This window comes from Triticum dicoccoides, chromosome 3B, assembly GCF_002162155.2.
Source record: "Triticum dicoccoides isolate Atlit2015 ecotype Zavitan chromosome 3B, WEW_v2.0, whole genome shotgun sequence".
Lineage (NCBI taxonomy): Eukaryota > Viridiplantae > Streptophyta > Magnoliopsida > Poales > Poaceae > Triticum > Triticum dicoccoides.
Window position 1 is genome coordinate 771,461,924 of NC_041385.1, and position 67,723 is coordinate 771,529,646.

Genomic DNA, 67,723 nt, shown 5'->3' on the forward strand with positions numbered 1-67,723 from the left:
GTTCAATATAGGACGCTACTGCTATAACTAGCTGGATGGCGAGGTCATGGCAATTAGAGCAGTAGCGCGATTTGGTGCGCACGCGCTACTCCTATTTTCCTTTAGCAGCGTGTTTTGCCTTCACGCGCTACTGCTAGATAGCAGTAGCGTCGTATTTTGAGGAGCGATGCTGGTAAGATTCTGTGTATAGGCTTTTCCCTTGTAGTGCATGTTGTTTTTGATGATTGCAAAGTGCCTACTTGCTATTTTGGGCAGATTGTTGTTATATCTTGTTTGGAGTGTATGTGTTGCACCGTTGCTCCGTTTTGAGCATGCTTTATATGAAGATTGCTTAGAGTTGCATGTAGTTTCATATTATCTTGTTGCATCCATGTTTGGAGTGTGTTTGCTTGATTTTTGAATGCATTTTGCATCAATGACATGCTTAACTTGTTTTGGCTCAATCTTCTAGGCCGTAGCTCCAAATTAAATGAACTTTATATGTAACTTGACTAGAAAATCGTGTAGATCATATTGGTGCACTTTAACTTGTTGTTTAACAACTTAAACTTAATGTTTTATTCAGTTTTGGACCAATTTCTAAATTTGCATATGAGGACTTACCGAAATTGTCATATGTTGTTTCCGGCCTCATTTGAACTTGTTTGCATGTGATGTTCTTGTATGCATCATATCTTGCCATGAGTAGCATCATATAGCCTTGCCATGCATCATCCTTGGTTGAGCATCATGCCATGTTTATGTGTTGTGCGTTTACCATGTTGTTTGCTTCTTTTTGGTTGTGCTTCTTCTCGATAGTTCCTGTTTCGTTGCGATCATGAGGATTCATTCAACTATGCTTGGTTCGTCTAGCCCATTCGTCTTCTTCATGGACTCGTTCTTCTTCCTAGCGGGATTTCAAGCAAGATGACCGTTACCCTGGATCTCACCACTATCATTGCTCTGCTAGTTGTCTCGATGCAATCGCTATGTCGCGCTTCCTACCACTTGTTTATCGAGCCTCCCAAATTGCCATGAAACAGCTTCTAACCTTTTCCACCATCCTAGATAACCGTTCTGTGGCTATGTCGTGCATCAATGATATCCACCTTGCAAAACGTCTTCAATATGTGCTTCTATCCTTGGTGGGACCTTCAAGTCCCTCTCGGATAGGGTCGCATATTGGGCGTGACATGGTAGTACCGCACGTAACGGATCTTTGCAAGAACAGATCTAGGAACATCCGCAAAAATAGATTAGTACTATCGTTGATCAAAACTACATTTTTGCACCATACCAAATGGCATATCTACTACACTAGCACTCTCCTATAGTCTCCTCTTGCAAATATTTAGCCAAAAATCACAAGAACTACACATGCATCTCCCAAAACCTAGAAGCACAACAACGGGGCAAAGAGAGAGGGACTAAGGGTGATACTGGGTTCATGGCAAGAGGGCGAGGTGGGGATCGATCCCACCGGTTGGAATGCGAGGAGAGTGGATGGATATGGAGATCCAGCGAGGTCCTCCGGCGCCGTTCTTGGACAGGGAGAGAGAGACGCTGTGAGGGGAAGAGATGAATGGGTATGGGGGAGTTGGAACTCCCTCTGCCCGCTGTCAGTGTCAAAACCGGCGGATCTCGGGTAGGGGGTCCCGAACTATGCGTCTAAGGCTAATGGTAATAGGAGGCTGGGGACACAATGTTTACCCAGGCTCGGGCCCTCTCAATGGAGGTAATACCCTACTTCCTGCTTGATTGATCTTGATGATATGAGTATTACAAGAGTTGATCTACAACGATATCGTAGAGGCTAAACCCTAGAAGCTAGCCTATGATTCTGATTGTTGTTGTCCTACGGACTAAACCCTCCGGTTTATATAGACACGGAGGGGGATAGGGTTACACTGAGTCGGTTATAGAGAAGGAGGTCTACATATCCGAATTGCCAAGCTTGCCTTCCACCCAAAGGAGAGTCCCATACGGACACGGGACGAAGTCTTCAATCTTGTATCTTCATAGTCCAATAGTCCGGCCAAAGTATATAGTCCAGCTGTCCGAGGACCCCCTAATCCAGGACTCCCTTAGTTGCCCCCGAACCAGGCTTCAATGACGATGAGTCCGACGCGTAAAAATTTGCTTCGGCATTGCAAGGCGGGTTCTTCTCCGAATCCAGAGTACCTGTTTTAGTGAGTAGTGTCCGGCTTCCCATTAAGGGATAATTGATTTTATGCCCCTAGTTGGGTCACACTCGGCAGGTTTACCCCTAGTTTCCAAAAACACTTGTTCCTGCCCAAACCACTTTGCTCCTCTTACGCTTTTGCCCTTTGACCGTTTGACCATCACTTTGAAAACTTCATAAAAAATTCATACTAACTTAGAAAAATTCAAATAAGATATCAAAATGTTCAGAAAAGCATCACCTACATGTGCATGTCATTTGCATTCATGAAAAAAGTGTTGACCAGCCCCCATCTTAGTTTTAGCTCATATGACCTTAGCATGAATAGTAAAATCTAAAAAAAATCTAAAAATTCTAAAAAAAATTGCTGGCAAGCTTTAACCAATGTTTTGAGTGCTTGCCAAGTTTCATAAGGAAATGACATTCATGGAAGTCGTGGCAAAAAAACAAAAATCAATGCTCCAAAATTTCATTTTTTTCCCATGACTTCCACGAATGTCATTCCCTTATGAAACTTGGCAAGCATTGAAAACATTGGTCAAAGTTTGCGACCAATTTTTTTAGAATTTTTAGATTTTTTTTAGAATTTACTATTCATGCTAAGGTCATATGAGCTAAAACTAACATGGGGACTGGCCAACACATTTTTCATGAATGCAAATGACATGCACATATAGGTGATGTTTTTCTAAACATTTTGATATCTTATTTGAATTTTTTTGAGTTAGTATGAAGTTTTTATGAAGTTTTCAAAGTGATGGTCAAACGGTCAAAGGGCAAAAGCATAAGAGGAGCAAAGTGGTTTGGGCAGGAACAAGTGTTTACGGAAACTAGGGGTAAACCTGCCGAGTGGGACACAACTAAGGGCACCAAATTAATTATCCCTCCCATTAATGTTGTACTCCTTAGCTTCTATGTTTCAATAATGGTTATCTCCATGTGTCGACTGAATACGAGAAGTCGGGGCATTTTTACATTTGCCACCCTGACCATGTAAGCAAACCGTCTATTTGAAGAGACAGGGATCCTCAGATCCAAATCACATCATCTTCCCCCCAGCAAGCATTCATCAGAGCGCGCCCAGAAGAAACCATACCATCATGGCCGGTCGTCGCAGCTCCTCCTCTCGCACCCTTAGCACTAAGCCACGCGATTGGGAAAAGTGTTCTATCCCCCATAGCCGCTTAGTAGAGTTGCAGACCCAGGGGTTTCTCCCGCCTGCATACATGGTCCCCGTCCGAGCCGGTCTAGCCACCTATAATTGCGGGGAGCAGGCAGAGAGCTTTCCCAACCTATCCAAGGGGGAGCGGGTATGCCTTGTCCCTTACTTGCTGAGGGGACTCAGGTTTGCAATCCACCCGTTCCTCCGTGGGCTCCTGGAGTTCTATGGCCTCTAGCTGCATAATTTCACCCCTGCCTCCATACTTCACATCGCTGGTTATGTTGCACTTTGCGAGCTATTTCTGGGATGCGAGGCTCATTTCGAGCTATGGAAGAGGCTATTCTGTCTTGTCCCCAGTAATCAGGAGGGATCAATATATCAAGTGGGCGGAGCCGAAATATGGCGCGTCGCCGAGACCGGATACTTGTCCGGCACTCCAAAGAAGGCATCCGAAGAATGGCCCTCGGAGTGGTTTTATGTAGAGGACGTTCCCTTTCCGGACCCAATTCGGATGGGCCTTCCTGAGTTCACTAATGCTCCGCTGAAGAAGTGCCAAAGTTGGCACCCCCAGAGCCCCCAGAAGGAAGATAACAGAGAGGTCCTTTACCTGATGGGCATGATAAAAACGTTGGCCAAATCAGGATTGACAATAATCGAAGTTATGTCAATATGCATAATGCGGGGGGTGCAGCCACTTCAATATCGGGGGAAACCCATGTGGCACTTCAATGGAGAAGACGATGCTACCCGCTGCGGTCATAAAGGTCCGGACTCCGCCACCGCTCTGGCAAGAATATTGTCGATTTGTACAAAGGAGAAGAAGAGGAGTTCCTCCGTATTGAGCCACGGGATGGATTTTCCATGTACAACCCCCCAAGCTGGGTAAGTTGTCATCCTTTACTCAAATCCATTCCTTAGTGCACCCCTTATCACAATTATTTACCTTGCTATTTCATAGCAGGAACTGAAAAAGGCCGTGAGAGAGGTCAACAACCCACCTCCACAGCCAGAGGACCCTAAACGAGCCCTCGACCCCGGACTTGAAGAAGATCCGGACATATCTGTGGAGCTTGTCTACGGGACATTTTACCAGGCAAGCCGTGACGGCACCTTGGTGGCCATGATCGCCGACTATCCTGGACTGCTCCCTGTGTCGAATATAAGTAAAACCGAAGTCCTAACTTCCGAGAAGGATTCCTGCTTTATGCCTTACCTTATGCACATATATTGTACTTTATAGAAACGGCTACTGGGACGTCGCGCTGAGCCCACGGAGGCTCATCAGCAAAGGGTGCCCAGGCCAAGCAGGCTTAAGAGGAAGGCGGTTAGGATTGAGACGCCGTCGCAGAGGTATAATTTAAAACTTGCTCCATGATTATCGTCTTTGAAATGTAATAGCGTCCATTGTGCCCTGGCAGAAAGATTAGTCACTGGACTATGTCCGGAGACCCTACCAACCACGCCTCCGCCAGCCGGATACCAGAACCGGCCTCAAGGGCGGAGGCTAACGTGGGGACAACACCGAATTATCCCCCTATAGGAGATGTGGATAGAATCTCTGCTACGAATTCCGAAGTGGAGAGCGCCATGAATCACCGGCGCCGACAGGCCGTACTCCGAGATGCTATTTTCTATGAAGAGGCGTTTAATGCCTTCAACTCAGGAGATGCATACATTCGAGCTGCTCAAGATGGACTCGCCAGAGCCAGGGACCAGTATGTAAAGGATATACGGGTAAGAAAATCTGATAAGTATGTATATCAGTAGCCCTTAAGACTTGAAACAGTTGGCACAACTGATTTAAGGACCATTGTATGCACAGGTTCTTGCAGAGAAGAATACCCATTTATCTCAAGAGCTAGAGGAATGCAAAGTCCAGCTAAGGGCCGCCGTTGCCAAAATAGAGAAATCCAAGAAGGCCTCATCTGATAATACTTGTCTTGTTCAAAGAGAATGTCAGTATGTACACCAGTTAATATTCAGCATGCTTTACAAATCTAATAATAGATTCTGCAAACAATCCCGGAGAGAATCCGGGGATCGTATAAGAGGATGAGCCGCAAGCTTAAAGACAGCTAAAGGCTGGCGAGCGAGTGCTTACACAGGTTAGGCGGGAGAAAAAAATCTCCAAGATGCCAATATCCGGCTGGGCGTCGAATTAGCAGATGTTCGGGCCCAGCTTGCTGACTCCGTGAAGGAGAATAGTGTTGGCGATGACCCTGACTGCCGCTAGTCGCCGAAGTACTGTCTCGACAACTTTACTGGCCGATGCTTTTGGCCACGGCAGTGTGCACCCATGAGTACACGAGGCAACGCACACACGTATTGGAACAAGCAGGCAAGCACCCAGCTGGATTGATTCTTGACGTGAAGCTAGCCTAGCTTGGTAGCTATACGCACGTATAGAAAACTCAACAGCCGCGGTCTTGATCGATCTACACAGCAACTCGCGAGACAATACGCCGCTTGATCGCCGCGGGAGCGTGTCGCTCCCGTCAATATTTTGTATTGATTTTTCTGGTTGTGTTTACAAGGGGCTACACAAACATATATATAGTAGCAAGGATTGGCTAGCTAACCTACTCGGTTACTACTCCTAATCCTACTAGGTGATGAATACGAAACCTACACGGACACACACACATGTTGTGTTTAGTTCCAACAATCACCCCCCTAAACACGACGTCGTTACGTTACAGCTCCGACGCCGATCCTTCTTGTCATCTCCAAGAACTTCTCTCGATCCAAAGTCTTGGTTAGGATGTCCACCATCTGATCGTCCGTGCAAACGTAGTTGACCTCCATCTTACCTTCTTCCACGCAGTCCTTTATGTAGTGGTACATCGTATCAATGTGCTTGCTCTTATCACGCCGCACTGGATCCTCATGTAGAAAAGTTGTAGACTCACTATCAACATTGAGCACCACTTGTTTCGGATCTCGATCCATGAGATCACCGTGTAGCCTCCTTAGCCACACACTTTGGCACACCGCAGTGATAGCTGCAATATACTCTATTGCATCAACTGCGGATACTTTGCTCTTCTTGCTCAGCTCAAGACGAGGTTCCATTGGAGCGTCAATTGGATTGCAATATTTCATGCCACGGCTTTCAAGTACCTTCCTTACGTATGCCTCCTGGCATAGTGTGACTCCCTCCGGTTTTTGATGTACCTCTATCCTGAGGTAGCAGCTCAAAAGACCGAGATCATCCATCTTGAAAAGCTCTTTCATCTGTAGCTTAAACTTTGCAATCACCTCTTCATCTGCTCCAGTAATTAACAGATCGTCGACGTAGATGCCAACTAGTAGACGATCCCTGACTTCACCTCTCTTGTACATTGGATGCTCTAGTGGGGCTTTCTCAAATCCAAGAGAAATCAAAGTTTGATCAAGTTTGATGCTCCATGCCCGAGAGCCTTGCCGTAGCCCGTACAATACTTTGTGTAGTTTCAGTACCTTGTGTTCCTCTCCCTCTTTGATGAATCCCGGTGGCTGATTCACATACACATCTCCTTCTAACTCCCCATTCAAAAACACAGGTTTTACATCCATGCGATGTGTCTTCCATGATTCCTTTACCGCGAGAGCGATGAGTAATTCCACCGATTTCATCTTTGCAACGGGAACGAACACTTCTTCGAAGTCCGGACCTTCCTCTTGCATGTACTCTTTGTCTACTAGCCTTGCTTTGTGGTTCACGGCCCCATCGGCATCTTTCTTGATCATAAATTCCCACTTGAGATCCATGACTTTTTCATTGTTGGGAAGATCCACAAGCACCCATGCATTATTGTCGTGGATCGACCTCAACTCTTCTTCCATAGCGTGACGCAAACACTTCTTCGTGTTCGCATCCTCAAAATCCGCCAGTTCCTTGGCGCTTAGACACCGTCGCCCACTCCTTTTCACCTTTTCCGGGTCAATCATCCGAAGAATTTTCTCCGGATACGGGTGCAACTCCGGTTGAAGCAATACAGGTGTAGGTGATGATGCCCTTCCCTCCTTCATGGACACCAGTGTTACCTTGTCGTTCCTGCCTCCCAGCGTTGCAGTGGCCAAGTTTTGCAAAACTGCACTTGATAAGACCTCTGGTCTCCCTGGTAAATCAGCAGCCTGACCTGGGCCACCAAAGCCGTCCTCAACTGCGCATGGACTTTCAGGTAGAATTGTTGGGTTGCCCCTCACTTTTAGCATGCTGGAAAGGTCCGTTGGATAGTTTCTTTGTGATAGGCCAAGCCCACCACGTTCACCTCCTAGCCCTCCTTCTCCTCCTGTTCTACGTGAGCTGCAACCTGCTTCTTTAGGTGCCGGTCCATGCCCTGCCACATCTCGTCGTGTTGGCTGACTACTTTGAAGGCTCCCAAGATCACCTCCCTGCTGTCCCAGCGTGTGGGCCTCACCAAGCCGTGGCTGGCTCTGGCACTCCTGGCCGACCACCACATCGCCTGGTCGAGTCCACGCAGCACTCATTTCACCAGAGTGAGCCGCCTCACCATCCAGCATGTCTGTTTTGGTTGGCGACACGTCACATGTACGCCTTGCTTCTTCGTGGACTTCCGACGCCACGTAAGTCTTCGATTTGTCTGAACGCATCGCTCGAAGACTACTTCTCCATGGCCGAGCATAGGCGGCAATTGCTGCATCCGCTCCAGCGAAGTTAGCACTTATACCCGTAACATCGACGTAAGCTTCGGAATCACCCCCATGTCCGTAGTGTCGACATGAATTTCCGAACCATGATCTTGACAGTGAACTTTTTCTTCACGGAGCACGACAATTTCTTTAGTCGACGCTTGAACTGGATCCACCTTGTCCACGAGTTCGCACATCAACATCATGTCACTGTCGTCACCTTGCTGGGCCATGAGCGCCTTCTGCTTCGGTGCTTCCTCACAGTTAGCCTTGAAGTGACCAAGGAGGCCACAGTTATAACACCTCACTTTTCTGATGTCAAACTTCCTCCTCGGTGGTGCAGGTGCAGCCTCATCATCTGAGTCGTCGTCCGAGTCGGCGAAGTTCTTTCTCGTCGAACGCTGCTTCCCCTTCTTCTTGCTACTGCTTATGGATCTGCCTCGCTTTTCCAGGGCGATCCACTGCGCCTTTGTGAGCATCACAAGCTCGTCGTTCTTCCCGTCCCCAAGACTGTACCGCATACGCTCATCGTGAGCCTTGTACCGTCTGACAAGATCGTCGATGGAGAGAGTCGCGAGATCGACGCACTGCTCGATCGCCGTGACAATTTGCAGGTACCGGGGAGGGGCCGCGCGCAAGAACCGCCGGACAACCTAGGCCTCCGTGAGGTTCTCTCCAAGCGCTCGAATCCGATTGACGAGAGTAGCCACCCGTGAAGCAAACACATCCACAGACTCATCATCGCCCATGACCAAAGTCGCGTAGTTCCTTAGGAGAGTTTGAAGATTGGCTTGCTTGACATGGGTGTGTCCCTCGAACATGAGCTTGAGCGTATCCCACACCTCCTTCGCCGTTGCTTTGGCGATTAGGTGCTGGAGGACATCCATCGGCATCACCGAGTAAATCGCTGACGCCGCCTGCCGATCCTTCCGGTGCTCGGTTCCCTCCTTCTTGAACGCGTCGCCTCCGGGATCCACCGCGTCCCATAGCTCGTTGGCGCGGAGACCACACTCCATGAGGGCCTTCCAGACCCCGAGGTTCTCGCGATCAAACCGTGGATACGACGAACTCGCCGGAGCAGCAATTACTTTAGCTGCACCGGAGTACTCCACCAGCTGCTTGGTCTTGTCCTTCTCGTCGTCCGACATGATCTCCCGTTACTAGAAGATCAACCTTGCTCTAGATACCAATTGTTGGCCCTGTCCCGATGTCGAGTACTTCCGGCAACAGCGATACGACCGACGACGAACGACGACGAAGCAATGCAAGCTAGCTTCGTCCGATCAATCCACCCAGCGCAATACAAAGCTAGCCTCCAACTAGCAAAGCAGGTGCGCCTGATTGATCTACCGCTGGCTGAAGCAAATTCCACACGCGCGTACAAAGCCTAATCTACTTGATCGATTCTGGCTGGACGTAATACACGCACGCACGCGAAACGCTGGGTTGCCAAAGGCTCGTATCGAGCCTTGAGTTTATTCCTTCAACTCACGGTATTGTTTCCAGGGGCTGGATACACGTATATATATTAGCTGCTAGCCTTCCTAGTACTAGTCCTACTAGGTATCTCTAATCCCTACACTAGTCGGAGACGTACACATACATGTATCCTTGACGCGGAATTTATGGTAAGTGCTTAAACGAACCGTTGGATAGTTTGGTGAAGAAACGAGTTAACAGAGTTATGTCTGTAAGTATGCTGACAGGCCGTCTTGAAGAGGAAATGCCCGGATCCGCAAGCGATCTTCTGCAAGAGCTTTCACAACTGCACAAACGAGTTCGGTAGGTGATGCAGGGTATTGCCCATGCCTTGTGGCCATCCGCTTCCCTGCCAGGAGGCATGGGGGAGCTTGTGGAGATGCTCAAGGGAGCACGGCGACGCTTCCGATTATGGAAGATATCGGCCTGCCGACAAGGTGCAAGGGAAGCCTGGGCCATGGTGAAGACGCGATACGCCAAGGCTAGCCTGAACCATATGGCCAAGGTCGAACCTGTAGGGCCAGATGGGAAAGAGATTCCCGTAAGTCTGGTATATGACCAAGTAGGATTAGCCGCAAAGTATTCCCAACAGGATTGTAGGCTAGACAGCCTGTTGGATGGTATAGAAGAAGAATTTAGCCAGTTCAAGTGACTATGTACTTCAGTGGACGTATGTAGTCCCTAGCCGGATTGTAAATCATTTGTCTTGGCGGACCTTTTCACTTCAGCCTCCGGACCAGACAGTCCAAAGTGTATCCGAATACCCGCTCAGTTATGTAAAACCGGGGTACGCGTGGAAACCAGGCGTAGGGGTCATAAGTGCTTGAACAGACAAGTACCCAACTAGTTATGTTATATTACATGGATAGTAAGAAACATCTTCTAGAGAGAATAGTTCCGTTAAGGGTTTCTTTCCCTGGGTATGCATGCATTAATGTGCATGTATGAACTGCGAACAGAGACGCAAGATACAAAACATCTAGGGATTTTTAATAGATAAAAAACATCTTTTGTTCACCGACCAAATATTCCCTTAAGAACGCTAGCTTTCGGCTTCACCCAGTCTGAGGTACACATCCGACTGAACCGGCAGTAACAATCACAGAGGTGCTCCCCTTATGCCCTAGCTGAATTAACAGGAATGTAGGGCATAAACACAAGAGCCAGGCAACCCAGCTTGGCCAAAACTTAAGTCATATCGATGCATATAATGGCGAAAAAAGGGCACATATGGAGAAGTTACACATATGCACTGGGCATGAAGCCCGGAAAATAGTTATATTAAGCTTCTATATAAGAAGCCCCCAGGTATAAGTAGCGCGCATGGCGCGTCGAAATTGTGTAAACGGGTCACACTTTAAGCCTTCTAGAGCTATATAAAAAAGAAAGAAGAAAAAAGAGAGATGATATAATATAAAAGGGGCGGAGGTAAGGAGACAAACACAGAGTCCGACGCTTAGGCGTAGAATCTTCGGAGTCTGGCCGCATACCATGTGTTCGGCTCTACTCGATTATCCGATGCATCACGCAGGTGGTACGCTCCTCCGGTGAGAACTTTATAAATGATGAAGGGACCCTCCCACTTGGGCTTGAGCTTGTCCTTTTTCTTCTGCGGTAAGCGTAGAACGAGTTCGCCAATATTGTAAGTTTTGGCCCGCACTTCTCTACTTTGATACATTCGAGCCTGCTGCTGATAGAATGCGGAACGGGCTTTTGCTACATTGTGCTCCTCCTCTAGGGCATCTAGATTGTCCTACCGATCAAGCTCGGCTTCTCTCTCTTCATACATGCGCACCCGAGGTGAGTCATGAATAATATCGCAGGGCAATACTGCATCTGCGCCATACACCATAAAGAATGGTGTGTATCCGGTAGTGCGATTCAGCGTGGTCCGCAGCCCCCATAGTACGGAGTCGAGCTCCTCGACCCAATGCATATCTGATTCCTTCAAGGATTGCACTAGTCTGGGTTTGATGCCGCTCATGATACGACCATTTGCACGTTCTACTTGACCATTTGTTTGGGGTGATAGACAGAGGCGTAACCGAGCTTAATGCCCATATTGCCACACCAAGTTTTCACCTCATCGGCTGTGAAGTTTGAGCCATTGTTAGTGGTCACGCTGTGGGGGACACTGTAACGGCGCACAACCCGTGATATGAAGTCTATCACTGGTCCGGATTCGGCCGACTTAACTAGTTTGGATTCTATCCATTTGGTGAACTTGTCCACCATGACCAATAAGTATTTTTTCTTATGACTTCCCCCTTTAAGGGGTCCGACCATATCAAGCCCCCAGACCGCGAAGGGCCAAGTTATGGGGATTGTTTGGAGAGCGGTAGGGGGCATATGGCTCTGATTGGCGAAAAGCTGGCAACCGACACAATGTTGGACGAGATCCTGTGCGTCTGCTCGGGCTGTCGGCCAGTAAAAACCTGTACGGAAGGCCGTGCTTACAAGGGCCTGAGCTGCGGCGTGGTGGCCGCCGAGTCCGGCATGGATTTCGGCCAGGAGCTGCCGCCCTTCCTCTTCGGAGATGCATCTTTGGAGCACTCCGGTGGCTCTTTTCTTATAAAGCTCTCCCTCGCGGACTTTGTAGGCTTTGGAGCGCCGCAAATGCAACGTGCCTCATTTTGGTCCTCGGGGAGCTCTTGCCTGGTTGAGTAGGCTAAGAAGGGTTCGGTCCACGGGGCGATGACAACCATGATTATGTGGGCTGAAGGTGTTATTTAGGTGGCGGGGCCTCCGATTATGTTAGTATGCTTGGTGTCTGGGGTTGTGGTCGGATCCGGATTAGTATTGCTGGTCTCCCCTTGCCACACCACGGATGGCTTGAACAACCTTTCCAGGAAGATATTAGGTGGGACGGGGTCGCGCTTGACACCGATGCGGGCGAGGATATCTGCCGCTTGATTATTTTCTCGAACCACATGATGGAATTCGAGCCCCTCGAACCGAGCTGACATTTTGAGGATGGCATTACGGTAGGCCGCCATTTTCGGATCCTTGGCATCAAAGTCTCCATTTATCTGAGATATTGCGAGGTTCGAATCTCCACGCACTTCTAGGCATTTGATGCCCATGGAGACTGACATCGGAAGACTATGCAACAGAGTCTCGTATTCGGCTGCATTGTTGGAGTCTGTGTATAGTATTTGTAGTACATATTGGACCGTGTCTCCGGTGGGGGATGTCAGGACAACACCCACTCCCAATCCGGCCTGCATCTTAGAGCCATCGAAGTGCATGATCCAATTGGAGTATGCGTCGTACTCTTTAGGGAGTTCGGCTTCTGTCCATTCGGCGACGAAGTCAGCCAGTACTTGCGAGTTAATGGCTCGCCGTGGTTTGTATGTTATGTCGAATGGGAGGAGCTCGATAGCCCATTTAGCAATCCGGCCAGTGGCATCGCGGTTATTTATTATATCGTTGAGTGGTACTTCGGAGGCCACCGTGATTGAGCACTCTTGAAAGTAGTGTCGTAGTTTCCGGGATGCCATGAAGACCGCATATGATATCTTTTGATAATGTGGGTACCGGGACTTGCCTGGAGTAAGGACAGTGGATACGTAGTATACCGGGTTTTGAAGCAGGAACTTGTGTTTGTCCGTTTCTCGTTCGACGACGAGCACTGCGCTTACAACCTGGTGTGTTGTGGTTATATATAATAGCATGGGTTCGCCCATATTTGGCATGGCCAGGATTGGGTTGCTGGCCAAAAGGGCCTCTATTTCTTCTAGTACGACCGTGGACACATTCGTCCACTCGAAGTGTTCAGTGCGTCGAAGAAGGCGATAAAGAGGTAGTGCCTTTTTTCCCAATCGGGAGATAAAACGGCTTAAGGTAGCCACACATCCAGTTAATTTCTGGATTTGCTTGAGGTCTGTTGGGGTAGCCAACTGTGACAAAGCTCGGATTTTTGCCGGATTTGATTCAATTCCTCTATTGGAAACGATGAAGCCTAGCAACTTTTTGGCAGGTACGCCGAAAACACATTTTTCCGGGTTGAGCTTGATATCATATGTTCGAAGGTTGTCGAACGTGAGCCTCAAGTCATCTATTAAAGATTCAACGTGTCTTGTTTTGATGACCACGTCGTCCACGTATGTCTCCACTGTTTTGCCGATTTGTTTCTCCAGGCATGTCTGAATCATGCGTTGATAGGTTGCACCGGCATTTTTGAGACCGAAAGGCATGGTGTTGAAACAGAAGGGGCCATATGGTGTGATGAATGTCGTTGCGGCTTGGTCGGACTCCTCCATCTTTATTTGATGGTATCCGGAGTATGCATCAAGGAAACACAATGAGTCATGTCCTGCGGTAGCGTCGATGATTTGATCAATGCGGGGGAGGGGGAAGGGATCCATGGGGCAAGCCTTATTGAGGACCTTGAAATGAACACATAGGCGCCAGGATTTCTCCTTCTTTGGTACCATCACCAGGTTTGCTAGCCAATCCAGATGTTCTATATCTCTGATGAATCCGGCCTCAAGTAACTTGGCTAGCTCTTCTCCCATGGCTTGTCGTTTAGGTTCTGAGAAGCGCCGAAGAGTCTGCTTGACCGCCTTGTATCCCTTCAGTATGTTTAGGTTATGTTCGGCCAGCCTGCGTGGGATGCCTAGCATGTCTGAAGGATGCCAGGCGAAGATGTCCCAATTCTCACGCAGGAACTCTCGCAGTGCGGCGTCTGTTGTGGGGTTCAGCTGTGCCCCAATGGATGCTGTTTTTGTGGGGTTCGTTGGGTGGACCCGGAATTTGACTATTTCGTCCGCTGGTTTGAAAGAGGTGGACTTGGGTCGTTTGTCGAGTATCACGTCGTCCCTGTCCACTGTAGAGCGCAGCGTGGTTAGTTCTTCAGCCGCTAGGGCTTCGGATAGAGCCTCAAGGGCCAGTGCGGCGGTTTTATTTTCGGCGCGGAGTGCTACGTCCGGATCACTAGCTAGAGTGATGATTCCATTGGGCCCGGGCATTTTGAGCTTCATGTACCCGTAATGGGGTATAGCTTGAAAGCTCGTGAATGCGTCCCGCCCTAAAAGGGCGTGGTATCCGCTACTGAACGGGGCCACTTGGAATGTGATTTATTTAGACCTATAATTCTCCAACGTGTCGAATACCACATCTAGCGTGATTTTCCCGCACATCGTGCCTCCCGACTAGGGATGATTCCCCTGAAGGTCGTGCTGCTTCGCTCAATGCGGCTCTTGTCTATTTCCATCTTGTTGAGGGTCTCCTTATAGATGAGGTTTAATCCGCTGCCGCCGTCCATGAGCACTTTACTAAGCCGGAAGCCGTCCACAATTGGACTAAGGACCAAAGCGGCTGGTACCCGAACTGTTCGGAATTGAGGTTCGTCACTGGCATTGAAAGTTATAGCCGTGTCATTCCATGGATTTATTGCTGCAATGTGGCAGACTTTGGTGAGGCTGTGGAGTGCTCGCTTACGCCTATTATTTGAGGTGAAAGTCTAGAAGACTGTTAGTACCATATTGTTATCTTCGGCGGGATGTTGCTCTGCGGTATGATTGATGAGGAGATCCTCGCCGCTCTTTGCTACCTGCCGGAGTATCCAACATGCTCTAAGGCTATGTGTTGGTATGGTATCTGGTGTGCGGTGAATTTTGCATGGCCCATTGAGCCATTCCTCCAATACGGTTCCACGCCCTACGGCGGGCCTTGTTTTTTTTGTAATTTGATCGGGTGACTTGCGAGAGTGCACCCTTTTAGTTCGGACGGAGGGTTTCGTGAGAGCCGGAGGATCCCAGAATTTTGTTTGGGTTTTCCAAGCGCTTTCCATCACACAGTACTTCTGTACTATGGCCGCCAAGTCAGCAAAGTGTACTATGTCACGGTGACTTATAGCATTGAGGATTCCCTTGTCTGTGCAATTTTTGCAAAAGAATGAGATTGCGTCTTCCTCGCGACAGTCCTTAACCTTGTTCATTACAAGGAGGAATCTGGCCTAAAAGTGATGTACTGTCTCTTGGGGCTCTTGTCTAATGTGGGAAATGTCACTTGTATCTGGGTGGGTGGGTATCTTTAAGTCCAAACCCTGGCCCGATTTGAGACCTAGGGGCAGAGGAGCTTCCGAGCTTGGCAGTTCGGGTTCCGAGATTTTACCCAAATCTTTAGGCCCCCCGCCCGATTCTAAGTTCGGGGTTTGGGTCATGTCCTCCCGAGAACGGGTATCCGGCTCGGAGAGCTCGGGAATCCGGACATAGTTCATCCTCAAGATAGAGGGAGAATCAATGCGTTGCTCTTACACTACCGCTATCTGATGGGTGGCCGAGGGAGAGTTAATCTCCCTTTGGTCAGGTTTAAGCCCAATCCGATCATAGTCCGTAGCGACACCCAGGGCGGCGATGCAATCCAAGAGCTCATTCAGGGAAGAGAGCTCCATCGGATCCATCTGTTCGGCAAGTTCTGAGTTGACGTGGAGGCTGTTTTTGATGACCTGAGAAGTCATCTTTGGCGCGACGGCCGATCGGGCGGTCAAGACGAATCCGCCTAGTCGGAGAGTTTGGCCTAGGGAAAGGGATCCCCCAGAGGTGATGTTGTCCTTGACAACGAGGCGAGCCATCAAACCTTACCATGACGACACAGTGGAACTCTCAATGAAAGCACCAATGTCGGTGTCAAAACTGGCGGATCCCGGGTAGGGGGTCCCGAACTGTGCGTCTAAGGTTAATGGTAACAGGAGGCTAGGGACACGATGTTTACCCAGGTTCGGGCCCTCTCGATGGAGGTAATACCCTACTTCCTGCTTGATTGATCTTGATGATATGAGTATTAGAAGATTTGATCTACCACGAGATCGTAGAGGCTAAACCCTAGAAGCTAGCCTATGATCCTAATTGTTGTTGTCCTATGGACTAAACCCTCCGGTTTATATAGACATAGGAGGGGGCTAGGGTTACACAGAGTCAGTTACATAGAAGGAGATCTACATATCTGAGTTGCCAAGCTTGCCTTCCACGCAAAGGAGAGTCCCATCTGGACATGGGACGAAGTCTTCAATCTTGTATCTTCATAGTCCAACAGTCCGGCCAAAGTATATAGTCCGGCTGTCCGAGGACCCCCTAATCCAGGACTCCCTCACCCTCTCTTAAGCCCCACACGTTGGCGACAGTGCGGTAGTACCGTGGGTCATCGTGGTAGTACCGCCCGGGCGGAAGTACCGCACACAGGGCGGTAGTACCATGTCGTGGGCGCAGCTGTGCAAGCACAGGAGCCACCGACCTCCAGCAGTAGTACCGTGGCTTGCCACGGTAGTACCGCAAACCCAAGAAAGTGCATGTTTCGACAAAAACTGAAAAACATGGCCTTTGCAAAGCAAACTTCAAGCAACCGGACACGCAAACGAGCACACGCGAGACAACTCAAACACAAACACTGCTCAAAAGAAGGCAAAAGACAACAAGGACCAAACATGAACCAAAACCTCTCAAAGAGAGAGGGTTGTGGCCGGAGCCACCTATGTTTGAGTCAATTGGTATGGCACCGCGAAGAATTATCCTTGGGCCCATGACCAAAACTCGTCTTTGAAGCACAAGTACCATAAAAATGGCTAATGTGAAAGAGTTGATCAATTTATGCATAATGGGGGGAGGGAGAGTTCATTGAGAGAACAACTCTCCCCCTATGTCCATGCCTGGACCCAAACAAGTCATCAAGATGAGTATGGTGGGTGTAGGCATCCTGGATATGGGGGTATCCAGCCCTGCCTGCCTGTGGCCCACCACATGGCTCCATCAACGGCCTGGTACGGCCCAGCTTCAACACCAACATCACAAGACCCTCGCGAGGGGCCAAGCCTCGTGAGGCGGACGATGCCAAGACCCGCGAAGGAGTTGGCCTCCTCAGGAGGGCTCCTAAGGGGCGGAGAGTTCTATGCAAGATACCTCATGAGGCTCAACTGACGTGAGCCATGACGACCAAGGCCAGGCGGGCACAGAGCGTAGGTTTCCTCTTTGGTGAAAGGGAGGCAAGCCACAGGCGCAGAGTCCCGAGGAATCAGCCAAAGTTGCCATTTCGGTGCAACGAGACAAAGATCGCTAGGATAGCAGGACGGAGGTCATCCATGAGCCCGCCGCAGTGTCACGACCAGAGGCTTTTCGCAGGCAAAGACTAATTTTGTTAGTATAGACTGTACTTCTTGTCCCCTTTCAAATCCCGCCATTGTAGAATCCCTTCCCGCTCATATTTGGGAAGAGGACCAAGGCCACTATATATAGGACTAGCCACCACCATAGGAAGGGGAGGGATCCATTCGGACCAAAACCACCACGCTAGCTCAAGAACACCTCTCCTCTAGAGGCTTGTTCATCCTCTGTACTTGTTCATCCATAGCCCCTCGAGGCAATCCACCACACCACACTGGAGTAGGGTATTACACCACAATGGTGGCCTGAACCAGTATAAATCTATGTGTCTTTGTGTCTCTTTGAGCTTGACACGTTAGGCCTAGGAAGATCACGAGTAGGCAGGCTGGACAGGTTGAGATCTCCGCACGCACCCGAGAATTCAAACCTCTCACGGGTTGCGGGATCCCGAAATCCGACATTTGGCGTGCCAGGTAGGGGTGCGTCGTATCCCCTCTTCCATCGTTTGATCCGCCTCCACTCCGACATCTCCATGGCCGATGCGCGTCGGGCTCGTGCCGAGCGTTGGGCCACAGTCGCCGCCCGCGTCGCTCAGACAGCTCCGGCGGGTGACGGCTGCGCCCGCCGCGCCCCTTCTCTGGTGGCTGATGCTGCCACGGGCCCTGTCGGCCACGAGCAGCAGGCTTCATCGCTGCACCCGTCAGTGTGCTGTGACGGCCGCACCGCTACTCCGTCGCTGACTCCAGCAGCTTCATCATCCCATGCACGCCGCAGCCAGGTGGACCCGTAGGCCGCCCTGCTCGCGGCACGGGAGCTTCTTCGCTACCGCCCAGTGGGAGATCTCTACGTGGAATGGCTCGCACGCATCACCGAGCTAATCAGCGTCGCGCACAGGGGCTCCGACGGGCCAGCTCGCTCGCTGCCTCAGCAACCACCTACAGCGGGTGATGTGGCGCACGGGGCTCCTCCACCACCTCCGACCCGGGGCGCCACCATCGAGCCTAGGCGCATGGCTCCACAGCACGACCCGCATCGCCCGGCACCGGCTCGGGATGACGTGAGCTACCAGGTGGTGCAGCACCCGCAAGGGGAAGCTCGCGTGCTTCCAACACCCCAGCACCAGGCCCGCGTGCCGCCACAGGAGGTGGCGGTGCGCGTGCACCAGGATCACGTTCGGCCCCCTCGACGACCTCGATGACCATCAGGGTGTCGCGCATTCACTCCGGAGCTCCGCAACATCGTCTGGCCGAGCAAGTTCAAGCCCGACCTGCCTCCGCGCTATGACGACAACGCAGACCCCGCCGAGTTCTTGTAGCTCTATGAGCTGAGCATCGAGGCGGCCAACAGCAACGAGAAGATCATGGCAAACTGGTTCCCGATGGCCCTCAAGGATGGCGCGTGTTCTTGGCTCTTGAACCTGACCAAGGGGTCGGTCTCTTCTTGGGAGGAGATGTGCAGCCGCTTCATCACCAACTTCCAGGGTACTCGCGACCATCCGCCGGCCGCGGGTGACCTGCGACGCATCAAAGCAACTTGGAGAGACCCTGCAGAAGTATATCCAGCGCTTCAACAACGTACATCTCAAGATCCCCAAGGTGTCAGACGAGGCCATCATCTCCGTGTTCACCAATGGCGTTCGTGATGTCAAGATGAAGGAGGAGCTCGCCATCCACGAGGACCTCTGCACCGCTCAGGAAATGTTCAACATTGCGAACAAGTGCGCAAGGGCTGAGGAGGGACGCCTCTCCCTCCTCGAGCTCCCTGATGCTGATCCAGAAGACAAGAAGACCAAGGCCAAGGACATGAAGCGCAAAGGACCAGCCATGCTCGCGGCTGAGCCAGATACCAAGCGTGGCTGCGACCACCCCGAGTCGTCCAAGGGAAAGCGCCTGTTCTGCGCCTTCCACAACGTCTACAGCCACAACACTAGCGACTTCCAGGAGCTCAGGGCTCTCCATGATGGGCTCCTCGGTCGATGCCCCGAGCACAACGATCGAGGCTACGGTCGTGGAGGTGGCTGAGGCGGAGGATGCTAGGACGGACGCGACCGTCGTCAGGAGTGGTGCGACCAGCCTTGCGAGGACCGCTGGCAGGACCAGCCTCGTGAGGGCAACTAGAGAGAGCAGCATCGTGAGGATCGACCTTAGGGCAACATAGCCTTTGGCTCCTCTGCCTCCACTGCCAAGGAGGAATGAAGATCACCACCAGGACGAGGGGGCTGGGGGCTTCTAGGAGCCTTGGGCCATCACCTGCATCTTGGGCGGCTCACAGGCCCTGGCCTCCCACCGCATCTTCAAGCAGTTTGCGAGTGAGGTGAATGCAGCGCTCCCCAAGCCAGAAGCTATTCTCCCTCTCAAGTGGTCCAAGTGCGTCATCAGCTTTGACTCCTCGGACCGGCTCAAGTGCGCGGCCACCGCAGGCGCGCTCCCCATGCTCTGCTCCCCAGTCTTCAGCAACGTGACTGTCACCAAGACCCTCATCGACGGCGGAGCGGGGCTCAATGTTCTCTCTGTTCAAATGTTCGATAGGCTCCAAGTGCCATACTACCAGCTTCACCCCACCAAGCCATTCTCAGGAGTGACCGATGGATCAACACACCCGATCGGGCAAGTTCGCCTCCCTGTCACCTTCAACAAGCACAACAACTACTACACCGAGCTCATCGACTTCGACTTCGCCGACATCTGCCTGCCCTACAACGCCATCCTAGGGTACCTAGCGCTAGCCAAGTTCATGGCAGCCATGCACCATGGCTACAACATCCTCAAGATGCCAGGAAGCGGCGGCATCATCACAGTCGCCTTTCAGGAGAAGGATGCAATGTGCTCCCTCGAGCGTGCCTTCCATGCTGCAGCAGTTGAGAACCCCGAAGACGAAGATGACACCATCCCTCCTGAGGTCGCCCCCAAGACAAAGAAGCTGCAGCTGGGATAGGGGTCTCGTGAGGGAGCAGCACTCGAAGACGCGGCGCTGAGCCTCACATCTCCGGGCGCGACACCTTCACCCATCGCATAGGAAGGCGCGCCCGGTGCCCCTCTCAAGATGGGCTCGAGGGCTCTCCTTTGGAGGGCCTCGGATCTAACCAATGTCGTGAGGGTGGCGCTCGGGCACCATGTGGAGGCGCTATTCAGAGCGCGCTTCCCAGGAGAAGGCAGCAGGCGTGAGGCACGAGGCGTTCAGGAGTTCATCGGCAAGGCAATCAAAGAGATTCAGGAAGGAAGGTTTCTGCAAGGCGATCACCACCTGCCGCGTAGTGCAGCTCATTGCCCTAGCAAGGGTAAGGAGTTCCGTGTCTACGTCGACACCCCCGGGCTTAGCAGGGCCGCGTCTCGGCAGCTCATGTGGCCGTCTCGTGTCGGCCGGTGCGAGAGACCGCCTCACAGCTACGTTCGCATGCCGTTGGCCTGGCGGGCACGGCTGAGGCGTTCCAGCGCTGCATGAGGGATGCTCAGGAGGCATGCGAAGCCAGGCACCAGGCGCTCCTCGCAGAGATGGAGGAGCACCCTCAGGAGCCTTCCGACACCTCCGAGTCTCCCGAGGCTCAACGCCGGGGCGACTCACGAGGAACAGCTTCAGCGGCATGCGTTTTTTTGGCTACTTCAACAATTCTTCAGCAGCGGTACCAGGTGACATCTCTCTAGCTCGTTCAGAATTGGGGGCACCCCTCGGGATACATTATGCCCACGCCGTGTGGGTCTGTCCCTATGGCATGTATTGCTCTGAGTTCATCAGGATTATCTAATCGTTTCTATAAGCTTGTTTATGGTTGTCACTCCATAATCGCCAAGCGTGCTGACTAACACCATTCTTGTGTCACTTCACGACACTCGCATCGGCCCCTTGCTGGTGCTCGGGTCCGTTCCTGCCACACTGATAAACCCGGGGATCAAGCTCTGGTTCGTGGCCCGCCTCACACACACCACCTCAAAGGGTCCTTGGTGCCTCTGTCTAACACCCTGGGGGCTCCCGGCTTTCTTGGTCATCCAATCTGCAAGTTCACCCAGCGATGGCCCATGGGTCAGCCTGAACAACCATCATCTGGCCTTGCGAGTCGCTTGCACGTTAAAAGGGGGGTCTCCCGAGCATCGCGCCTCGGGAGCTCCTACTGGCTCTCCAGCCCTCACCCCGTAGCCTTGACCACGGCATCGCGACCTGGCATACCAGCGGCGGCTGAGCTTGCTTGAGGGCCGGGTCCCGAGGACGTAGAGCACCATGGAGAGCAAGATAGGAAGGTGGTCGCTGCAGGCCGCACCCAATGGCACTACGGGCACAAGAGCAGGGCCTCGTTTCCTTATTGGATTCGGGGATCCAAAAAGATAAGCCTCGACTCGCTATAGCACTTGTTTCTCTCCTCACATGCCTCGCCTCGTAGTTCCACTTGGGCAGTTCAGCTCCCCTTTTCGATTTTCTGTGCAGCTGCTTGCATGCCAAAGGGGACCTCATGAGCATCGCATCTCATGAGCTCTTACCGGACCTTGGGCCGCTCACCTCCTAGCCTTGAACACGGCATCACGACCTGGCATACTAGCGACGGCTGACGCCTGCCTGGGGATTGGGTCTTGTCGGCGTAGAGTGCCACACTGTCTAGGGAAAAGAAAAGGGAGGAATCTAGCTGAATTGGAATACGCGTATCCATTAAGAAACCAAAAGAAACAACATTACTATTAAGAGAATTCAAATCCTTACAAACCCCGCGGGGGCTGGTCTTCATCTCGTGCAGGAGAAATGACTACAAGGCCCTACGGTGTCGCCGACAACACCGGCGGCAGCCGCAGCAGCGTTGCGGCCTCGATGAAAGCTTGGCGGCGCGTAGCTGTCATCGCTCGACTTCGGAGAATCGCTGGGCTCAGGAGAGTCACTGGATTCCGAGGAGTCGCTGCTGGTGCTGGACAAGGCGCTGAAGGGGAGGGCAGTAGGCCCAGCACCCGCTGCAGCGCCACCCGAGCCGCCTCCTCCGGGGCAGCACTCCAGCCGTTCGCCCTCCTTGTTGAAGACCTTGAAGAACAAGGTGAACGCGCCATCAAACTGGAAGTGGATCGCCAGGGTTCCCCTCACGCGGCAAGCCCGGGCAACCTCGCCCAATCCTCGCGTCATGAAGACGTCTCCAGGCGGCACCACCTCTACTTCAGCTCCGGTTGCTAGGCTGCGGCATCCAGCTTGCTGCAACCATAGCTCGGTCGGTCCCCTCAGAGGAAGTTTGCCAGTGAAGAACCGTCGGAGTCGGATCCAGGTGTCAGGGGGCATTGCCGCCCACACCACAAACTCGTGCGAGCTATCCTCGACATGGGTCCGTAGTGTGGGCGGCAGGGCAACGGCGGCCCTGCCACCATCTTCAGGTGGTGCCCGGCGATGCACTTCTTCGTCTTGAGCCCGGGCTTATACGGGAGGGGGGAAGCCAGGCGGAGGCCTCGACTACCAAGGCCTGGTTACCTCTCTCCCCGTGCCGGCATCGTGGGGGAGGCGGAGCCGTTTCTTCGGTCGTGGAATACCTTCCCTGGGGGCCTTCCCTGGGGGCCTTCCCCTTCTCGGCCGCGGAATACCTTCTGATCGGCGCCATGGAAGCAAGATGGAGAGAAGAAAGGCAGGAGAGAGCAAGACGGAGGAAAGACGGGCAGGGGTTCCTCCCGTTCACGTATTTATAGCCAGGAGAAGGTAAATCGTCAGCCTCCCACGATTCCCAGTAATGATAACCCTCTCTGCATGCAGCATGCAGTTGTCAAGTCGAGTCGTTGCCGAGGCAGCGTGGGGAAGCGGAGTAGCCCACGTCCCATCAATCGCCATGCATCATCAAGGTCGCAGAAGGTTAGGGCCCGCGGCGCTCCGCACTTGCCCTTTGGCTTCGCCTCGAAGCCAAGTCCGAGCGCGCCTTGGGCCCAGGGGCTACTGTCGGCATCCTCGATATGGGGGTATCTAGCCCTGCCTGCCTGCAGCCCACCACGTGGCTCCATCGACGGCCTGGTACGACCTAGCGTCAACACCAACATCACAAGACCCTCACGAGGGGCCAAGCCTCGCAAGGCAGATGACGCCAAGACCCCCGAAGGAGTTGGCCTCCTCAGGAGGGCTCCTGAGGGGCGAACCTGTGAGAGGTTCGAAATCTGGGGGTGCGTGCGGAGATCTCAACCTGCCTAGCCTGCCTACTCATGATCTTCCTAGGCCTAACACGTCGAGCTCAAAAAGACACAAAGACATGGAGATTTATACTGGTTTAGGCCACCATTGTGGTGTAATACCCTACTCCAGTGTGGTGTGGTGGATTGTCTCCAGGGGCTATGGATGAACAAGTACAGAGGATGAACAAGCCTCCGGAGGAGAGGTGTTCTTGAGCTAGCGTGGTGGTTTTGGTCCGAATGGGTCCCTCCCCTTCCTATGGTGGTGGCTAGTCCTATATATAGTGGCCTTGGTCCTCTTCCCAAATATGAATGGGAAGGGATTCCACAACGGTGGTATTTGAAAGGGGACAAGACGTACAGTCTATCCTGACAAAAGTAGTCTTCGCCTACGAAAAGCCTCTGGTCGTGACGCCGCGGTGGGCTTGTGGATGACTGATGTCTACTACACAACCTTCTTCTTGTAGATGTTGTTGGGCCTGCAAGTGCACAGGTTTGTAGGACAGTAGCAAATTTCCCTCAAGTGGATGACCTAAGGTTTATCAATCCGTAGGAGGCGTAGGATGAAGATGGTCTCTCTCAAGCAACCCTGCAACCAAATAACAAAGAGTCTCTTGTGTCCCCAACACACCCAATACAATGGCAAATTGTATAGGTGCACTAGTTCGGCGAAGAGATGGTGATACAAGTGCTATATGGATGGTAGATAAAGGTATTTGTAATTTGAAATAATAAAAACAGCAAGGTAGCGAGCGGTAAAAGTGAGCGTAAACGGTATTGCAATGATAGGAAACAAGGCCTAGGGTTCATACTTTCACCAGTGCAAGTTCTCTCAATAATAATAACATAGATAGATCATATAACAAGCCCTCAACATGCAACAAAGAGTCACTCCAAAGCCATTAATAGCAGAGAACGAACGTAGAGATTATGGTAGGGTACGAAACCACCTCAAAGTTATCCTTTCTGTTCTATCTATTCAAGAGTTCGTAGTAAAATAACATAAAGCTATTCTTTCCGCTCAATCCATCATAGAGTTCATACTAGAATAACACCTTAAGACACAAATCAACCAAAACCCTAATGTCACCTAGATACTCCATTGTCACCTCAAGTATCCGTGGGCATGATTATACGATATGCATCACACAATCTTAGATTCATCCAACCAACATAAAAGTACTTCAAAGAGTGCCCTAAAGCTACTACCGGAGAGTCAAGAACGTGTGCCAACCCCTATGCATAGGTTCCCAATGTCACAAAACCCGCAAGTTGATCACCAAAACATACATCAAGTGGATCGCAAGACATACATCAAGTGTTCTCATAAAAGACTCAATCCGATAAGATAACTTCAAAGGGGGAACTCAATTCATCACAAGAGAGTACAGGGGGAGAAACATCATAAGATCCAACTACAATAGCAAAGCTCGGGATACATCAAGATCGTGCCATAGAGGGAACACGAGAGAGAACACGAGAGAGAGAGAGATCAAACACATAGCTACTGGTACATACCCTCAGCCCCGAGGGTGAACTACTCCCTCCTCGTCATGGATAGTGCCGGGATGATGAAGATGGCCTCCGGTGATGGGATCCCCCTCCGGCAGGGTGCCGGAACAGGGTCCCGATTGGTTTTTGGTGGCTATAGAGCTTGCGGCGGCGGAACTCCCGATCTAGGTTCTGTGGTGGAAGTTTTTGGGTACGTAGGTATATATGGGTGCAGGAAGTACGTCGGTGGAGCTACGGGGGTCCCACAAGGTAGGGGGCGCACCCGAGGGGGCACCCTCGCGAGCACCTCCCGTATCTCCTGATGTGCACTCCAAGTCCATCGGGTGGCTTTCCTTCCAAAGTAACTTCTCTAGTTGATTTCGTTCCGTTTTGACTCCGTCTGCTATTCATTTTCCTCGAAATACTGAAATAGGCATAAAACAGCAAATCTGGGCTGGACCTCCGGTTAATAGGTTAGTCCCAAAAATAATATAAAAGTGGATAATAAAGCCCAATATTGCCTAAAATAGTAGATAAAGTAGCATGGAGCAATCAAAAATTATAGATACGTTGGAGACGTATCAAGCATCCCCAAGCTTAATTCCTGCTCGTCCTCGAGTAGGTAAATGATAAAAAGAATTTTTGATGCGGAGTGATAGTTTGGAATAATTTCAATGTAAATCTTCTTAATTGTAGTATGAATATTCAGATCCGAAAGATTCAAGACAAAAGTTTCATATTGACATAAAAATAATAATACTTCAAGCATACTAATCAAAGCAATCATGTCTTCTCAAAATAGCATGGTTAAATAAAGCTATCCCTACAAAATCATATAGTCTGGCTATGCTCTATCTTCATCACACAAAGTATTTAATCATGCACAACCCCGATGATGAGCCAAGCAATTGTTTCATACTTTAGTAATCTCAAACTTTTTCAACTTTCACACAACACATGAGCGTGAGCCATGGACATAGCACTATAGGTGTAATAGAATGGTGGTTGTGGAGAAGACAAAACGGAGAAGATAGTCTCACATCAACTAGGCATATCAACGAGCTATGGAGATGCCCATCAATAGATATCAATGTGAGTGAGTAGGGATTGCCATGCAACGGATGCACTAGAGCTATAAGTATATGAAAGCTCAACAAAAGAAAACTAGTGGGGTGCATCCAACTTGCTTGCTCACGAAGACCTAGGGCACTTTTGAGGAAGCCCATCATTGGAATATACAAGCCAAGTTCTATAATGAAAAATTCCCACTAGTATATGAAAGTGATAACATATGAGACTCTCTATCATGAAGATCATGGTGCTCATTTTGAAGCACAAGTGTGGAAAAAGGATAGTAGCATTGTCCCTTCTCTCTTTTTCTCTCATTTTTTTCTTTTTTTTTCTTTTGGTGGGCTTCTTTGGCCTCTTTTTATTTTATTTTTTATTTGGGCTTCTTTGGCCTCTTTTATTTTTCATAAAGTCCGGAGTCTCATCCCTACTTATGGGGTAATCATAGTCTCCATCATTCTTTCCCCACTGGGACAATGCTCTAATAATGATGATCGTCACACTCTTATTTTTCTTACAACTCAACAATTACAACTCGATACTTGGAACAAAATATGACTCTATATGAATGCCTCTGGTGGTGTACCGGGATATGCAATGAATCAAGAGTGACATGTACGAAAGAATTATGAACAGTGGCTTTGCCACAAATACAATGTCAACTACATGTTCATGCAAAAAGCAATATGACAAAAGTAATGTGTGTCATATGAGCGGAACGGTGGAAAGTTGCATGGAAATATATCTCGGAATGGCTATGGAAATGCCATGATAGGTAGTTATGTTGGCTGTTTTGAGGAAGGTATATGGTGGTTGTATGATACCGGCGAAAAGTGTGCGGTATTAGAGAGGCTAGCAATGGTGGAAGGGTGAGAGTGCGCATAATCCATGGTCTCAACATTAATCAAAAGAACTCATGCACTTGTTGCAAAAATTTAGAAGTCATCAAAAACCAAAGCACTAAACGCATACTCCTAGGGGGATAGATTGGTAGGAAAAAACCATCGCTCGTCCCCGACTGCCACTCATAAGGAAGACAATCAATAAATAGAATTGTGCTCCGAGTTCATCACAAAGCGGTTCACCATACATGCATGCTACGGGAATCACAAACTTCAACACAAGCATTCTTTAAATTCATAATCACCCCAACTAGCATTGCTTTGATATTATCACCTCCATATCTCAAAACAATTATCTAGCATCAAACTTATCTTAGTATTCAACACACTCATAAGAAAGTTTTGCATATCTTGAGTACCAAGTATATTAATATTAAGCAAATTACCATGCTATTAATGACTCTCAAAATAGTCTAAGTGAAGCATGAGAGTTCAATAGTTTCTTTAAAACAAATCCACCACCGTGCTCTAAAAGATATAAGTGAAGCACTAGAGCAAAAATTATCAAGCTCAAAAGATATAAGTGAAGCACATAGAGTATTCTAGCAAATTCCAATTTGTGTATGGCTCTCTCTTATTAAATAATTTCAGATCTTGATACTTATTCAAACAGCAAGCAAAGCTAAATAAAACTACAATGCAAGGATAGCACAACTCATGTGAAGAAGAAAAAACTTAGGCTCAACCGATACTAACCGACAGTTGTTGAAGAAGAAAGGTGGGATGCCTACCAGGGCATCCCCAAGCTTAGATGCTTGAGACTTTTTGAAATATTATATTGGGGTTCCTTGGGCATCCCCAAGCTTGAGCTTTTGTGTCTCCTTAATTCCTTTCATGTCACGGTTTCTCTTTTTATCAAAAGCTTCATTCACAACAAACTCAACAAGAACTCGTGAGATAGGTTAGTATAAACCAATGCAAAACCATATCATCTTCTACTGTAACAAATCACTAAAATTATTATTCAACATTGCATACTAAATGCCTCTGTATATTTAATACTCCTCTCCTCAAATAGAATCATTAAACAAGCAAACATATGCAAACAATGCACCCATAAAAGCAATCTGCCAAAACAGTACAGTCTGTAAAGAATGCAAGAGTAACAATACTTCCCTGACTCCAAAAATTATGAACTAAAATTCCCACTGTAATAAATTTATAAGATCTTAATATGAAAAAAGATTCAATGTTATACCATTCTCTGACTTTCCTAGGGAATTTTTGCAACAACGGTAAACTTTCTGTTTTCAAACAGCAACATGTATACTAGCAAAATAAGCATGGCAATGGCTATCCTTGAATTTTTTTATTGAAACTAAAGATGCAAAACATTATTCTAACTAACATAAAGCAAACACTAGCAAAATAAAATGACGCTCCAAGCAAAACACATATCATGTGGCGAATAAAAATATAGCTCCAAGTAAAGTTACCGATAGACGAAGACGAAAGAGGGGATGCCTTCCTGGGCATCCCCAAGCTTAGTTGCTTGGTTGTCCTTGAATATTACCTTGGGGTGCCTTGTTCATCCCCAAGCTTAGGCTCTTTCCACTCCTTATTCCATAATCCATCGAATCTTTACCCAAAACTTGAAAACTTCAACCACACAAAACTCAACACAAAACTCGTAAGCTCCGTTAGTATAAGGAAATAAAACCACCACTTAGGTACTGTAATGAACTCATTCTAAATTCATATTGGTGTTAAACCTACGGTATTCCAACTTCTCTATAGTTCATACCACTTAATACTAGCCATAGATGCATCAAAATAAGCAAACAACACAATGAAAACAGAATCTGTCAAAAACAGAACAGTCTGTAGTAATCTGTATCAAACGTATACCTATGGAACCCCAAAAATTATGATATAAATTTATGGATATTTGTAATTTGTATATTAATCATCTGAAAAAAGAATCAACCTAAAATCACTCTTCAGTAAAAAATGGCAGCCATGCTCGTGAGCGCAAAAGTTTCTGTTTTCTACAGCAAGATCACATAAACTTCACCCAAGTCTTCCCAAAGGTTCTACTTGGCACTTTATTGAAACAAAAGCTATAAAACATGATTAATACAGTAGCATAATCATGTGGAAACACAAAAACAGTAAGGATAAATATTGGGTTGTCTCCCAACAAGCGCTTTTCTTTAATGCCTTTCTAGCTAGGCATGATGATGACAATGATGCTCACATAAAAGATAAGGATTGAAACATAACGGGAGCATCATGAAGCATATGACTAGAACATTTAAGTCTAACCCACTTCCTATGCATAGGGATTTTGTGAGCAAACAACTTAGGGGAACAACAATCAACAAGCATAGGAAGGTAAAACAAGCATAGCTTCAAGATTTTCAGCAGATAGAGAGGAAACTTGATATTATTGCTATTCCTACAAGCATATGTTCCTCTCTCATAATAATTTTCAGTAGCATCATGAATGAATTCAACAATATAACCAGCACCTAAAACATTCTTTTCATGATCTACAAGCATAGAAAATTTACTACTCTCCACATAAGCAAGATTCTTCTCATGAATAATAGTGGGAGAAAACTCAACAAAATAACTATCATATGATTGAAAATTAAGATCAAGATGACAAGTTTCACGGTTATCATTATTCTTTAAAGCATACGTGTCATCACAATAATCATCATAGATAGGAGGCATGCTTTCATCATAGTAAATTTTCTCATCAAAACTTGGGGGACAAAAAATATCATCTCCATCAAACATAGCTTCCCCAAGCTTGTGGCTTTGCATATCATTAGCATCATGGGCATTCAAGGAATTCATACTAACAACATTGCAATCATGCTCATCATTCACATATTTTATGCCAAGAATTCTATGTAATTCTTCTTCTAGCACTTGAGCACAATTTTCCTTTCCATCATACTCAGGAACGATATTAAAAAGGTGAAGCGCATGTGACAAACTTAACTCCATTTTTTTTTGTAATTTTCTTTTATAAACTAGACTAGTGCTAAAACAAGAAAAAAAAAGATTCGATTGCAAGATCTAAAGATATACCTTCAAGCACTCACCTCGCCAGAAAAGAACTTAGTGACGGAGTGTGAGTACCCTTTACCTAGCCTCCCCGGCAACGGCGCCAGAAAAGAGCTTGATGTCTGATACACAACCTTCTTCTTGTAGACGTTGTTGGGCCTGCAAGTGCATAGGTTGGTAGGACAGTAGAAAATTTCCCTCAAGTGCATGACCTAAGGTTTATCAATCCGTAGGAGGCGTAGGATGAAGATGGTCTCTCTCAAGCAACCCTGCAACCAAATAAGAAAGAGTCTCTTGTGTCCCCAACACACCCAATACAATGGTAAATTGTATAGGTGCACTAGTTCGGCGAAGAGATGGTGATACAAGTGCAATATGGATGGTAGATAAAGGTATTTGTAATCTGAAATAATAAAAACAGCAAGGTAGTGAGCGGTAAAAGTGAGCGTAAACGGTATTGCAATGATAGGAAACAAGGCCTAGGGTTCATACTTTCACTAGTGCAAGTTCTCTCAACAATAATAACATAGATAGATCATATAACAAGCCCTCAACATGCAACAAAGAGTCACTCCAAAGCCACTAATAGAGGAGAACAAACATAGAGATTATGGTAGGGTACGAAACCACCTCAAAGTTATCCTTTCTGTTCTATCTATTCAAGAGTTCGTAGTAAAATAACATAAAGCTATTGTTTCCGCACAATCCATCATAGAGTTCATACTAGAATAACACATTAAGACACAAATCAACCAAAACCCTAATGTCACCTAGGTACTCCATTGTCACCTCAAGTATCCGTGGGCATGATTATACGATATGCATCACACAATCTCAGATTCATCCAACCAACATAAAAGTACTTCAAAGAGTGCCCCAAAGCTACTACCGGAGAGTCAAGAACGTGTGCCAACCCCTATGCATAGGTTCCCAATGTCACGAAACCCGCAAGTTGATCACCAAAACATACATCAAGTGGATCACAAGACATACATCAAGTGTTCTCATAAAAGACTCAATCTGATAAGATAACTTCAAAGGGGGAACTCAATTCATCACAAGAGAGTAGAGGGGGAGAAACATCATAAGATCCAACTACAATAGCAAAGCTCGGGATACATCAAGATCGTGCCATAGAGGGAACACGAGAGAGAACATGAGAGAGAGAGCAAACACATAGCTACTGGTACATACCCTCAGTCCCGAGGGTGAACTACTCCCTCCTCGTCATGGATAGCACCGGGATGATGAAGATGGCCTCCGGTGATGGGATCCACCTCCGACAGGGTGCCGGAACAGGGTCCCGATTGGTTTTTGGTGGATACAGAGGCTTGCGGCAGCGGAACGCCCGATCTAGGTTCTGTTGTGGAAGTTTTTGGGTACGTAATTATATATGGGTGCAGGAAGTACGTCGGTGGAGCTACGGGGGTCCCACGAGGCAGGGGGGCACGCCCAGGGGGGGAGGGGGCGCCCCCCACCCTCGTGAGCACCTCCCGTATCTCCTGACGTGCACTCCAAGTCCATCGGGTGGCTTTCCTTCCAAAAGTAACTTCTCCAGTTGATTTCGTTCTGTTTTGACTCCGTCTGATATTCCTTTTCCTCGAAACACTGAAATAGGCATAAAACAGCTAATCTGGGCTGGGCCTCCGGTTAATAGGTTAGTCCCAAAAATAATATAAAAGTGGATAATAAAGCCCAATATTGCCTAAAACAGTAGATAAAGTAGCATGGAGCAATCAAAAATTATAGATACATTGGAGACGTATCAATGTCCTCCGTCCTGCCGTCCTGGTGGTCTTGGTCTCATTGCACCAAAATGGCAACCTTTGGCTGATTCATCGGGACTCTGCACATGTGGCTTTCCTCCCTTGCACAGAAGAGGAAACATGCGCTCTACGCCCGCCCGGCGCACGCCTGGCCTTGGTCTTCATGGCTCACGTCAGCTGAGCCTCGTGAGCTATCATGCATAGAACTCTCTGCCCCTCAGGAGCCCTCCTAAGGAGGCCAACTTCTTCGGGGGTCTTGGCGTCGTCCGCCTCGCGAGGCTTGGCCCCTCATGAGGGTCTTGTGATGTTGGTGTTGAAGCTGGGCCGTACCCGGTCGTCGATGGAGTCACGTGGTGGGCCGCAGGCAGGAAAGGCTGGATACCCCCCATATCTAGGATGCCGACAGTGGGGTGTGCAAAGGTTCAAGACACATTGCTCAAATCAATGATATTTAGCTCATGCCTTAACTCGCGAAATCTTGCTTCATCCAAGTGCTTCGTGAAAATATCTGCAAGGTTATCATGAGTGTTGACATAGTTGAGCTCGATCTCCCCTCGCCTAATGTGATCCCGGATGAAGTGATACCGAATCTCAATATGCTTCGTCTTGAAGTGTTGCACCGGGTTGGGATAAATCTTGATGGCACTTTCATTGTCACACCAAAGAGGCAATTTGTCACAAATGACACCGTAATCCTTTAAAGTTTGCCTCATCCATATAAGTTGAGCACACCAACTACTGGCGGCCACATACTCTGCTTCGGTGGACGAGAGAGACACACAACTTTTCTTCTTAGAAGACCAACTCACCAAAGAGCAACCAAGAAATTGTAACCCTCTGGAAGTTACTTCCTATCCACTTTGTCTCCCGCCCAATCCGAGTCCGAAAAGCCCACAAGGTTGAAGTTAGCTCCTCTTGGGTAGCATAAGCCAAAGTTTGGGGTATGAGCCAAATATCGAAAGATTTGCTTGACCACCACATAGTGGCTTTCCTTAGGTGCGGCTTGAAACCGTGCACAAATTCCCACACTCAACATGATATCCGGTCTAGATGCACAAAGGTAAAGCAAGGAGCCAATCATGGAACAATATACCTTTTGATCAATGTCAAGTTGGCATTTGACGGGCATTGGAGTGGAAGCCGGGTTGACATCACTTAGTTTGAATCTCTTGAGCATGTCTTGAGTGTATTTGGCTTGGTTGATGAAGGTTCCTTCTCTTCTTTGTTTGATTTCGAACCCAAGAGAGAACTTCAACTCTCCCATCATGGACATCTTGAACTTTGAGGTCATGAGAGCGGCAAACTCCTCATTGAAAGCTTTGTTAGGACAACCAAATATAATATCATCAACATATAGTTGGCATACAAACAACTCCCCTTTGACCTTCTTAGTAAAAAGAGTTGGGTCAATTTTCCTAATTTCAAACCCACGATCTTGCAACAACTCGGTAAGGTGCTCATACCACGCACGTTGGGCTTGTTTAAGGCAATAGAGTGCCTTATAGAGTTGGTACACATGATTGGGGAACTCGGGATCCTCAAACCCCGGGGGTTGTTTGGCATACACCAACTCATTAATAGGACCATTAAGAAAATCACTCTTCACATCCATTTGTTGCAACTTGAAGTTATGATGAGAAGCATAAGCAATCAACAAACTAATAGATTCAAGGCAAGCAATGGGAGCAAAGGTTTCACCGTAGTCGATACCCTCGACTTGGGAGTAGCCTTGTGCTACCAAACGAGCCTTGTTGCGAATGATAATCCCATGAGCATCTTGCTTGTTCTTGAATATCCACTTGGTTCCAATGACATTATGGTTCCCCTTTGGTCTTGGCACCAATCTCCACACCTTGTTGTGCTGGAAGTTGTTGAGTTCTTCATGCATGGCATTAAGCCAATCCGGATCATCGAGTGCCTCATAGACCTTTTGGGGTTCAACACAAGAAACAAATGCGTGATGTTCACAATAGTTTGCTAATTGTCTACGGGTGCTTACCCCCTTTAAGCTTCCAAGCACATTCTTCATGAGCTGATATTTGGTAGTGAGCTTGGACGCAATCTTGGTGGCACGACACTCCAATTCCTCCTCAAGAGAGAGTTGAGGAGCGGAAACTTGATCATCTTGAGCGTCGTATTGAACTTGTTATTGATCTTGAGCTTGCTCTTGATCTTGAACTTTCTCGGTGGTAAGAACTTGACCTTGGGCATCACTTGGTGGATCACCACCATCTTGAGGTTGATCTTGCCCTTGATCTTGTTCATTTGGTTGAGGGCCTTCACTTTGTTCGGAAGCATGTGGGTCTTGAATTGGTGATGGTTCCACTTAAGTGGAACATTGTCCTTCTCCTTCGGCCACAAGGGTTCCTTAATGGGTAGGATATGACCAACACCCATTCTTCTTATGGCCTGGGGAGGAATTTCATCACCTACATCGCAAGTACCACTTTGCTCCACTTGGGAGTCGTTATTCTCGTCAAACTCCATGTTACATGTCTCCTAAATGAGCCCCGTGGACTTGCTGAGGACACGGTAAGCATAAGAGTTTGTAGCATAACCAACAAATATGCCCTCATGAGCTCTAGCCTCAAATTTAGACAAACGAACACCTTTCTTGAGAATGAAACACTTACAACCGAACCTAGAAGTACTTGAGGTTGGGCTTGTTGCCGGTGAGTATCTCATATGGTGTCTTGTTCAAGCCTTTGCGGAGATAGAGCCGATTGGATGCATGACAAGCGGTGTTGATGGTTTCGACCCAAAAGTTGTAAGGAGACTTGAACTCTGCCATCATGGTCCTTGCCGCTTCCATCAACGTCCGGTTCTTCCTCTCCGCTACACCATTTTGTTGAGGGGTATAAGGTGCGGAATATTGATGCTTGATCCCCTCATCACTAAGAAACTTATCCAAGGTGTAATTCTTTAACTCGGTGCCGTTGTCACTTCTTATTGTCAAGATATTTGCATTGTGTTGACGTTGAGCTTCATTTGCAAAGTTGATGACGGTTTGTTGGGTCTCACTCTTCCTCTTGAAGAAATATACCCAAGTGTATCTTGAATAATCATCCACAGTCACCAAGCAATACTTTCTACCCCCAAGACTATCAAAGGATGGAGGCTCAAAGAGATCCAAGTGAAGGAGCTCCAAGGGCCTCTTCGAGTAGATGATAGTCGTGGGAGGGTGAACCTTCTCATGTAGCTTTCCTTTGATACAAGCACTACAAGCACGATCTTTGGCAAAACTAACATTTGTTAGTCCACGGACATGGTCCCCCTTGAGAATACTTTGCAAATATCTCATATTTACGTGGGCGAAATGGCGATGCCAAAGCCATCCTACGTCAACTTTATCCATTAGGCATGTCACGGTCTTAGTGGGTCGCTCCGAAAAGTTAATCACATACAGACCATTCTCGACATGCCCAACAAAGGCTGCTTTAAGAGGCTTTCTCCACAAGAGGGCCACGGTATCAATATCAAAGAAAGTGGCAAAGCCCATGGGTGCAAGTTGACGAACGGAAAGTAAGTTGTATGCAAGGGACTCAACAAGCATGACTTTCTCGATCGTAAGATCATGAGAAATGACATCCTTGCCAAGACCCAATACCTTAGAAGATGAAGCATCACCCCATTCGATATTGGTGGGCATAGATGAAACTTTGTGCATGTTCACCACCAAGTCCTTGCTTCCAGTCATATGATTTGTGGCTCCACTATCGAGCAACCATGATCCCCCACCGGAAGCAAACACCTACAAGAGATCAATGCTTGGTTTTAGGTACCCATTTTGTAATGGGTCCTTTGATGTTAGTAACAAGGGTCTTAGGAGCCCAAATAGACCATTCAATGTACTCATAAGAAGAACCAACAAATTTGGCATAAACATGCCCATCACTAGCACGGCATAACACATAAGAAGGGTTAAAGTCGCCGGCTTTGTTGGAAGGGGTGGCATTGCCCTTCTTGACACCACCACCCTTCACATTGTTCTTCTTCTCCTTAGAAGCACCCTCTCACTCCTTCACAAAAGTTTGCTTGAGAGGAGGAGGTCGTTTGGCCTTGTCATCCTTCTTCTTGTTCTTGGACTTAGGTGCAAACCCAATTCCCTCCTTGCCCACAACTTCCTTTTGATTCCTCAAAAGGTCGTTGAGGTTCTTCTCACCTTGTATGCAAGACACAAGGCCTTTCTCAAGTTGATCCTTCAACTTGGCATTCTCCTCCACAGGATGCACATGCTCACAACACGGGTTAGTAGCATTGCATTATCAATTAAAACCATATGAGGAAATGTGGCTTTCTCCTTGGTTAGCTTCACTTGGAGTTGATAATGAGACTCTTTGAGGCTAGCATGAGCACTCTTCAAGGCCTTGTGAGCCTTGTCAAGTATATCAAACTCCTCCTTGAGTCTAGCATGGTCAACCCCAAGTTTAGCCTTCTCGGAATTGAGCACATGAGATACAACAAGAGCATGATCAAGATCTTTATTTAATTTAGCATGATCATCATTGTGTGACTCCTCAAGAGCCAAACGATGACCACGCTCTTCCTCAAGCGCATTAGAGAGATTCGATATCTCATTGTCATAGTCACGACTATGCTCTTCCATCTTACAGATGGTTTCTTCGTGATCATTGGCTTCACCAAGTTGTTCCAAGAGAGCAACGAAGTGCTTCTTGGATTTACCCTTGAGCTTACTCATAAAAGACTCAAATTCATTTTCCTCCTCCTTCGACCCCTCAATTTTATCAATGCAATCCATCAAGGAGGGATTAGAAGTAATGGTGGTTTTGATGTTGGGGGTTACCTTGTTGGTGACTTTAGCCATGAGGCACTTGGCGGTGATGTTCTCGTTGGGTGAGTTGAAGAGGGACACCTGTGGAGTTGTTGCTATGGCAACGGCGGGACATGGAAACCGTCTCACCGTCTACATCATCCTCATTGTACTCTTCTTGTGCCACTAACCCCTTGGGAGGAGTCTTCTTGGTGAAATTGTTCTTGTTGGGGAAAGACTTGCCTTGTCTTTTCGGATAAGCTTGCCACCATTCTCTTCCCTCTTCTCGTATGGGCATTCCACAACAAAGTGGCTCACATTGCCACAATTATAGCATGTCCTCACACGTTGCTTGCCCTTGGTGCCACTTGAGTTGTTCTTGTTGAAGTTGGGCCTTAAGTTCTTCTTGCTCCAAAATTGTCGTGACGCGAGAGCCATGTCTCATGATAAGCATACTTGGTATCTTCGGGGCAACATTCCTCTTCTTCCTCTTCAACCTCTTCTTCCACACTAGCCTTGGCCTTCAAAGCAAGGTTGGGCTTCTTTGACCGTTGAGAATGCAACACCGCATTGTCGGCGGTCTTGTCCAAGATCCTCATAGAAACAAACTCATCGAACACTTCACTTGAGGACAAGGTATGAAAGTCTGGCCTTTGACGGATGGCAGAGGACATGGCCTTGTGGTAGGGCATCATGGCCTTGAGAAACTTGCGCTTGATCCAATTGTCATCTGTATCCTTGCTCCCATGATCTCGGACTGAGACCGCGAGAGTGGTTAATCTCCGGTAAAGCTCACGAGGTTCTTCATCTTCATTCATCACAAACTCATCGGATTCATCTTGCACCACTTCAAAGTTGGAGCATTGAATGCTTGTGCTTCCCTTGTAAATGGAAACAACATGTTGCCATGCTTCCTTGGCCACGGTGAAAGGTCGGAGGTGTGCAATATCTTCGGGAGGAATAGCTTCTTGGATAATGAAGAGAGCGGACTCGTTGAATTGATGGTCCGTGGCTTCTCTAGGAGTGAAGTTTCTTGGGTCATGCGGGTAGAAACCTTGCTCAATAATTCTCCAAAGATTAGTAGAACTATGATTTAAATGACATTTAAAGCGATACACCCAAGAAGCAAAATCCTCATTTTCACCAGCTTAGGAGGAGGACCAACATGATTCATATGCATGGAGGGAACCGGTCCTCCATAAGTAAGTGGAGGTTCCACATGGGCAAAGATGCCATTCCCACTTCTAGCACTAGTCAAAGGAACTTTGTCACTAGTAGCTTCCCCCCTTGTCGGAGTTAGCATATGTCACCTTATTAGTGGGATCGACCACTTCCAACTGTGCGGTGGATAATTTAAGAACATCAAAAAAATTCTTACGAATGCCTTTGACCTCGGCCATCATGGAGGTTTTCAATATGTCCAAGTCCACATTGAACTCCTCACGAGAGACTGAGGATCCCCCATCGGCCACAGACAAAGTGGGACTCGCACCGGGGTGCTCCTCCACCTCGTCCCTAGTGTCAACCACACTCTTCGGACGACAAAGTCCTTAATAAAGAGACGAGGCTCTGATACAAATTGAAAGGATCGATATAGTTGACTAGAAGGGGGGGTGAATAGGCAACTAACAATTTTTAACTTTTCTTTACCAAATTAAACTTAGCAACAAAGTAGGTTGTCTAGATATGTAACTAGGTGAGCAACCTATATGATGCAACAACAACAAGCACACAAGCAAGCAAGGGATACAACACAATATAATCTTGCACAAGTAAAGGTAAAAGATAACCAAGAGTGGAGTTGGTGGAGACAAGGATGTGTTACCAAAGTTCCTTCCCTTTGAGAGGAAGTACGTCTCCATTGGATCGGTGTGGAGGCACAATGCTCCCCAAGAAGCCACTAGGGCCACCGCATTATCCTCATGCCCTCACACAATGCGAGATGCCGTGATTCCACTATTGGTGCCCTTGAAGGCGGCGACCGGACCTTTACAAAAAGGTTGGGGCTATCCCCACAACTTAATCGGAGACTCCCAACGACACCACGAAGCTTCACCACAATGGAATATGGCTCCGCGGTGACCTCAGCCGTCTAGGGTGCTCAAACACCCAAGAGTAACAAGATCCGCAAGGGATTAGGGGGGAATCAAATTTCTCTTGGTGGAAGTGTAGATTGGGGCCTTCTCAACCAATCTCTAGAAAATCAACAAATTTGATTGGCTAGGGAGAGAGATCGGGCGAAAATGGAGATTTGAGCAACAATGGAGCTTGGGGAGGGAAGAGGTGGTCTTCTTGGGGAAGAAGACCCTCTTTATATAGTGGGGGAAAAGATCCAACCATTACCCACTCACTCGGCCCGCAAGACGCGGTTCTACCGCACACGCTCGCGGTACTACCGCAAGGCGCTACGGTACTACTGCATCTTGTTGCGGTACTACGGCTCGTGCGGTAGAAGCCATGTGAGGTCCAGTTGCACTAGGCAATGAGCGGTAGAACCGCCGGAGCGGTACTACCACGCGCCCCTCCGGTACTACCGCAGGGCAGTGCTCAACTGGGCTGGAAAAGGCACGGACTAAATAAATTACGTATCTGACTACTTCCGCTGAGTTTGGGACGTGCGAAAAATCCGGCACGGTACTACCGCTCGCAGGGAGCGGTACTACCGCGTAGGGGCGGAATTAAAAAAATACTTCCGCACCTACTTCCATGCGCGACAACGTTCTAGGCTAGAGGCAGTTGTACTACCGCTTCCCTGAGCGATACTACCGCAGACCCCTACGGTACTACTTCTTCCTTGAGCAGTACTACCGCACGCCACAGAAACTATAGCACTTGGTAGCCTTCATCTCGCAGAGACAAGGACAAACGGACGGTGCTCCAATGAAGCAAAGGAAAGGTGGTGCAAAGTAACAGATGTGTACGTGTTGATTCCACCCTAACCTTTTCAAAGCGAACCCCTTCTTAATAGTATGACTTTCCTACGACTCAAATCCAAGAAAAGAAACGTAGAGAACCGCCTTCTTCGATAGGCTCCGAGGGGCAACGAACTCTTGTGCCTAGACATGAGATATTTGAAATGCTCAATGCACACGATTAGTCCGCAAATGCACTGTCATCAATCACCAAAACCACATAGGGAGAAATATGCCCTTACGAGGAAGGTGAACGGGTGAGTAATGTTTGCTCTAAATTTTATGTAGGTGGGTCCCATGGATAGAAGTAGTGTGGATGAGTGGATGAACTCAACACCAACTCAAATCTTTAGAAGTACAATTAAGGAAATGTGTGGCCTTGTGTTGATAGTTGGAATTACACATTGATGGATTGTGTGTGCTGTTTTTTGTAGCAACAGAGAAACGGAATGCTTTGTTTGCAAGATAGGTAACCTAAATTATAATTTAGATATAAGTGAGGACGCAACAAAAAGTTTGGATTTTGCTGGACACGTCAAGTATTGTTGTACAATATTTCGTTTTCCAGATGCATCTCTTTATGCTAATAAATATACATGCCAACCTGGATTAAAAAATAAAGAAATGTGTGGCCTTGTGTTTAATCATTTATATCATTTTTATTTGGGCTAACTTATTAATCCAGTACCAAAGACCAGTTTCTGTTTTCTAGTGTTTTTGGGCGCTTCAGGAATTTTTCAGGAAGGAAAGTATGGAATTTTCCAGATACACCTCCTTTTTCTAATAAAACTATAGGCCTATCTGGATTCAAAATTAAAGAAATATGTGGCCTTATGTTGATAGTTGCAACTACACACCGATGGATTGTGTGTGTTGTTTTTTTGGCAGAGACAGAGAAAATCGAATTCTTTGTTTGCAAACGGGTAACCTAAATTGTAGTTTACACTAGCAAGATGCCCGTGCTACGCTACGAAACGACATGAAAAGTAGTTTATCTCATTCTGGTATTAAAAACATCCAATCAAAATCTTCTAAAGTTACACAAGGAACAACTGATTATTTATTTGTTTGTTTCCTTATCATATTTATTAATGAACATTTTTAGTAATGCTACTATACGCAACATTGTTGGACTTTGCCAAGTAAGATGAAACACTAATGATATGTTTGCTCTATATTTTATTTAGGTTGGTCCCATGGATAGAAGGAGGAGGAAGGTGAATGGGTGAGTACTTTTTGCTTTATATTTTTTAGGTGTGTCCCATGGATAGAAGGAGTGTGGATGGGTGAGTGAACTCAGCACCAACTCAAATCTTTAGAAATAGAAAAGATATAAGTGCCGCGCAAAAAAGGTATGGATTTTGCTTCGAGCTGCTTCGAGACGTCCATTGTATTTGTTATGCAATATTTTGTTTTCTAGATGCATCTCCTTTTTTTATAGTAAAACTATAGGCCATTCTGGATTCAAAATTAAAGAAATGTGTGGCCTTGTGTTGATAGTTTAGAACTACACGCGGATGGATTGTGTGTGTTGTTTTTTTCTGGTAGAGACAGAGAAAAACCGAATTCTTTGTTTACAAGATGGGTAACGTAAATTGTAGTTTAGATATAAGTGTGGACCCAACAAAAAGTACGGATTTTGCTTTGAGCTGCTTGGAGACGTTGTATATTTGTACTTGGAGAAGTTCGACTATTGAAAAAAAGAAAATACACCATATATTTTGGAGCGAAACGAGGATAAAAGCTAAATCATAGTTTGGATATAAGTGCTGACGCGACAAAAAGTAAGGATTTTGCTTCGAGCAGCTTGAAGACGTCAAGTGTTGCTATGCAATATTTTGTTTTGCAGATGCATATCTCCTTTTTTTCTAATATAAAACTATAGACCAATCTGTATTTAAAATTAAAGAAATGTGTGGCCTTGTGTTTAATCATTTATATCATGTTTATTTGGGCTAACATGTTAATCCAGTGCCAAAAGCCAGTTTTATGTTTTCTAGTGTTTTTGGGCATTGCAGGAATTTTTCAGAAAGGAAAGTATAGAATAATTTCCAGATGCATCTCATTTTTATCTAATATAAAACAATAGTCAAATCTGGATTCAAAATTAAAGAAATGTGTGTTGATAGTTTGGAACTACACACCGATGGATTGTGTGTTGTTTTTTCTGGTAGAGACAGCAAAAAACAAATTCATTGTTTGCAAGACGGGTAACCTAAATTGTACAGTTTGGATATAAGTGCCGACGCAACAAAAAAGTACAGATTTTGCTTCGAGCTGCTTGGAGACGTCCATTGACCTTGTATATCTTGACTTGGAGAAGCTGGACTATTGAGGAAAATAAAATAAACCATATATTTTTGGAGCGGGGCGAGGATAAAAGCTACGTATGATTGTTGATTTTTTTTAGAAGGGAGAAAGGAAAAGGAAAAAAAGGTCCACTGTATATAAATTTTCTTTGGGGGCTAGTATATTGATATGGAGTGCTCCTACAACCGCCGACTCAGTAGGAAGGAAGGAGCAGCAGAGGCGGCTGGCCGGGCACCTCTCCCCCTTTCACCCGGGCGGACTGCAATCTCCGACTCCGACTCCGGTCGCCACTAAGCCTCCCCTTCCGCCTCTTAAATCCATCCACATACACCCCCTAAGACAAGACAGATCGATCGACTAGCGCACTGAAGCTTTAAGAAGGCAATAAAATCGATCTGAGAACTGAGATGAAGAGCTCCAAGACGACGGAGACCTTGAAAGCGGTCGATCTGGGACTGGGATCCATGGACGCAAGTGAGGAGGAGGAATCCGACTCAAGTGAGGAGGAGGAAGTCGACGGAGGTGAGCACTGGATGGACAGCGACAGCGAGAAGGAGGCCATACAGTGGCCCCCGACTCCTCCTGCATATGGCTATCCCGACGACGGCCAGCGGCAGCCCTTCGTCCTCATCGACCAATTCGCCTACCTTGCCGACCGCGACAACGCCACCACCGCCACCACCACCGCCGAGTTCCCTGCAATGGGCTCCATACTCAAGGGCCCCATCAAGGTCACCTTCTGCCCCGTCGCTCCCCCGCTCGTCTCTTACCTGTGTTTCCACGCCACCGACATGGACCACACCATGTTCCCCGTCCAGCCCAAAATCTTGACCACAGAGACCGACGGCGGCCTCCTTGTCCTAAGGGCCGTCGTCGGTACCCATCCTTCCGATTCCGTCTTGCTCAGCAAACGAGAATACTTCGTCTACGACGCCCGCGCCGCCAAGCTCCACCACCTCCCCCACCCCGGCCGCCAACACGAATTCGACGAGTACACACTTGCCATCGTGCGCAACTGCAGCCAACACTGCAAACGCACCACCACCACCCACCACGACAGCGGTGGCTTAGCCCTCCGCCCCTGCCACGCCGCCCTACGCCACCATGGCCATGGCCTTGGCCTTGGCCGCCATGGCCATGGCCAGGAGCACCACCATGACTGCACCTACGTCGTTGCCGCACAAGCTCTTGAGTTCGGAGATCCCGAAACTTCTCACCTCTGCTTGTACCACTCTGATACCAAGACCTGAAGCAAGAAGCCGGTGGTGGTCAACTCATATCCACCCCTCCACGAAACATCCAAGACGCTCAACATAGGAGGAGACAGAGGCACCGTGGCCTGGGTCGATCTATGGCGGGGCATCATCTTCTGCGACGTCCTCGACGAACAACCCAAGCTCCGCTGCCTGGAGCTGCCCAAGCCCATCATGCCCATAAAGGAAATTGGTTGTGGGGATCCAAGGTCTGTTCGGGACATTGCCGTCGTTGGTAACTTCATCAAGTTTGTCGACATGCATGTTCACTTCGACAGCTACCATAAAACCTCCCATCACTGGAAGGCCGTCACATGGAGCGTCAGGACCAGCAGCTTCTCCCCTACAGATTGGGTCATGGGTCACCGCATTAAATCAACCCGTCTACGCCCTCAATCAGCGCTGGATAAGCTGATGGTCGATGCTGGCAATGGCATCAAGGCTCCCCTCCCAACCTTGTCGACTCTTCATGTTGGCCTGCCCAGCCTCAGCCTGCAGGATGATGACATTGTTTACTTCCTCGCCAAGATTGACTACCGCCAGAGCCGCCACACAGCATGGGTGCTTGCTCTTGACACGAGGAACAAGACTGTTAAGGAAGTGGACCTGTTTGACGCCAAGAGGACTCTTGGTTTAGGCAGGGGCTACGAGGCAAGCAGGATCTCCGCGTATCTCAAACCTGCTCTAGGTAACTCTTTTTCACCACTGGTCTGTTACTCGCAGCACATGCTAAATTACTACATTATAATGCTGTTTTTCTTGGTATCATCATCATATCACACCCACACAGATAGTGTAGGGTTGTGGGTGGATAATCTGAATCCAACCGAACTAACATTTCCTAGGCCATGGTACCATTCATCTCAAGACAGGTCTGGTAGACGCTCTTGGCACTGCTGATTTGGGAAGAACCCAGCGAGGTTTTAGGGCATCTCCAGCCGTTGGCCCCCCAGGAGGGGCAAAAAATCGCCCCCTGGGGGCGCAGCGGCGTTAAACCGCGCACTGGGGGCGTGATGCCCCCCAGTCGCGGCGCCCACGGTTAGTCAAAAAAGTCAAACACGGCGCAAAAACGACTCAAATTTAACGCAAACATCGGCGAGTTCGTTCAAACTTAAACATATTTTACAAAAAAAGAAAAAAAACTACCGCGGGCTACCCCCGCCATCTCCCTCGCCGCCCGCCGTCTCCCTCGCCACCCGCCCACGCGGTTCTACATGCCGAGGAGGCGGTAGAACCGCGTGTAGTCACCGCCGTCGTCGTCATCATCGTCGTCGTCGTCGTCGCCGCCTCCGCCGTCCCTGCTGCATCCCTCCCTCGGTTGGCGCGGCGGGTTGGACGGTCCGGGGGCGTCGTCGTCGTCGTCGTCGCTGTCGAGGACCACGACGCCATGCTCGTCCTCGCGCCCACGCTTGCGGGCGGCGATCTCCTCCAGGGCCCGGCGCTGCCGGACCATCTCGTCGCGGAGGTAGTCGTCCCGTGCCCACCGCATGGCGTCCTCGTCGGAGAAGCCGCGCCGGGCTATCTCCTCGTACTCCGCAGGGAGGACGGGCTCCGGCTTGGGCTCGGCGAGGACGAAGCGGCCGGTGGGTGGAGAGGCGTTGGCGCCGCCGGAGCTGCGGGTGCGCGCGCTGACCGGCGTGTCCTGGGGCTCCGGCTTAACGGGGCGGAGGCAGGGCGAGCCGTCGGACGAGGAGGAGGACCCCCCGGTCTCCATGCGCCTCGGGGTCCAGGAGCTTCCCCGGCGGCGTGAGAAGGAAGGGGGAGCGGGGTACTCGAGGCGCGGCGTGTTGCCGCCCTCGATGTACTCGAGGATGGCCTCCAACATGCGCCCGGGCACGCCCCACCACAGACGCCGGCCGGCGGCGTTGAGCCTGCCGGAGGGCACAACGTCGTTGGTGGCCTCGAGCTACTCGGCCTGACGGCGGCGGAAGTAAGGTTCCCAGAGCGGGCTGTCAGGGGCGTACCGTGGCCCCTCCCTCGCCGCACGCGGCAGGTTCGAGCGGATGCGTGCGATCTCCGCACGCCGCGCCGCGCCGGTCGGTACCGGGGGCACCGGCACGCCGCCCGCGCTGATCCTCCACGCCCCGGGCACCCGCATGTCCGGCGGGACCGGGTACTCGGCCTCGTAAAGTAGGCGAGCCTCGTCTTTATGAAGATGGCGGCGGCCGAAGCCGTTCGCCGCCGCGCCGTCGCCTGGGAAGCGCTCGGCCATGGGTGTGAACTGGGGACGGCGAAAGAGAGGAGAGAAGAGGGAGGAACGACGGCGGCGGGAGAGTGTGAGTCGCCGAGTGCGCCGGGGCGCTTCATATATAGGCCAAGGCGCGCATGTCACCGTGTGTACGCGTGGCGGGCGAGGAAGGGCGAGGGACGCGCGTCGTCCGGTCTTCACTGCGCCGCCCGTGAGGCATCAATGGTGCAGGCTGACCGGCGCGGCAGCGCGGCAGCTTTGGCATTGATTCGTCGCGGGAAACGAGGCGATGAGGACGACGAAGGGCAAAGAAGAGAGCCGTGTCGCTGACGTAGCGGGCCCGCGGCTTTTTCGCGCCAAAACAGTTCGCCTGGCGCCCCCGGGCGCCCCCCAGCGCGCCGGGTTCGGGCTGGGTCCGCCGGCGCTGTTTTCGGCCCAAGCCGGCGAAAATCAGGCTCCTGGGGCGCGACTGGGCCGTTTTTTCGGCGCCGGCGCGAAAAAAACTCCTGAGAAGGCCTTCCTGGGGGCGCGGCTAGAGATGCCCTTAAACACATTATATAGGTGTAGCAATGAGATTGGACCTGGTATGCAGCCAGTACGCAAGTCAAACGCCAGCAGTGTGGGATGCTAACAGTGTAATTCTCACCAGAACAATTCACACTTCTCTGACATAGTAGCATAATTTCGAGGCTTGCTTCGGTAAAACAAGAGCTTGGAAATCATAATGAGTTGCAGTAGTACTGGGTTCCTGTTCGTATGGCTGGTTGGCCGGTACGCAAATCATCCAGTAACCTCGTGCTGGGTAATATTTTGATCAACCGACTTCCGTAACTGAAGCAAATTAGAATCGGTTGCGTAGATCTACTAATTTAATCATGATTGCCGGGCTTTTTCCAGGGGAATCAGGAATTCAGGATTAGTGTTGACCACTGGAAGTACAAAAATACCCTTTTTTTTATACTCCTTCCGATCCATATTAATTGTCGCTGATTCGTACTGAATCAGCGACAATTAATATGGATCGGAGGGAGTAGTTGCTTTGAGATTCGGATATTTTATAGTTACATGCTTATCAAATTTGGTCTTTTTTCACTAGTCTTTCTGCTTGGAAATGTATAAAATATCAGTTATATTTGTGCTAGTTGTCTACGGATCAGTTACTCTTACCCAAACTATTACTGAAGACACGTGGAATTTGATATGACAGATCCAATGAGAATACCGAAACGATCAGAGATGCCGTTGCTGAAAGCACCTAGCAAGAAGCGTGCTGGAGATGACGCCATGTGATTATATTTGGGAAGGAGCTAGCATGAGGTTGCACAAGAGCTGTTTGACCTGAGAATTGTGCCGAGTATCAATGGAGAGTGTAGTGGATTATCATGTTTCAAAGTTAATGTCTAGTCTTCTTTTGCATGCCTTCTGTTTATTTTAGGATTATGGATTATTATGGATACTCTAAGGACCCCTCTAGACCCTGTCCCTTTGTTTTATTCATCTCATCTATATTGTCTCACCGCCCACTCGATCACTAGTTATTATATGAGCTGTATTAAGACTATGTATGAACTATGTTATGTCACCTGTACCCACCTTCTGTTTCGGTTGCTCGCGGTTACCTTTCGTTAGCATCATAACCTGTGGAGTTGTCTGAGTATTGTTTTTGGCAGCTGTTCTCTCAGTGACGCAAAACCTCCATTTCGGGTGGGAAGGCAGGTGCATGAGCTATGCAGGAAGGTTTTATTGTGGTATCAGCATTGTTTGTTTGTGCTAACACTGTTTTATTTTCTGTCAGAATTGGTTAGCCGCTTTTTTATTTACTAGAAGCAGACGCGCGCGTTGCTGCGCCGTTTTCTTTGTAGCGTTTTACATTGACCATCCACTCATTGAACTGTTACACGATGATATGTCAAAAAATATTTGTCTCGGATGACAGTATCCGTCGGTTGCACTCTTTTTTGTCCTGAATATTGGTTATATATATGTGTGTATTGGGAACAATTATATTGCCTGATCGTATCATAAAACTATATACATTATCTTCCAGGGCGGTCTAAAAGCAATCACACAATTATAAGAGAGCAAATATTGACTCTTCACGTGGCCCATCTTACTTTGGAATTACTTGACAAACAATGCGGCAATTACTTTGCAGTAAAAATGTGTGAGAGATGCATGATATTGGTTAACTGTAACTATACAAACCTGCAATAAAAATTGTGCTTCGCTAAATTATGATCAAAGGAAAAATTGCTACTCTACTCTCTTTTCTGGGATATCACCTCTCACAACCAAGCTTTAGGCAACTCAAACAAAAGACCATTATCACCATGCCATAGAAGACAACTGACCAAAATACTCCTTTTGGTAATATATATAGACATTGATGCCGTCAGGAGGACAGAATACTAAATAGTTACTGAGTTGCTAAGGCTGATCTAGAATATGATCAAAAGCAGCATTAATACAGTTAATTAATCTGCTGAACTAGAATATGATCAATAGAAAATTTCAACAACAATAAAAATACAGATCTCTTAATAAAATTGAGAAAAGAAAACAGTTAATTAATCTGCTGGAAATTTAGGATTGATTAGCACACAATGTTGCAGAAACATACTGGTGAAATAGTAACCATGCAAAGAATCATGGAAAAACAACTATTGTCAGGATCGTAAGGCTAACAATTAATTGCATAGCTAGTAGTAGTAGTAGTAGCCATCGATTAACAGCTTCTTGTCAACCTGCAAGTAGACGTGGTGAATCTGCTCGTCAGACAGACGGTTCGCGTCCGACGGGCCTCTCTTCATCTTCTGGAGTAGACAGACAGTTGGGGAGCGTCATCTCCCCAAGCAGGCCCTCCAGACATAACACGAAACAATTATAATGGAATAACTATTTCCATACCAACTGGACCCTTAAAACATTCAGGGTATCGTGTCCAGTGGTGTGTAGAAAAAGGGATTTTCGCATGAATAATGCCACAGTTACCTCAAGCGATAGACTTATAAATTTTGCAGAGTATCCAGTCAACTGCACCCCCCTAGAATGTTACCACTGGAGCTCTCATGTAAAAATAAAATGGCCACATATATCTACTTTGTGGTAATCACTGATATGCAAATTTGCAACACAATGAAAATAGTACTCCCTCTGTTCCTCAATATAAGTCAGTTTGCTCTTTTGTCCCGAGCACAGTGTGTGTGGAACACATGGATTGCGCAGAAGTACTTTTGAAGTAGCACAGACCAAGCTGGAAAAATGAAGGCAGCAAGTGCACTGCAATTGAAGCGGCATACAATCAATCAAGTGTACTACCTGACAGCTTATCGATCCGATTCAGCTTCGATTTAACGAGGAGATAGAATCCATGAGTTGAATTTAATCTGTTGTGGTTCAATATTTTCGTAGACCAGCTGAACCTGTCCAGCTTGCCTCTGGCATCCAGATCATGACCTTGTGCTTGCTATTATTGCTAGTTATTCCCTCCATCCTTGTTCCGGAGATCTTATTTCAATTCCATTCCAATACTTTTTTTCACATAGACTTCATGAAGAATTAGTAGGTAACTACGTTATAATATTTGGTTTGAACTTCATTCTCTTCTTCAGTGATTAACCATGTAAGCTTTCACTGATTTCATAGCAAACATTTCAACGAAATCTCATTGTTTTGAGTAAGAAAAACATGTTTGTACAAATTTCAGTCATTTATACAGGTCTTGCAAATAAGTTCAACCATGTTTATACAAACTTGGTTGGCATACCTGGATCGACTGACGAGAAGACAGAGATCATCTCTTCTCCACCTGTCCGACTTCCAGAAGCGTTTGGCGCGCCATCGGCGCCAGGCCTCGTTGCAACCCAATCAGTAATCTGTGTGCATCAGCAAGGCCCTCACACCTGCCTCCTACACTAAATGCGTTCATGCTCTCCTGAACTGTGCTCTGGAAAATTTGGGATGCAAGAAACCAAATGGTTTTCAACGGGGGTTCTCTTGCCATTTGCACACTTCGCTCCATAAAATGTAAGACTCCCTCCGTCCCAAAATGTGAGACCAGCTTGGAGTACTACTCCTCTGCCTCCTATCTTTCTGAAAATAGTGATATCCATATTTTGTTATATACTCCCTCCTATCTTTCTGAAAATAGTGATATCCATATTTTATTATATACGTATTGATGTATGAGGTGCAGCTGGATTGATGAATCTTGAGTGTAGAGGCACCCTGCATAGCTTCACTCCACAGCTTGGGTGCTGACGAATAACTGTGAAATTGCTCCCGTTTGGATGATTTTAAACTTGTAATGCTACCCCTGAACGTACGTCAGTTTCAGATTGGATTGGTCACAAATTCCTTTCGGACTGTAAAAAGAAAAACTCAGGGCTTCAAACAACACAACACCCAGCTAACAAACAAGAATAGATCAGCCAACACAGCGCCCGATTGATCAAAATGACTGTTAGCTATAGAAAAACAGGGGCAGACATAATGACCGTCAGCTATACATAAACAGTAATAACGGCTAAGCTAACAGTGAACCAGGGACAGTCATCTTTGTGTTGTGCTCTGTTGATCTATATCAAAGCTGAACGTACAACTCCATAATGTCATGCCGGCAGGTCCATCAGGCACATCAACGCCTGCACTGCATGGGAGCTCAACAGCCAAAACTCCGGCTTGCGGCGGCCTCTTTGCACCTGGAATCCCGCCCCGGGCCAATGACCGTCAGCCAGCGTGGCACCGGGAAGGGACTCCTCCCAGTAGCATTGCGGGGGCGGACATAATCTGGCAACCAAGTCTTTCGAGCTGAAACCAACCCAATGCATAGCAAAATAATTCATGCTAACTGCAACAACTGCCAAGAGTGAAAACATAGTGAACTCATGCTAACTGCAACAACTGCAAAACATAGTCAAGTTGCACTTGGACAAACTAGAAACAACATACCAGTTGCGCACTAGAGTACCACATAGCATCCCACATACAAACTTTACTTGGCGCAAACAAGCTCCCCAAATAGCTTCTTTTAGCTGCTGCCAGGTCCTTACGACAACACAAAGCCTAGCTATAGGCACCACTAGTCTTGTCATAGACCTAGTACTAATTAACTTGCAGAGACCCTTTCTGCTTCATATAGTCCTCGAGGTCAAAAGGGTCAGCAAACTCGAAATCAGAAGCTAGCTCGTGGGAGTAAACTGGACCTCCAGCGTCCTCGCGTCCGCTCCTGAATATCTCTAGTTTGCAAGCTTTGTTGTTCCACTTTGCGCTCATCAGAGGCATCAATTTGGCGTCCGCATTACCCACCGAGGACGAGGAGAAACACTTGCTGGACACCACAACCACCATCCGCTCCAGCACCCGCCCTCTCTCCGCGATGAACTTGAGGAAAGCAACCTCGCTTCTCGACCCCTGGAACTCATAGAAGAACACCTTCTTCACGCTCTGCACGATGCATTTGATGGGACCGCCCTCCTGCCAGAACTTGAGATTCACCTTGCCAGTGGACTCTTCAGATATGGGAGGGGACTGCAAGCAAATGAAATCAAACAGTGCATACATAGTTTGATGTTAGACAAATAATCTGTGAGTACTGCATATCATGCAGCAGCAGCAGCTGGCCAGCGATAGTACAACTAATCTAATACACAGTTCTGACCATGCTAGATATAACATAGCAACTAGTATTGCAAAATTGCCAATGCAGCAACTGTATCTCATGAAGTTGACCAAATTTACATGGACATGGAGCGTCTCCAGGTTGGGGAAGCATCTGAGAAAGCCAGGCACTTTCTTGACAACATTGCGGACACCAAACTGCACCCCTATGCCCAAAATCTTGACAGTAGGGACAATGTTCTCCCTGCTCCTAGCCTGCAATGCACCGAGGACAGATGAACTAATTCAGATCACAGATATTAATTGGCACAGAACAGCTACACATGCAAATTAAATTAGTATCTACCACGAGATCGGCGTTATCCACCACCAACTGTTGCTCTCCTGGCAGAAGATATCCCAGCACACGCAGATTAGGTGCACGCCCAATCTTGATCTCAGAGCGCTCCATGGTGGACTTCATCCCCCCCTCGCCAACAGTTTCGCACTGCAAGAGCCTCTCCAGGCGAGGTGCATCCACCACGTCGATGTACTCCAAGTAGGTGAAGGCCAGCTGAAGGCACCGCAGGCTGTGGCTAACGAGTCGGAGGCGCACTCCGGTCTGGCTCCACATGATGAGGAGGAACTCAAGGACTGGGCTTCTTTCGAGCATGAATGCCAGATCACGGTCCTCCATGACAGTCATGCATAGGCCGAGCTCCCGGAGGTTGGGGAAGCTGGCGCCGCGCGGCACGGCCGTGGTGTCCGGAAGTGTCCAGACGCCGAGATAGAGGCGGGTGAGGGAGGCGCAGCTGAAGAGCGTGGCGGGGAGGCGCAGGTCAATCGGCCAAGGGCGGTTCACAAAGACGAGATCTTTGACCCCCTTGGCGACGAGGGTGTCGATCCAGCGCGCCATCTCGCCTCGGTGCTCGTCCATGTTGCTGCAGGTGAGGTGGACGAAGCGGAAGGGGCCCGGGTGCGCCGCGAGGGCGCTGGACACCGATGCGGTGACGGCTCGGGGAGAGGGAGCGCCGATGATGAACGGGCCGGACGCGCCGCCGTCTGGAAGCATATGGCTGTCGACAAGTGTAAGGGGCGCCGAGCGCCAGAGCGGGCGCCAGCGTGAGGCGAGGGCGGCGGTGCGCGCGGCGTCCTTGGCGGGGAGGCGGGAGATGATGTTGCGGAGGAGCACGTCGGGGAGGCGGCTGATGCGGTCGACGCCGTCGGGGACCCACGACGCGCCGGCGAGCGAGAGGGGTGCGGCGGGGGAGACGGGTGGGTCCGGGAGGTACTTGTACACGAAGTGGAGCATCATGTTTGAGCCGAGGTCCAGCGTCGCAGGGTCCTGGCCGTCGCGCTCCAAGGAGGCGAGCATATCGCTCCTGGAGGTGCCGAGGATAACCTGCGGGTCGTCCATGGCCGCCGGTGGAGGGGATGACGGCGAGGGTTTGGGGAGAGGAGGGGTGAGGAATGATTGGGGAATGGAGGCGCTCTTCTCAGTGGTGAGATGTTGGGCCAAATGTCGGCAGTACTAGTGTCTCTCCTCGGCCCATAGAATAGCTTTTTCTCACTTCGAACTATACCTGCCCATCCCTCAGGCTGGGCCGGGCCCGACACAGAAAACCCAGGCCCAGCCCGGCCTGGGCATCAGGCCTAGAAAATCAGGCCCAAGCCTGGCCCGCACGTGTAAAAGACCGTTGGGCCTCGAACCAGGCCCCTTCAATAAATTGCTAAAATGACGGGCCCAGGCCCAAGCCTAGCCCGGCCTTTGGGCTCAAAATCTAGGATCCGGCCCGAGTGAATCGTTGGGTCGGGCTTTTTCGGGCCGGGCTGCCCATGGCCAGGACTACTTTGAAATACTTCCTTCTTAAATAAGTGGTCATCCTTGTGTAAAGTTAATAAATAAGTGGTCATGCTTGTGTTAAAAAACGTGGTCATCCAGTGCTTGGAAAAAATTACCCTCTCAGTCGGCGATCTCGCATCGTTGACATGAGTTTTCGTAGCAATTCTCTACCAGATCGCTACCCTCTTTCACGAGTGATGGGGGGGAGTAGTGGCGGAGCTACATTGTCCAATCTGGGCGGGCTAGTACAAATAAAACCCACTTTATTTCCTCTCATGGGCCCAATATGGTCTTAATCCCTCACTATTTTCGCTCTGGCTAGGGCAGGTAATGGCCCATTTTGGCCTAGCTGAAGCTCCGCAAGTGGGTGAGAGGTTCCTTGTGGGGCTCATGTGTTCTTCTCCAAAACCCTAGACATGGCGGCAACATCTGGTTCGATTATGAGTTGTACGGCATGGTGACTGGGAAACAGGAAGTGAGGTAATTCGAGCGTGATGCCGAATACCTAGCTAGTGATCGCACGGGTCAACGCCAACATGCCCTTTTGCTTGGAGGATATGTTTAATACTCCCTCTGTCCCATAATATAAGATGTTTTTGCAAGCAGGGGGTGCGATGCAGCTGGCATGGTGGCTCGACCAAACGCCAAAGTTTTGTGAAGCTGGGGAGAATCTATTCCTCTTCCAGACGTTCTACTTGGGAGATTGGAAGAAGGTAGTGCATGGAGGAAATTGGATTTTCAGGGGCTATGGAGTGATCATTGAGGACTATGATGGAATGGCGGATCCCGAGTCGATTGCGCTATATGGTATGTATGCTTGGGCCTAGATTCATAAGGCAACGGAATACGTCGTTGAAAGAACATGTGGTGGCCCCATGTGTGGTTTTGGTAATTGATGACAATCTCTATGGACTAATGGCTTCCTTGAGTTATATTTGAAGGTTTTGTCCATAGGAATTTCTTGAAGTGCATGTGTTGGTTTCAAGGAGTTTATGAGTTGACCAATGTGCTATTAAGGAATTATCCAAAGATTGGCCATGTGAGTGTTGAGCTTATTGCAAGCATGTCTTGAAGAAGAAGATTGTGTGATCATTCATGTTTACCTTCAAGACATCATCCAAATGAAGAGAGTTGGAAAGATTCAAGGTTGATCAAGACTAAGTCAAGAGTGAATCAAGTTGATCAACTCATAAAGCGCAGAAGATGTACCGAGAGGGATCAAGTGATCCCATGGTATGGTAAGAATTGTCCATTACGCTTTGTGTACTAACCCATGGTATTCATGAGAGTTCTTTGTGGGGTTAGGTTGCGGTGTGCAAGTTCAAGTGGAGCATCACAAAGGTATCATGCTTGAAGCTTGTCGTCCATTGTGGAGACAATGGACTTGTGAAGATGTGCCGAAGAGTGGCTCATCCATAGTGGAGTATGGGGGAGCAATCAACTACTCTTCATCGAGCCAACGCAATCAAGAAAGGTAGTCCAACTTGAGGGAGTCAAGATCGCCATCATCTAGCTCAAGTGGACTATGTGCAAGGCAAAGGTTTGCCTTTGATAGGTTTTCTATTTTATCGGTCTCATGGTGGTAGTTGGGAGACCGGGTTATAGGATCGATTGTCGTACTATCAAGGGGGGCTCTCAATGAGTATCTTCATCGTATCGTTCATAGAGAGCTCAAACCATTGCATCCTTGCATCATCTTTATTGGTTCTTGTTTGGTTCTTCTCCTTGTGAGATGTAGAGCTTATGTTCATCTTGATGACAAGCTCGAGTTCATCGAAAACGGAGTTCACTTGCATCTTCTATGATGTTTTCCATGTTGGAGGTTTTGCCAGTTCTTATCTTTTGGAGTTTTCTCTCCTCTATATATTAGGCATACCTCCATGCATCTTCTTATTTTAACCAGTCGCTATTGGATGCTACTCGTCGTCAGCTATCCAACAAGCTTGAGTTTGCTCAATTCGGAGCTCATATGCAATTGTTGTGACTGTTTCGGTCCAACCTGTTTCTTCTGTTTTGCTTGGGATATTTTGCAGCACCCAAGCGGTAGTACCGCGTGCGGTACTTCCGTTGTGCACTACACTACACTACCGCTTGGGCAAAGTCTTTTGTGCATGTTTCTGTTGCCTATTTTCTCTAAGCAGTAGTATCGCTCAAGCGGTAGTACTGCACCTCCGAGCGGTAGTACCTCTTGTGTTTCAATGGTTGTGCTTGTTTATGTTGCCTGTTTTCCCTAAGCAGTAGTAGAGCGGTAGTACCACTCAAGCGGTAGTACCTCTCCCCAGAGTGGTACTACCTCTCTGGAAGATCGACTTTTCGTGTTTTCTGCCTCGCTGGGCTGTTTTGGCTGTGTTAAGTGGTAGTACCGCTCCTCCAAGCGGTAGTACCGCTTGTGCACGACCAGTGGGCATAACGGTTGGATTCGGGGGTGCCTATTTAAGGGAGCCTTCTTCCCCAATGGACCCTATCCCTTTAGCTCGTGTTCTTCCCCCATAGTTGACCTTCTTAGAGCTTGCTAACTCTCAATCCCTCCATGGATTCTTACTAGTTTCTTTGGGGGGGAGGAGATCTAGATCCACATTTCCACCAATCACTTTCTCCTATATGTGAGGGGAACCCCTTGGATCTAGATCTTGGAGTTTTTGGTGTTCTCCTTCTTGTTCTTCCTCTCATTTCCCTCCCTAGCATTAGTTGCTTTGGTGGAATTTGGGAGATAAGGACTTGGGCACTTTGTGTGCCCTTGCCATTGCATTTGGTGCATCGTTTTGAGTTCTCCACGGTGATACGTGGAAGTTGCAAGTTGATAAGCTTATTACTGTTGGGTGCTTGGTACCCTTGAGCTTGTTCCTCTTGGGTGCTTGGGCGCCCTAAACAGTTGGTGGTGTTCGGAGCTCAATCATTGTGGTGTAAATCTCCGGGCAAGCGTTGAAGTCTCCAATTAGGTTGTGGAGATCACCCCGAGCAATTTGACGGATTCCAGTGACCGCCCCCAAGGGTTGCCAAAGTGTACGGGTTCGGTGACCGCCCCCAAGGGTTGCCATTTGTACGGGTTCGGTGACCGCCCTCAAGGGTCCCTTAGTGGAATCACGACATCTTGCATTGTGTGAGGGCGTGAGGAGATTACGGTGGCCCTAGTGGCTTCTTGGGGAGCATTGTGCCTCCACACCTCTCCAAATGGAGATTAGCACCCGCAAGGGTGTGAACTTCAGGATACATCATCGTCTCCACGTGCCTCGGTTATCTCTTACCCAAGCCCTTTACTTATGCACTTTACTTTGTGATAGCCACAGTGTTTCATGTTATATATCTTGCTATCACATAGTTGTTTATCTTGCTTAGCATAAGTTGTTGGTGCACATAGGTGAGCCTAGTTGTTGTAGGTTTTGTGCTTGACAAATTAACTGCTAGTTTTATTCCGCATTTGTTCAAGTCAAACCGTAATTATTTTAAAAGTGCATATTCACCCCACCCCCCTCTCTAAGCGACATCCACGATCTTTCAGTCGTGTTCATCGGGAGCCAACCGGCTTGGACGGAACAGTCGAAATGAGGTCTGGCATACCGCAGAATGAAGGAAATGGGCCTTTTGTTCGACCGCGTACGGTCGAAGCGGGGTCTTGTTCATTGGGAAGGGTCTGGCGTACCACAAAACGGAGGAAACGGACTTGTGTTCGACCGCATACGGTCGAAACGGGGTCCGGTTGATTGGGAGGAGTGTGGCGTACCGCAAAAAGGAGGAAACGGACTAGTGTTGGAGTGCCTACAGTCAAGTTTTGTTGATCAAGAGGGGTGTGGCATGCAAGACGGAGGAAACAGACTTGTGTTGGAGCGCTACGGTCGAAACGGGGGTCTTGTTCATCGGGAGGGGTGTGGCGTACCGCAAAACAGGACTCCACGGGCAACTGTTCATCTCCACCGTTGACCTCCTCCAGCCTCCACCTGCGACTGTTCATCCACAGGCTCTTGTGCATCCAGCCTCCACAGCTCCTTCACCGGCTACTGTTCAACCAGCCCTCTCCACGGGGTCATGTTCAACCAGCCCTCTCCATGGGGTCCTATTCAACCCTCCCTCCACGGGCTATTGTTCATCCAGCCCTCCACCGGCTACTATGCATCCAGCCCTCCACGGGTTCGTCCTGTTCATCCAGCCCTCCACGGGGTCCTGTTCATCCACCCCCAACCGGCTCAATCAATCGGGGTCCTGTTCATCTAGCGGCAACGGCCTCTACTACCATTGGGTCCTGTTCATCCAACCCCCACCGGGAACTGTTCATCAAGAGGCAGCTTCGATCGGCTTCAGTTAGCAGCAGTAGCGAAGGAACGGGTTCAGTTAATAGCAAGGGATTGATCGGGGTTCAGTAACGTAGCTAGTGCAATCGCTCGGGTTCAATTAGAGCCCAACGCCTCGCTCGGGTTCAGTTAGAGCGCAACGCCTTGCACACACGCGCGTACGTGTACGAGAGAAACGCGCAAACCTCCGTGCATCGCTCGGTCCCGACCACCCACTGTAACCGGGAACTCCCTGATATTTTCCTCGCCCTTGCTTCTACCAAGATTTTTTCCATCATGGACGGCCCAAAGAATGTCATGCAGCTGTGTCTTCGGCCTGTCCAAGACGAAAAGCCCATTTTCTGTCATGATTTTTTTCATAGAAGTAGGAGCCCACCACATCTATGATGATACCGGGTTTTGTCACAATTATCGTCATAGAAGTGTCATAAGCATGACAGGAAAAAAATTCGTTTAGCCCAAAATATCACGGATGTGTCTTTTCTTTGTAGTGCACCTTTATGCAAAACTAGTTGCATGTCTGTCGGTGGAACCGGTCTCATGAACATGGTCATGTAAGGTTGGTCCGGGACGCTTCATCCAACAATACCGCCGAATCAAAATAAAACATTGGTGGTAAGCAGTATGACGATCACCGCCCACAACTCTTTGCGTTCTCCTTGTGCATATCATCTACGCATAGACCTGGCTCAGAAGCTGCTACCTCTTGAGCATGCGTTGGTTTTTCCCTTGAAGAGGAAAGGGTGATGCAGCAAAGTAGCGTAAGTATTTCCCTCAGTTTTGAGAACCAAGGTATCAATCCAATACGAGGCTCCTCAAAAGCACGCACCTACACAAACAAACAAGAACCTCGCAACCAACACGATAAAGGGGTTGTCAATCCCTTCACAGAAACTTGCAAAAGTGAGATCTGATAAAGATAATATGATAAGATAAATATTTTTGGTATTTTTATGATATAGATTGGAAAGTAAAAGATGCAAATAAACGTAGATGGAAAACTTATATGATAAAAGATAGACCCAGGGGCCATAGGTTTCACTAGTGGCTTCTCTCAAGATAGCATAAGTATTATGGTGGGTGAACAAATTACTGTCGGCCAATTGATAGAAAAGTGCATAATTATGGGAATATCTAGGCATGACCATGTATATAGGCATCACGTCCACAACAAGTAGATCGAAACGATTCTGCATCTACTACTATTACTCCACACATCGACCGACTCCTGCCTGCATCTAGAGTATTAAGTTCATAAGAACAGAGTAACGCATTAAGCAAGATGACATGATGTAGAGGGATAAACTCATGCAATATGATATAAACTCCATATTTTTATCCTCGATGGCAACAATACAATACGTGCCTTACTGCCCCTGCTGTCACTCGAAAAGGACACTGCAAGATTGAACCCAAAGCTAAGCACTTCTCCCATGGCAAGAAAGATCAATCTAGTAGGCCAAACCAAACTGATAATTCGAAGAGACTTGCAAAGATAACCAATCATACATAAAAGAATTCAGAGGAGATTCAAATATTTCTCATAGATAAACTTGATCATAAACCCACAATTCATCGAATCTCGACAAACACACCGCAAAAAGAGTTACATCGAATAGATCTCCAAGAAGAGGAAGGAGAACTTTGTATTGAGAATCAAAGAGAGAGACGAAGCCATCTAGCTAATAACTATGGACCCGAAGGTCTGTGGTAAACTACTCACAACTCATCGGAGAGGCCTTGGAGATGATGTAGAGGCCCTCCATGGTGGATTCCCCCTCCGGCAGAACACTGGCGAAGGCTCCAAGATGGGATCTCGCAGATACAGAAGGTTGTGGCGGTGGAATTATGTTTTTGTGGTGCTCCTGGATGGTTTTGGGGTACATAGATATATATAGGAGGAAGAAGTAGGTCGGTGGATGCTCGAGGGGCCCACGAGGGTGGGGGGCGTGCCCACCCTTACAAGGCGCGCCGGGCACCCTCGTGACCGCCTAGCTCGTTGCTTGACGTCCACTCAAGTTCCCTGGTTTGCATTTGTTCCAGAAAGATCGCTCCCGAAGGTTTCATCCCGTTTGGACTCCATTTGATATTCCTTTTCTTCGAAACACTGAATGTGATAGTCCCAAAAGTGATATAAAAGTGTAAAGTAAAGCCCATAAACATCCAAAACAGGTAATATAATAGCATGGAACAATCAAAAATTATAGATACATTGGAGACATATCAAGCATCCCCAAGCTTAATTCCTGCTCGTCCTCGAGTAGGTAAATGATAAAAACAGAATTTTTGATGTGGAATGCTACCTAGCATAATTCTCAATGTAATTTTATTTATTGTGGCATGAATGTTCAGATCCAAATGATTCAAAATAAAAGTTCATATTGAGATGATAAACAATAATACTTCAAGCATACTAACAAAGTAATCATGTCTTCTCAAAATATCATGGCTAAAGAAAGTTATCCCTACAATATCATATAGTCTGGCTATGCTCTATCTTCATAACACAAAGTATTTAATCATGCACAACCCCGATGACAAGCCAAGTAATTGTTTCATACTTCAGTATTCTCAAACTTTTTCAACTTTCACGCAATACATGAGCGTGAGCCATGGACATAGCACTATATGTGGAACAGAATGGTGGTTGTGGAGAAGCCAAAAAAGAGGAAGATAGTCTCACATCAACTAGGCGTATCAACGGGCTATGGAGATGCCCATTAATAGGTATCAATGTGAGTGAGTAGGGATTGCCATGCAACGGATGCACTAGAGCTATAAATGTATGAAAGCTCAACAAAAGAAACTAAGTGGGTGTGCATCCAACTTGCTTGCTCACGAAGACCTAGGGCATTTTGAGGAAGCCCGTCATTGGAATATACAAGCCAAGTTCTATAATGAAAAATTCCCACTAGTATATGAAAGTGACAACATTGGAGACTCTCTATGATGAAGATCATGGTGCTATTTTGAAGCACAAGTGTGGTAAAAAGGATAGTAGCATTGTCCCTTCTCTCTTTTTCTCTCATTTTTTTATTTAGCCTTTCTTTTTTTTTATGGCCCTTCTCTCTTTTTTTTGTAAAGTCCGAAGTCTCATCCCGACTTGTGGGGGAATCATAGTCTCCATCATTCTTTCCTCACTTGGGACAATGTTCTAATAATGAAGATCATCACACTTTTATTTACTTACAACTCAAGATTACAACTCGATACTTAGAACAAAATATGACTCTATATGAATGCCTCCAGCGGTGTGCCGGGATATGCAATGAACCAAGAGTGACATGTATGAAAATCATGAGGATGACCTTGCCACAAATACAATGTCAACTACATGATTATGCAAGAGCAACATGACAATGATGATGCGTGTCATGATAAATGGAACGGTGGAAAGTTGCATGGCAATATATCTCGGAATGGCTATGGAAATGCCATAATAGGTAGGTATGGTGACTGTTTTGTGGGAGGTATATGGTAGGTGTACGGTACCGGCAAAAGTGGTGCAGCATAAGAGAGGCTAACAATGGTGGAAGGGAGAGAGTGCGTATAATCCATGGACTCAACATTAGTCATAAAGAACTCATATACTTATTGCAAAATCTACAAGTAATCAAAAACCAAGCATTATGCGCATGCTCCTAGGGGGGAGGTTGGTAGGAGTTAACCATCGCGCGCCCCTGACCGCCACTCATAAGGAAGACAATCAATAAATAAATCATGCTCCAACTTCATCACAAAGCGGTTCACCATACGTGCATGCTACGGGAATCAAAAACTTCAACACAAGTATTTCTTAAATTCATAATTACCCAACTAGCATGACTCTAATATCATCATCCTCATATCTCAAAACAATTATCAAGCATCAAATTGATCATAGCATCCAATTCACTTTCTATGATAGTTTTTATTATACCCAACTTGGATGATCATCATTCTAGGACTAATTTTATAACCATAGAAAATACCATGCTGTTCTAAAAGACTCTCAAAATAATATAAGTGAAGCATGAGAGATCAACAATTTCTACAAAATTAAGCCACCGCCGTGCTCTAAAAGATATAAGTGAAGCACTAGAGCAAAAATTATCTAGCTCAAAAGATATAAGTGAAGCACATAGAGTGTTCTAATAAATTCTAAATCATGTGCGTTTCTCCCAAAAGGTGTGTACAGCAAGGATGATTGTGGTAATCTAGAAAGCAAAGAATCATATCATACAAGACGCTCCAAGCAAAACACATATCATGTGTCGAATAAAAATATAGCTCCAAGTAAAGTTACCGATAGACGAAGACAAAAGAGGGGATGCCTTCCGGGGCATCCCCAAGCTTAGGCTCTTGCTCATCCTTGAATATCTTGGGGTGCCATAGGCATCCCCAGCTTAGGCTCTTGCCACTCCTTATTCCATAGTCCATCAAATCTTAAACCAAACTTGAAAACTTCACAACACAAAACTCAACAGGAAATCTCATAAGCTCCGTTAGTGCAAGAAAGGAAAACCACCACATAAGGTACTGTAATGAACTCATTATTTATTTATATTTGTGTTAAAACTACTGTATTCCAACTTCTCTATGGTTCATACCCCCCTATACTAGCCATAGATTCATCAAAATAAGCAAACAACACACGAAAAACAGAATCTGTCAAAAACAGAACAGTCTGTAGGAATCTGTAACTTTCAAATACTTATGGAACTCCAAAAATCCTACCAAAATAGGACGTCCTAGGCAATTTGTCTATTGATCTACAGCAAAAAGAATCAACGCAACAGCACGTTTCTTGATTTATTGAATTTTTTCTCGTGCATGCAAAGTTTCTGTTTTTCAGCAGAATACAAATTAACTATCACCATAAGTTATCCTATAGGTTCTACTTGGCACAAACACTAATTAAAACATAAAAACACATCTAACCAGAAACTAAATAAATTATTTATTACTAAGCAGGAACAAAAAGCAAGGAACAAAAATAAAATTGGGTTGCCTCCCAACAAGCGCCTATCGTTTAATGCCCTTAGCTAGGCATTAATTTTGATGATGCTCACATGAAAGACAAGAATTGAAGCACAAAGAGAGCATATAAAAAACACATGACAAACACATCTAAGTCTAACATGCTTCCTATGCATAGGCATCTTATAGGCAAACACATTATCATAGCAAGCAAAAATAGCATATGCAAGGAAGCGGAAAGAAACTCATCATAACGAGAGGTAATTTAGTAACATGAAAATTTCTACAACCATATTTTCCTCTCTCATAATAATTACATGTGGGATCATAAAAAAATTCAAAAAATTAGATATCGCATAAAATATTGTCAACACGATCCACATGCACGCGAAGTTGACACTCTTCCAAAATAGTGGGATTAACATTAACTAAAGTCATGACCTCTCTAAACCCACTTTTATCAAAAATTTCATAAGATTGAATATTCTCCAAGTATGTGGGATCTAAAGTTGACACTCTTCCAAACCCACTTTCAATAATATTGCAAACACTATTATCAATCTCATATTTATCATGGGGCTTAAATAAATTTTCAAGATCATAGGAAGAATCACCCCAATCATGATCATTGCAACAAATAGTAGTCATAGCAAAACTAGCATCCCCAAGATTGAGATTTTGCATATCATTAACACAATTGACATTAAGAGAATTTATAATAAGATCATTGCAATCACGCTTTTCATCAAAGGAACTACCAAGTATGGGTGCAATAGCAACGACCTCATGTTTAACATAAGGAACTATAGCAAATTCATCTTCATACATATTGGCATCATGGCCACAAGAAGAGCAAGCATCATGTTCATCAAGGGATATTTCAATCAAATCATCGGAATCATCATTATCTATAGATTCATCCATATCATTATTTTCTTCCAAAGCAACGGTCATTCTCTAAATAAATTCTTTGACACAGACATTATGAGCATAGTTTTCATAGCAATATGTAAGTATGTCAAAATTTTCAGATTCGTAGAGAGTAATAGCATACTTTTCAATCAAAGAAGCAACTTCATAAGCACCCTTAAAAGCAACAAATTCTTCAATTTTTTCGATATCATTGTAACTATAAACACCCTTTGCATAAGAAGATAAGATTTCATTATCATTAAACTCACATAGGTTGGGAAGGTGTTTTTTAGGGTTCTTAGAGGAAAAAGTAAAATCACAAATTTCACAAAGAATCCAAGCATAACACATCAATCTGTTTATTTGATCCCATAAGAGTCTCCCTTTTTCAGACAAACGGTGACACACAAAATGAGCATGCTCATCTAAAGATTTCCCATCAACTAGGCTAGTTGGGGTTTCAGCACGAGCACATAAGGATCGAAGATGATCCAAGTAGAACACTTTAAGTGGATCCATATCAATAGATTTTAGCAAGCAAAGATGCAAGCACATAGAAGGCACATGGAGACACAAGCAAACATAAGATCGAACGAAAGAGGGGCGAATAAAACGGCAAGTGTGAAGTGGGCGAGAGGAAAACGAGAGGCAAATGGCAAATAATGTAATGCGAGGGAGATGAGTTTGTGATGGGTACTTGGTATGTCTTGACTTGAGCAAAGACCTCCCCGGCAACTTCGCCAGAAATCCTTCTTGCTACCTCTTGAGCATGCGTTGGTTTTTCCCTTGAAGAGGAAAGGGTGATGCAGCAAAGTAGCGTAAGTATTTCCCTCGGTTTTGAGAACCAAAGTATCAATCCAGTAGGAGGCTCCTCAAAAGTCCCATGCACCTACACAAACAAACAAGAACCTCGCAACAAACGCGATAAAGGGGTTGTCAATCCCTTCACGGAAACTTGCGAAAGTGATATCTGATAGAGATAATATGATAAGATAAATATTTTTGGTATTTTTATGATATAGATTGGAAAGTAAAAGATGCAAATAAAAGTAGATGGAAAACTAATATGATAAAAGATAGACCCGGGGGCCATAGGTTTCACTAGTGGCTTCTCTCAAGATAGCATAAGTATTACGGTGGGTGAACAAATTACTGTCGAGCAATTGATAGAAAAGTGCATAATTATGAGAATATCTAGGCATGACCATGTATATAGGCATCACGTCCACAACAAGTAGATCGAAATGATTCTGCATCTACTACTATTACTCCACACATCGACCGACTCCTGCCTGCATCTAGAGTATTAAGTTCATAAGAACAGAGTAACGCATTAAGCAAGATGACATGATGTAGAGGGATAAACTCATGCAATATGATATAAAGCCCATCTTTTTATCCTCGATGGCAACAATACAATACGTGCCTTGTTGCCCCTGCCGTCACTGGGAAAGGACAGCACAAGATTGAACCCAAAGCTAAGCACTTCTCCCATGGCAAGAAAGATCAATCTAGTAGGCCAAACCAAACTGGTAATTCGAAGAGACTTGCAAAGATAACCAATCATACATAAAAGAATTCAGAGGAGATTCAAATATTTCTCATAGATAAACTTGATCATAAACCCACAATTCATCGAATCTCGACAAACACACCGCAAAAAGAGTTACATCGAATAGATCTCCAAGAAGAGGAAGGAGAACTTTGTATTGAGAATCAAAGAGAGAGACGAAGCCATCTAGCTAATAACTATGGACCCGAAGGTCTGTGGTAAACTACTCACAACTCATCGGAGAGGCCTTGGAGATGATGTAGAGGCCCTCCATGGTCGATTCCCCCTCCGGCAGAACACTGGCGAAGGCTCCAAGATGGGATCTCGCAGATACAGAAGGTTGTGGCGGTGGAATTATGTTTTTGTGGTGCTCCTGGATGGTTTTGGGGTACATAGATATATATAGGAGGAAGAAGTAGGTCGGTGGACGCTCGAGGGGCCCATGAGGGTGGGGGGCGCGCCCACCCATACAGGGTGCGCCGGGCACCCTCGTGACCGCCTCGCTCGTTGCTTGATGTCCACTCCAAGTCCCCTGGTTTGCATTTGTCCAGAAAGATCGCTCCCGAAGGTTTCATCCCGTTTGGACTCCGTTTGATATTCCTTTTCTTTGAAACACTGAAATAGGCAAAAAAAACAGCAATTCGGGCTGGGCCTCCGGTTAGTAGGTTAGTCCCAAAAGTGATATAAAAGTGTAAAGTAAAGCCCATAAACATCCAAAACAGGTAATATAATAATAGCATGGAACAATCAAAAATTATAGATACATTGGAGACGTATCAGAAGCCACTGTTGGGGAACGTAGCATGCAATTCAAAAAAAAAAATCCTACGCTCGGCAAGATCTATCTAGGAGATGCATCGCAAAGAGAGAGGGAGAGTGTGTCTGCGTACCCTCGTAGACCGAAAGCGGAAGTATTTAACAACGCGGTTGATGTAGTCGAACTTCTTGTAGATCCGACCAATCAAGCACCGAACGTACGACACCTCCGAGTTCTACACACGTTCAGCTCGATGACGTCCCTCGTCCTCTTGATCCAGCAAAGGTGTCGAGGAAGAAGATGAGTTCCATCAGCATGACGGCGTGGTTGTTGGGTATCGTAGTAATTTCAAAAAATTTCCTACGCACACGCAAGATCATGTGATGCATAGCAACGAGGGGAGAGTATTGTCTACGTACCCAACGCAGACCGACTGCGGAAGCGATGACATGACGTAGAGGAAGTAGTCGTACGTCTTCTCGATCCAACCGATCAAGCACCGAAACTACGGCACCTCCGAGTTCGAGCACACGTTCAGCTCGATGACGATCCCCGGACTCCGATCCAGCAAAGTGTCGGGGAAGAGTTTCGTCAGCACGACGGCGTGGTGACGATCTTGATGAACTACAGCAGCAGGGCTTCGCCTAAACTCCGCTACAGTATTATCGAGGAATATGGTGGCAGGGGGCACCGCACACGGCTAAGGAATCGATCACGTGGATCAACTTGTGTCAACTTGTGTGTTTAGAGGTGCCCCTGCCTCTGTATATAAAGGACGAGAGGAGGGGAGGCTGGCCGGCCAAGGGGGGGAGGCGCAGGAGAGTCCTACTCCCTCTGGGAGTAGGATTCCCCCTCCAATCCTAGTCCAACTAGGATTCCTCGGAGGGGAAAAGAGGAGGAGGGGGCCGGCCACCTCTCCTAGTCCTAATAGGACTAGGGGAAGGGGGGGCGCGCAGCCCATCTAGGGCAGCCCCTTCTCTTTTCCACTAAGGCCCACTATGGCCCAAATAGCTCCCGGGGGGTTCCGGTAACCCTCCCGGTATTCCGGTAAAATCCCGATTTCACCCGGAACACTTCCGATATCCAAATATAGGCTTCCGATATATCAATCTTTACGTCTCGACCATTTCGAGACTCCTCGTCATGTCCGTGATCACATCCGGGACTCCGAACAACCTTCGGTACATCAAAATGCATAAACTCATAATATAACTGTCATCGTAACCTTAAGCGTGCGGACCCTACGGGTTCGAGAACAATGTAGACATGACCGAGACACGTCTCCGGTCAATAACCAATAGCGGGACCTGGATGCCCATATTGGCTCCTACATGTTCTACGAAGATCTTTATCGGTCAGACCGCATAACAACATACGTTGTTCCCTTTGTCATCGGTATGTTACTTGCCCGAGATTCGATCGTCGGTATCCAATACCTAGTTCAATCTCGTTACCGGCAAGTCTCTTTACTCGTTCCGTAATACATCATCTCACAACTAACATATTAGTTGTAATGCTTGCAAGGCTTATGTGATGTGTATTACCGAGAGGGCCCAGAGATACCTCTCCGACAATCGGAGTGACAAATCCTAATCCCGAAATACGCCAACCCAACATCGACCATTGGAGACACCTGTAGTACTCCTTTATAATCACCCAGTTACGTTGTGACGTTTGGTAGTACCCAAAGTGTTCCTCCGGTAAACGGGAGTTGCATAATCTCATAGTCATAGGAACATGTATAAGTCATGAAGAAAGCAATAGCAACATACTAAACGATCGGGTGCTAAGCTAATGGAATGGGTCATGTCAATCAGATCATTCTACTAATGATGTGACCTCGTTAATCAAATAACAACTCATTGTTCATGGTTAGGAAACATAACCATCTTTGATTAACGAGCTAGTCAAGTAGAGGCATACTAGTGACACTTTGTTTGTCTATGTATTCACACATGTATTATGTTTCTGGAAAATACAATTCTAGCATGAATAATAAACATTTATCATGATTATAAGGAAATAAATAATAACTTTATTATTGCCTCTAGGGCATATTTCCTTCAGTGGTGACGGTGATGGTGAAGTGATCCACACAGTGCTTCACCTAAGCACTACGAATATATGACCGGGGCGTAAACTGTGGAGGGGGCGCCGCACACGACTAACAATTGTTGGTGTGTGTACTAGGTGCCCCCTCTCCACGTATATATAGGTGGGAGGGGGAGGGGAGCAGCCTTGGGGCGCCTCAAGTAGGAGGAATCCTACTTGGGGGCCTATCCCAATTCGGCCGCCCCCCTTCCTTTTTTCGGAGATAAAGAGGGAAGGGGGAAGGGAGAAAGGAAAGGGGGGCCGAACCCCCATTGCTCCTTCTCCAATTCGGCCACATGCCTAAGGGGGGAGCACCACCCCTTGTGGGTGGTGTGCTGCCCTCTTATGGCCATATCTTCCCCCCGGGGGTTCCAGTAACCTCCCCTCCCCCCTTCCCCCC

The 67,723-nt window shown here is 47.5% G+C and overlaps 1 protein-coding gene across 1 annotated transcript; it reads right to left on the reverse strand.

Annotated features, from left to right (window-relative positions):
• Nucleotides 1-50,253: 50,253 nt before the first annotated feature.
• Nucleotides 50,254-52,400, reverse strand: LOC119282145 (F-box/FBD/LRR-repeat protein At1g13570-like). The gene is made up of 3 exons (XM_037562466.1): nt 51,291-52,400; nt 51,065-51,199; nt 50,254-50,854 (listed from the first exon to the last, which is right to left on the reverse strand). Exons 1-3 carry the CDS (start codon nt 52,338-52,340, stop codon nt 50,429-50,431), a joined length of 1,611 nt encoding a protein of 536 aa, XP_037418363.1. The 5' UTR covers nt 52,341-52,400; the 3' UTR covers nt 50,254-50,428.
• Between the last annotated feature and the right edge of the window lie 15,323 nt (nt 52,401-67,723).

What these genes read in the sequence shown, in the direction of transcription:
- LOC119282145 (XM_037562466.1), bottom strand. Translation starts at nt 52,340, where the DNA reads ATGGACGACCCGCAGGTTATCCTCGGCACCTCCAGGAGCGATATGCTC. An exon ending in TGGATAACGCCGATCTCGTG is followed by an intron (nt 51,200 to 51,290) that starts GTAGATACTAAT and finishes GGTGCATTGCAG; the next exon opens with GCTAGGAGCAGGGAGAACAT. An exon ending in TGGAGACGCTCCATGTCCAT is followed by an intron (nt 50,855 to 51,064) that starts GTAAATTTGGTC and finishes ATTTGCTTGCAG; the next exon opens with TCCCCTCCCATATCTGAAGA.